The sequence below is a fragment of the Papaver somniferum genome, unplaced genomic scaffold (genome assembly GCF_003573695.1).
Source record: "Papaver somniferum cultivar HN1 unplaced genomic scaffold, ASM357369v1 unplaced-scaffold_19, whole genome shotgun sequence".
Lineage (NCBI taxonomy): Eukaryota > Viridiplantae > Streptophyta > Magnoliopsida > Ranunculales > Papaveraceae > Papaver > Papaver somniferum.
Genome location: NW_020628818.1, coordinates 608,065 through 673,924, shown reverse-complemented (window position 1 = coordinate 673,924; position 65,860 = coordinate 608,065). Strand labels below are relative to the sequence as shown.

The 65,860-nt window shown below is 37.6% G+C and overlaps 3 protein-coding genes across 3 annotated transcripts; 2 read left to right on the top strand and 1 right to left on the bottom strand.

Annotated features, from left to right (window-relative positions):
- The first annotated feature begins 7,559 nt into the window (after positions 1-7,559).
- LOC113338904 (protein MAINTENANCE OF MERISTEMS-like) lies at positions 7,560-8,780 on the top strand. The gene is made up of 2 exons (XM_026584299.1): positions 7,560-7,576; positions 8,193-8,780. The coding sequence occupies exon 2, from the start codon at positions 8,193-8,195 to the stop codon at positions 8,778-8,780; it is 588 nt and encodes a 195-aa protein (XP_026440084.1). The 5' UTR covers positions 7,560-7,576.
- Positions 8,781-12,256: 3,476 nt separating this feature from the next.
- LOC113338379 lies at positions 12,257-12,777 on the bottom strand. Its single transcript, XM_026583813.1, has 2 exons — positions 12,468-12,777; positions 12,257-12,434 (listed from the first exon to the last, which is right to left on the bottom strand). The coding sequence occupies exons 1-2, from the start codon at positions 12,765-12,767 to the stop codon at positions 12,270-12,272; spliced, it is 465 nt and encodes a 154-aa protein (XP_026439598.1). The 5' UTR covers positions 12,768-12,777; the 3' UTR covers positions 12,257-12,269.
- A 20,841-nt stretch (positions 12,778-33,618) lies between these two features.
- On the top strand, positions 33,619-34,869 carry LOC113338978 (abscisic acid receptor PYL4-like). The gene has a single exon (XM_026584376.1). The coding sequence runs from the start codon at positions 33,788-33,790 to the stop codon at positions 34,439-34,441; it is 654 nt and encodes a 217-aa protein (XP_026440161.1). The 5' UTR covers positions 33,619-33,787; the 3' UTR covers positions 34,442-34,869.
- The last annotated feature ends 30,991 nt before the right edge of the window (positions 34,870-65,860 follow it).

The following is a 65,860-nucleotide window of genomic DNA, read 5'->3' as shown; positions in this document are numbered from 1 at the left end:
TTGAGTTTGATAATGATGGGAATCGTTGTTATTGAACATGGTCTACTATTCATTTTTAATCAGTTAGTTCGGCCTTGGTATGAATTGATTAAATATGATTTAGCCGAGATTAAATTTGTAACTACTTGGGTAAATATTCACAAGGTTCCTTTACATATGTGGAATGTTGCTTGTCTTTCTAAGATTGCAAGTTTGATTGGTAAGTCTATTATGATGGATCATCTTACTATGAACAAGACTAGGATGGGTTTTGTTAGAATTCTGGTTAAGGTTGATATAAATCGTGATTATCCTTCTACTCTTCATATTTTCTACAAGGGGAAGCATGTTGTTGATGTTGAATATTCCTAGAAGCCACAGGTTTGTGCAGAATGTTTATGTTTTGGGCATCCTACTTATAAATGTCCTAAGGAAAAATTGGGTTATCAAGGGATCTAAAAATATTGGGCATAATCTTGTGATTGAGGTGGCTAAGAACCCATAGTCATGGGTTCAAAATGATGAAATAAAGGTTGAATCCTGTTCACCTAATGGCAATATGGAGAATGAGATTCTGAAAGTGGATAATATAAGTGAAATTTCTACAGGGAATATGTTTGGGGTTTTGGTTGAGAATGAAGTTGGGGTAATGTTAAGGATATTATAGGCCCTGCGAAGATGCTAGTTCATAACTTTGATTCTTGGAAATGAGACTCAGGATAATGATATTCTTCTAGTAAGCAATTTAACAGTTATGGTTCTATTGAAGTTAGAGGTAAATTCCTATCTAAATTAAAGCTTGTCTCATATTCTATTGTTTTATCCTAAGGGAATTGATTTTAAGTAGTCATCTAGGACTTCGAAGAAGCCTTTATCTCTTTTAAATAATGTTTAGAGTAGGTTGTTGGAACATTAGAGGGATTAATGACCCTCCAAACAAACGAGGAATTAATAAATTTATTTTTCCTATTATGGTTGTTGTCGAAACTCATGTTCAAGAGTTGAATAAGGATATTATTATATTTTCCGTCAATAAGAATTGGAAGTTCATTGATAACTATGTTAATAATTGTTCGGGTAGAACTTGGGTGGGATGGAACCCTCTTGAAGTTAATGTTTTTTTGGTTCATTTGACATCTCAAGCTATTTTTTTAGAGATTGTTACTAGTATAAATTTGTGGTTTGTTGTTACTATGGTGTATGTTGATAATGATAGTACGGAGAGAAATTCTTTATGAAATGGCTTAATTACTTATGCTTCTATATACGAGGGTCTGTGATGGTATTGGGAGATTTTAATGAGATTTTAGCTTCTAATGAGAAGATAGGCACGTAAAACACTCATGAATCTTCTACGAATGACTTTATTCATTGTACTCAAGAGTCTCATTTTTGTGATCTCAGAAGAAAGATGGAGATGACGAGATTTTAGATCTATCATCTGATCTAGAAAATTTTAAAGAAATTGATGATCAGGGTTTTCAAATCCCTAAGATTATTTTTTCTGAAAATTGATCTCAAACTAAAAATTTAACATTTGCAATTGAAATAGATCTTATTAAGATATATTAAACTTATCCTTTTAGATCGTTTCTGATGATTTTCTCTTAAGATTCAATTGTTGATGAGGATTTTCAACACGATTTAATCGTCGATTGGGAGCAGCTCTTCCAGGACATTTTGATTTTACATTGGTTGTATTTTTAACCAAATCGCTAGAGACTTTTATGCAACAGATGATGATAACCAGTTTTAGATCTAGATTTTGAAATTTATTTAAGAAGCCAAAAATCATCAGGTAACTTCAAGAGCTATTTGGTATAGATAACGATCTTTCTTTCGAATGTTTTCTGGAAAGAAAATAGTTTTTTATTTTTGTGGATAAGGTCTTATAGTCAGCGCCAATGATGACGCGTCATTCTGCACCTCCATAGAGTTAGCATTGATTTTTTAGGAGTTAGATTGCATAAAGTTAAAGAAGACTACATTTACATGGTTCTTCCATGAATGACCTATGTACATGGACTCGTGGTGGTGAATTCATTGGGACTTTTAATTTGATTTCAAGCAATCTTTACAACATGGCTTGATCTTTGTCTTTTAGATGGATATCAATTCCCGACCGAGCTTATAGGTGCAGGTCGAGCTTGCAAGTGGAGATCGATCTCATGGGTAGAGATCGAGCTCATATGTATAGTAGATACACATTTTTCTCATCTACATGTTCCTAAGATTGATAATCGAACTGTTATAGCTGAGTATGGACCTTGTGACGTAATTTATTAGTGTATAACAAAAAAAAATGGCTATTAGAGTGATAACTGTGTTGAAAGGATTAGTTAGCACAAACCAATCTCCTTTCATCTCAGGTAGATCTATAAAAGAATATATTATGCTTGCATATGAGAATGTTTGGAATTATCATAGGAATAATGGTACCCCTAGGTGTTCTCTAAAGATCGATCTTAAGGAAGCTTGCAACACAGTTAGTTGGGAGGTTATTTTGCTTTGCTTGAAGAGAATAAGTTTTCCTTATATATTTATTATTGGGTGGATGTATGTTTGTATTTCTTCGGTTAAATTCTCTGTGTTTGTCAATGGTTCACCATAGGAGTATTTCTCGGCTAATAGAGGTCTTCGTCAAGGTTACCCCCTTTCCCCTACCTATTTGTTATGATGATGGAAATTTTGAGTGTTTCTTTGAATCTCCAAGTGGATGCTGGAAGTTATTGCCTTCATCCTAGATATAGATTAACAAAGATTACACATCTTTGCTTCACTAATGATGTTGTTATTTTCTTTAAGGGTTCTCTTGCATCTGCTGAATCCCTCAAGATGGCTATTTTTTATTTTAGTATTATTTCTGGGGTTGAAATGAACATACAGAAAACAACCCATTTTTCTTCTTTTATAAATAGTGATATTTCATCTCAGATTATGGAGTTTTTAGATTGTAGTAATGATGATTTACTGGTGAGCTATCTTGGTGTCCCTCCCTTGTTTACTAGGTTATCTTATCAAGATTTTTTTCCTCGGTTTCCAAGATCACTAGAAGAGCTAAGCCTTGGAAGGCTAAGTCTCTTTATTATACCGGTAGACTGTTATTGATCAAAGTGGTACTTAGTGGGGAACTTTTTTGAAGTTTTTCGAGGTATTAAGAGTCTCTCATGTTATATAGACTAATAGAGTTGCAGATGTTTTGGCAGGATGCCATCCACCTATTAAATGAACGGATACGAGCGTTGAGGAGTTTCTGATAAGCTCTGCGAGATTACTGAGGACAAAGAGGGAAGTTTTTTTTTTTGTGAAGTTATATGTTGTAGTGTAGTTTCTATTTGTCTTTTTTTTCACAAAATTGGTTAAAAAGACCAAAATCAACAATTCCTGGGTGAAAAAGACATGTAAAATTTGATACTGTTTAAATGGACGAGAATGTAAAAATAGCCAGGATGTAAACAGTTTCATCCTACCCATTTTCAAATAATTTTTCTTATTTTTAATTTACATCAGGATGCATCCATTTTCATCCTCGCTCTTTTTTAAGTTTAAGCCAGGATGAATCCAGTTTCATTCTTGCTATTTTTTGGGTGTCCATTTCACCCGTACTAATTTTTACTCGTCCTTTAGAACCATGTTTTAAAAATATTTGTACAAATGACCCATTTTCCGTTTTTTTCTTTTCTTTTCTTTTGTTACTTCTTTTATCGAGGAGTCCATTAACTCCAGCTGTCTGATAAAAATACCTTGCAGTCATACCAAAAATTAGTGCATTCTGAAATACCAAAATTCATCATTTGCCACTACCAACTTTATAAAAAGAATAAGAAAATATATGTTGTATGTGAAGACTATGTTTTGGACTCATCGGAATGACTTCCAGTTGCTAAACAAAAACTTCTAAAAACTCAAATTTTGCATACTACCGCCTTTATTGTCAATTATTATTATAGACGGGATTTAAAACCAACTTGGCAATGCTACTAACCTAATTAATCATACTTGTATTTGTCTTACTCCGAGAAAAACCATCCTTCTTCCGATTTAATCGGATCTTATTCATACTTTTATTTTTCTTATTCCGGTAATCCTTCTCTTTCTCTTGTCGGATTTCTCGGTATTGTACTTTGACGGTATGTTCTTGTTACTTTGTATTCTCTTATTTTCGATCTTAAACTCATTGTAACCTCGAATTTTCATTAATGAAAAGATTCCTTGTTTGTGGCTTTCGGTTTCATGTCCATCAGTTTTGGGGGAATTCGTAGCTAGTGCCCCTCTAACCCCACTCATCAAGCCTGGCGGTGGTTTGCGCCCGATTGCAGCTGGCACAATTTGGAGACGGCTTGTCCCTAAGTGTGTTGGATCCTTTGTTGGAAAGGAAATGAACTCTTACCTGGGGGATTTTCAGTTTGGAGTGTGAGATAAATGTGGTGGAAAGGCAATTTTACGTGCGGTGAATCGTGTATTGGAAGAGAAAGGGGGCCAAAATAATCTATCCATGAGGTTGGTGGACTTCACTGATGTGTTCAATCTCATAGATAGAACAACCATGATTGCAAAGGTACGTAGGTTATGTCCTTCGATACCTCATTGGGTTGAGTTTTGTTACGCTTCTCCGGCACATTTGTATTACAAAGATCATGTTCTTTCTTTAGCTCAGGGGGTGCAACTAGGTGACTCTTTGGGGCCACTTTTGTTTGCTTATATTCTTCACCCTCTAATATTGAGCATTACAGAACGATGTGATTTAGAACTGCAGGCATGGTATCTTGACGATGGTACGGTTATTGGTGACACTATGATAGTTGCACGGGCTTTGAAGATCATACAAGAGGAGGGCATGGATAGGGAGCTGTTTTTGAACATCAAGAAGACCGAATTATTTTGGCCCTCCCATGACCCTAGAGCTGCCATCACGGGTGGTATTTTTCCGTCGGATATTAGTAGATTGGAAAAGGGAGTCAAACTATTAGGTGCTCTTGTTAGCATGGATGCCCAATTTTGCATGGACATGGTCGTAAAAAGGGTGCATAAAACAGTGGAGATCATCGATGCAGTTGAGAAACTCGAAGATCCACAGTGTAAACTTCTTTTGTTTAGGAACTGTGCCTGAGTTTCCCGTTTTGTTTTTTTTCCTTGCGCACCACCTTACTTGATTATTTATATAAGGATCAAGAGATATTTGACACTCGGCTTTACAAGTTCCTATGGCATGTGATCACAAGCGACGGTCCTGGGTTTGGTCCATTACAACAGAGTTTCGCCACGTTGCCTCTCAGGCTGGATGAGTTGGGTATTTATTCGGTGCAAGATACTATGCAATATTTCTATTTAGCGTCGTGCTTGAAGACCCTAGACCTTCAGTCGATTATCTTGAGACACACATGCATATGTGGTTTTAGCCCCAACCTTGAGCCAGCTGCAGCTTCCTTCAACTCTCTGTGTAGTCGTGCTTCTCCTATATGTGTCGATAGCACTGCCACCCATTTAATGAAAACCTTGGCGGTTGTTTATTTTGATACAGTAAAGAAGGACCTGACTTCCAATTTCAAGTTGTCTGAACGCGAATTACTGATATGGAGGAGTAACCAAATGAAGCATGCCCTAGATTTCCTGTTGGCTATTCCAATTATTGGTTTAAATCAACAAATTGGTGCAAGGCAGTTCAGTGCGGTATTATGCTATAGGCTTGGCATTTCCTTGTTTGAGTTGGATAGTAAGTGCCCCTTCTGCAAGAGAGAGATGTATGTGTTTGGTGACCATGCTTTGCACTGTAAAAACGAGGTAGGGATGAAGTTTCGGCATGACTTGGTGCGTGATACGATTGCGGATATGTGTTATAAGGCTGGTGTGCTGGCACGAAAAGAGGTGGATTTGGGGATTCTTGCGAACAATGGTACTTCTTTGAGGCCAGGTGACATTCTTGTGCACAATTGGGATAATTAGAGGGATGTTTGTTTGGATGTGACGGTTGTATCACCCTTTGTTGGGAATGCTAGTCGTACTTTCGAGCTGAGTCAAGCTATTAAGGAGGCTGTGATTCGTAAGAATACCAAGTATTTGGAAAAGTGTACCTTGCAAGGCTATGGGTTTGGTGCTTTGACTTTTACTACTCTTGGTGAGTTTGGGGATGACACGACTGAATTCATTAAACGGCTTCGTAACCACATGGCCAGCCATGATGCTAATGTGCGAGTTGGAGATTTTCTTTTTCATGGACTAAGTGTGGTAGTACAAAAAGGGTTGGAGCTTGCTCGGCTGCCGATTAGTTTCTTGTCGGATGAGAATCCCTTGTATTAATTTTTAAGCTAAAAATAAAATATATATATATATATGTATATATTAATCAAAATAACGGTGCGCTAGAAATCCATTTGTCTGTGATGTCAAGTGTACTATTTTTTTCTTTTAGCGTGAATCGAATAATCTACTGTTTACGCATCTTTCTGATATGAATCGTAGTACCGTACCTTAGAGTTTAATTATCCAGTATTGGAAAAAGAAAGAAAAGCAAAAGGATACTACTGTACTAAAGTCAAGAGATTTGCAGAAACTATCACATGATATCTATAGAGAGTCAGAGAGAATTTTCATCAGTTGAACCTTTCAAGTTTCCGACGGACCAATAGCCTCTCATGCAAGTTGCTATTAAATTAATCAGATTTTATGTACCAATTCAATAACTCATAAAGTGAGACAGATTCTTTTTTCAAGTAATCGACTACTAGATTAATTATTTTATAATCGCATATATAGATTATTTTAATGCAGCCAACTATTTAGTACAGCACAAGCTTTAGAGCAACCACAGTCATGAAACGGACCAAATACCAAAAGCCAGACTAAAAACCAAAAATTTTTGGTATTTTGGGTGACCCAAGCGCAGTGGGATAACCCCAAATTTGGTGAAGCGTAACTTACACTAACGCCCGATGCCAGACGTAACTTATACTCACGTCTGTTGATGAAGCGGATTTTTATTATGCGTTTGAATGAAACGGAGGTATAATGCCCGCTTGATTGAGGCGCAAGTATAACTAACGCCGGATATGGGACGGCGATGGAAAGTGCGTCTACTGGGACGGAGATGAAAAGTGCGTATCACTCGTACGGAGATATAAAGTGCGTATGTTTCGGGCGTTAATGGATTATGCGTATGTTTCGGGCGTTAATGGATTATGCGTCTGGGTGAGACGTTTATAGAAGAAGCGTCTGAGTGGAACGTTTGTAATACCTGCGTCTATGTGGGACGTTTGTAATACGTTCGTGTGAGAGGGACGGTTGTAATACGAGCGTCTGAGTGGGACGTCTGTAATACATGCGTCTGAATCAAGCGTTTGTAATACGTGCGTCTGAGTGAGGCGTGCACGGAAAATCCGTCTGGATATAGACGTGATTATCTCTTCTTCTCCTCCTCCTTTTACATAAACAGTTTTTACAGAAGAAAAAAAAAGACGAAAACAGACGAAAAAAATCTAGGGCAAAACCTAAATCGAATGTGACGGAAATTTGATTGGGTGCGGGGAAACGAGTTCTTGCGAAAGAAACGAGTAATCTTATTCGTTAATTGGGTGCGGGGAAATTTGATTGAAGATTAAAGGTATGATTTGTTTTTGGGTAATTTGTTTTTGGTTGGATTGAAGATTAAAGGTATGATTAATTAGGCTGTTTTTGGGTGGAATGAGTGGATTGCATGTTGATTTCATTAAGCATAACCGTGTTTGTTTGATTTCATTAACCATATAACATGAGGTTACTGTTACTGTTCTTTGTTTGATTATGTTTGATTATGTATAGAATGATTTGAGTGATAGAATATGAATAATTTGTTTGTTTGATTATGTATGAATAATTTTACTGATAGAATACAAAGGGGAGATACAAAATGTTGTTGTTGATCTTCACTGATAGAATAATTTTACTGATAGACTAAGTTCACTGAAATCCATTAAACATGAATTGTTGTTGCTCACAAAGGGGAGATACAAAATGTTAAACAGTTGTATTATAAAGACGGTGTCTAGATTTTTTCTGTAAATTTTTTTGATCTTCTATACTGTAAGTAAATAAAATATAATCTTGGGGTTTATTTACTGTAAATTTTTTGGATTTTCTATACTGTAAATTTTGATCTTCTATAATATAGAATAGAACTTTTTATGGATGCTGTAAACTCAGAAAAAACAATTACTAACTTGTATTTATATCGTGCTCAGATGTTGAGCAGAATAACGTCGAGATTTGCACAAGGAAAAAAGATGAATAATAAGAAACGCAAAGGTAAAGGTCCAATGGAGCCTGAAATAGACCCTAATGTTGGAGATTTGGAAGTTCCAGATACCGGGTTCGATGAAGATAGCGAAGATGAAACAACACCGTCCGTGGTATCCCTAGATAACTACAATTGCCTGGAAGATAGTGACAAACACGCTTCTACAGATATTACATATTCAAGCGATCCAAAATTCAGGTACCAACATCGTGGTTCACTCTTTTCGGTCATTGTTTATTATAAGGAGATAACAAAACATAGTCCAAAAATTAAATACATTATCGACAAGGCAGGATGGGGACGTTTATTAGCCATGGAAATAGGAGAAGCATCACACCCAGTGATTGATTATCTTGTTGAACGTTGGTGGGATACAACGCATACTTTTCACTTCCCTTTTGGTGAAATGGGATTCACGCCGCTTGATTGGGTAGTGTTGACAGGATTGAGTATTGGAATTGGGGATGATGTTCCGTATAACCCAGTCAAGTACAAATTTGATTATGTCCGTGAGCATGTTTTTCAGAAATAGAAGAACCCTTAGATTATGAAGATCCCCCAATCTCTGGAAAAAAACGCCCCCGGCACAGTGGATTTCAGATGCAATCCAATTAATTTTTGACTACGTATTTCAAGAAGATATCTTGGTTGCAGCTAATTGGATGACAAACTAGCAGAAAAAGTGGCGAGGGCCTTTTTTATGTATGTTTTGGGAAATTTTTTATTTTCCAATGCAAAGAACTACATTGATGCGGCTTGGTTAGCTGCTTTGAGGGAATAAATGCAGTGATATGTATGACTGGGGTGGTCCTGCTTTTGCAAAATTGTATGTGGCACTCAACACATCTGGTAGGGGACAGAAGTCATTATCTGGGCCGTTCCAAATATTAGAGGTAAATTAATTTATTTTTATTTCATTTAAATGTATATTTTTGGCAGTTGATTTATTTGGTTGGTTATGATGGAGTAGTTTGGGGATATGAATATCTGGGCATATGTAGACCGTGCGACCCAACTAGTGAAGAAAAATGGCCAAGAACTTCCCGGGGAAAGCGAAGAAAAAGACTATCGATATTGTTCACTGTAGGAATGCGCTTAATCAGTTGACTGCAGACATCGTGACATGGAGACCGTGGGAATCCGCCATTGGTGTTCTTGACTCTGATGTTGGTCGCAGGGCTGTGGAGCTTTCAAACAAAAGGGTTATATTTACTTGGATTGGCAAGGTCAGTTAGTACTTTGTTTTTATGAACATTATTACTTCAAAGTTATCATTTTATCCTCAGTTGAAGAACTTATTTTCTCTGATTACTGGTAATTTGACAGAATATGTGGTACCTAGGAGAACGATCTTGGAGGCAAAATCATCCTACTTTTGGAATTCCTAGAAATCCACCATTTAAAATTGGCGAGGTCAGTCATGAGAAAGCAAAACTTGTGAAAGAAGCTGGAGGGTAGATGCAAATATGTGAAAGCTGTTTCATATAAATGTATCTGCGATATTGGCGACATGTAACTAACTTCCATCAATTCGTGACCAAAGTCGATTGGGTAGTTGAATTACACGGGGTTGATGGTGACCATGTTAAAACACCTATTCAACGACTGCTCAGCAGTACCTATTCCACCACCACAACAATTATCATACGTAAGTACATCCCGTCATAATTAAAATATATGGTAATCTCATTTCTTAATTATTTTTTTTTAAACGACAGCCTGAAGCTTATAATCTAGTTCAAGAACATGCCGATTTTAATCGTGCGTTTCGCGAGTTTGTATTATATGAAACGGAAGACAGGATGATACGTTTAAAGGCAAAAGATGAAGTAATACGAGGCCTTGCAGCTCGTAACAATTACCTGGAGGATCAGATGCAATTCCGTATGCAACAAACGCCGCGTCCCCCTATTGGATTCGGCAGTTTTTCTGAAACTATCCACCAGCGGTGGGGCTCAGTGAGTCAAGCATCAACAATGTCGTCTGTTAACCCCCATCCGAGAATGACGTTTATCCCACCACGGCAAACACCATCGCATACTCCTACTGATGAATAAGTAACTTTTTAGCCTCCACTTTGGATATGTACTTTTTAGCCTCCACTTTGGATATGTACTTTTTAGCCTCCACTTTGGATATGTACTTTTTAGCCTCCACTTTGGATACTCCTACAAAGTGCGTATGTTATCTCTATATAGGGTTACTTTTTAGCCTCCATTTTCAGACTCCATTTTCATTCTGACATGTTGATTTCTTTTCAGCCTCTGTTTCGGTACTTGTAGTTTAATTAGTGTTATTTCTTTTTAAGCCTTCATTTTCAATCGGTCAGTGTCGCTTCTTTTTAGCTATAGTCTTAGTCTTTGCAGTGTCAATTCTTTTCACTCGCATTTTCAATCTGCAATGCCATAAGTGTCTATCATGTGTCTATAAAACCAATACTACATATCTCGGTGAATACAAACCAACACTGCAAATATTCTTCTTCTTCGAACTCTCCCAATCACTTCTCAAACTATACATTCCAATGGAATACTGTGACAATAACGCTGAATCTTCTTCTTCTTCGGACTCCGAATTTTCTTCTACTTCTTCTTCTGCGATCTCTGATAACAGCTTTTACTCATCAGATGAAGATGCGGTTGCATTGAGCCGAAATAATCTAGCAGTTAGTTTGGAAACTGCCATTACAAGTATGACATGGTCTCATACTCGTATAAAAATACAAGAAATCGTGAAGCCGGAGATATACTTCTCTGGAATGACTACTTTTCTGACAACCCCACCTACCCAGCTAACATATTTCGTAGGAGATTCAGAATGCGGCGAGAATTGTTCAACCGAATATTGGCAGATGTGGTGTCTAGAAATCCTTATTTTGCTCAAAAAAGAGATGCTTGTGGCATTCTTGGATTATCCCCTCATCAGAAAGTAACTGCAGCAATCCGAATGTTAGCTTATGGATGTGCAGCAGATGCAATAGATGAGTATTTACGCATTGGAGAAACCACGTTTTAGAAGCAACCCGTCGGTTTTGCAAGACGATTGTGGTATTATATGGGAAAGAATATTTACGCTCACCAACTGCGGGTGATGTTGAACTGTTGCTGAAAGAAAACAAAGACAGGGGATTTCCTGGGATGCTGGGGAGCGTGGATTGTATGCATTGGAAATGGGATAGATGTCCGTCAGCAGAATCAGGAGTATACACCGCGTATAAAGGGAGTGAAAGTATTGTGCTAGAGGCAGTGGTGTCACATGATCTCTGGTTTTGGCATGCGTTTTTTGGTATGCCCGGCTCCTGCAATGATATTAATGTAATGAATCTTTCTTATATTTTTCGAAAACTTATCAACGGGAAAACACCACCGGTGAACTTTGAAGTAAACGGGCATGCATATGATATGGGATATTATCTCGGTGATGGCATTATCCACAGATTGCTACTATTGTGATGGCCATTAAACAACCAGATTCACCGAAAAAATATAAATTTTCATCGATGCAAGAGGGAGCACGGAAAGATGTAGAGCGTGGATTTGGTGTACTGCAACAACAATTTGCCATTGTCAAACAACCTGCACGAATGTGGAACCCGGATGTGCTTGCCTATATAATGAAAACGGTTATTATTTTACATAATATGATAGTGGAGGATGAGCGTCTTCCGGTGATTGGCCACATGAATATGACTCACGTAGCAGGTCGGCACCGGTGAATATATCGAGGGTAGGTACTGAGGAACTTTCCAGAATGAGAGCTGCACATCGGCGTCATGCTATACACAATAAGAAACACTTTTCGCTTGCGTCAAGATTTAATCGAACACATATGGTCAAATTTTGGAGATAATTATTAAGTTGGGATGGAAATGTTGTATCGTATTTCTTCATCGGAAAATATGTTGTAACGTTGCTTACTAATGTACTATTTATCATATAAAATTAAAATTCACTAAAATTGACTAAACTCACTAATTTTTTTATTATGATAAATATTAAGGTTCAACTAATTCGGTCATGCTTTAAGATTGGTTTCTTTTGCGTTGTAGTATTTCCATCTTTCGAAGTTCGAAGTACTCTCTTGTTACAGTGTCCAATGTAGAGACATCCTTCAACATTATGGCCAAGTCATCGTCCGCTTCTTTCTTTAAATCGAGTTTTTCTTGCCTAGCTTGTTTCGCCGCAAACTTTGCCGCAGACTTAGCTTGTATCGCCGCAAACTTTGCCGCAGACTTAGCTTGTATTGCTTCAAACTCAGCTTGTCTCTGTCCCATCTTCATTAGTGATTGTGCTTTGTAATGTTCATTGAAACTTTGCTGCTCCTTAATTATATCCTCTAGCATTTCCTCCTGGGCATTGGATTTTGCTCTCCCTGTTTTCTTTAGTTGTTTCGATGCTTTCTTCCCCAACTGACGCTTACGTGTGTTCTCTATATCTCCAATATCTAGATCATCACTGGACTCGCCTGGAATTGTTTCCTCAATATCAGCGTTTTCCTCACCACTCTGAGAATCTTCCATTTCTTGGCCTGAATCAACACAAACGTCGACCGTCCTGAATATTTGATACTATCTTTAGAATTTCGTAGCACTCTTCGTGCTTAAATTTTTTGTTACCATTACTTTCTTTGAATCGCTTTCTTATCTCTTCAACCTGTTATTATTTTCAATACTCATCAGTTCCAATTACATGTATAATTATTAAGGGTGCAAAAATTGACGATTACTTACCCTCGAGACTTCATTCCATCCGCTATGATATTCACCATCAACTTCCAACACTTTTGCAGAATAAAGTGAAACCTGTCTACTGATTCCCTGAAATCGACTTTGGATAGAAGTCCAAGTACGTTTTGGTTTACAAGGCAGGGCTTCTTCCAACTTATCTTTGATCCGACTCCATAATACTCTTTCTGGTTGATCGGTTCCGGTAGCAGAATCTTGAGATATGGCTAAATGGATTCTACATATCATTGTATCTTCTTCTGTTGTAAAATTGGGACCTCGTGGTGCCATATTTCTATATTTCTTGAAATAGAAATTATAAATGATAAGATTATGCAGAAATAAGTTTGTCAAATGCTATATATAGATATACGAAAGAGCCGTTGCAATCTATCAAACGGTCGGAAAATCAGAAAACCAAAATCAGAATTCCAAAATATAACCGTTGGCGCACGTAATACATGCGCCTGGTAACGGACGCTCGTAATACATGCGCTCCGAACAAACGCTCATAATACGAGCGTCCGTCCCAGACGCTCGTATAACATGCGCCCACTCCAGACGGTCCTAATATATGCGCCCATCCCAGACGCTTCTAAAACATGCGCCCACTCCATACGGTCGTAATATATGCGCCTCACTCATACGCCCATAAAACATGCGTCTCACTCATACGCCCATAAAACATGCGTCTCACACAGACGTTAATAATACGTCCGTCTCCCGCATACGGTCATAATACATGCGCCCGGAGCAGGCGCTTTTAGTAACTGCGTCCAAACCAGGCGTTTTTAATAACTGCGTCTGCTATGGGGCGTAGGTTTTATCTACGTATGGCCCGGCGGTGTTTATAATAACGCCTAACTCAAACGCTCTATATACATCCGCCCCATTATCATACGTTATTTATAAGTACGCCCGATGTGGAGCGTCCACTATACTTCCGTCTGAAATCATACGCCCACTATACTTCCGTCCCACTATAATCATTTTAGTCTCGGTTGGCGACCACATTTGGTCGCAAACCCTAATTAACTGGACTAAATATGGTTTTAGTCAGTACCACTGCGGCTGAATTTGGGACCAAATTTGGGTATAGTCCCCAAATTTGGTCATGACTGTGGTTGCTCTTAGAACCTATAGCCTAATAATAGTCGTGTGTCCCTCGTATTTAATAAAGAGGCTTTGAAGCAAAAGATTGCACATCTTGTGTGCGGCAGTCGACATGCAAGGTTAAAACTATAAATGTAACGATTTGTGTTTGATTTGAACTATGGTTTTGTGGTATTTTTAAAGAAGTAGAATTCTGTCACATATCGCGTAATTTATAAGTACTCGTTTTTTACTTTAAATACTTAGAGTAAATGACAATCAAACCGCAACATTTGTTTATGCAAAATTGGACCGATTTTGTTTTACTTACCTGAATCTAAACTCTGAACCCTGAATCTATTTTGCGAAATTATTTGTTCATTAATGGGTCATGTGAACACAAAGATCTGGTGTCATCTGAGTATTCACAAATAATGCGCGCAGACTCATGACAATACAGTAAATAAGTTGCGCCTGAGGGGAATGGATAGGTTATGTCGAATCCTTGACTCAGAGTTCTAATACTCTTCCTCGTCTCATCAACTATAATCATTGTTCTTGGCTCATACAATAAGATAAATAGTGGATGAAATATAAAATGTACGAACATGATATACCATAAGTATCGAATTGAATATATAAAGTATAAATGCATGAATATAAATGAAACGATTAACTTATATGATTCATCACTCAGATCTCTGTCTACGGGTTTGGGTTTTTCATTATATGTATGAAGGTTACAGAAATAGTCGAATGACTTTGAGACCAATATAAGTCTGCGTAGCAGGAGGAACTTCACTTACACTTTCTCTATCTCTCTCCTATTCTCCTCTCAATATTTTTCGGCCTCCCTCTTCACTTGGGAGAGAGGGGTATTTATAGGGAGGTTACGTGGGGTCCACTTCTGAAGCCCGTTATAACCTTATACTCTTGTGTTTTGTGCCACTCACGCAGAAGTCTTCGTGTTCTCGGCTGCATCTGCGTGTTCTGTCTGGATACGCAGTATTATCTGCGCTTCTAATACAGGCTGACTGACACGTATGTTGTTTGAAGGTATTTAATGCGGGTAGTTGAGATGTCTGTCCGCGGTAGACAGCTGTCCTCTGCCCATGTCTTGTCTGCGTCAGTCTGACTATCCCCAGCTGTAGATCTTAGATATTTCTAGGGATAGGATAAAGTGACTCTTGGTTGTCCACGCGTGATATCATATCTTGATGCCCTTAGCCGTATGTCCTCCACGTGTGTCTTTGTGGGCACGTGGCGGAAGATGAAATGTGTACCTACAATTTGCCCCTTTTCCTCCTACTGGGCGGTTAGTCGAAGTGGGAAGAAAAAACGTGTTACTCTCTTCATATTCTCTTTACTATTTTCCTAGATTTTAGGGCACGTTCCCCACTATTTGTAATAACTTCTTCTTGGGTAGTGGAAGAACGTATTACTCTTTGCATATATATATGAGAAGGAATGTGAAAATTCTCTAATTATAAATTTCATTCCTTCTCTTTCCTCGGAATTTTCATTCTTTGTTCTCTGCTTTTGTATCCTTGTTATTAACTGCTGTTGCTGCTACTGTTGCTCCTCAAAGTTTTCTGCTGCTGTTACTACTGTTGTTCGTCGAGGTTTTCTGCTGCTGCTACTTTTGTTCGTCGAGGTTTCCTGCTGCTGCTACTGTTCGTCGAGGCTTTCTGCTTAATTTTTTGTTTATATGTAGGTGGTTTTACTGTGTCTTGATTATCTTTTGATGAACTATTGCTATATGTGTTTGTGATGAAGAACATATATATAAGTGTGTGTATGATTTCCCATGTTCGTTATTACAAACATTAATGATTTCTTCCTTCGTATATGCTTTCCCCTGTTTGTTATTTCCCCTTTTATTTAGGGTTTGTTCTTATTTTCCATCTGGTTCATGATTATGAAGAACTGGATGAAATTGGATTTTTTGATTTCTGTTTTGTCTTCGCGAAAATCTGAAACTTGTTTGTGTACTACGCAGACATGGCTGACCGTCCGCGGGTTTCTTATCAAACTCCACCGCCTAGTTCGCGTAGATCTCCTCTGCGTAGGGATCCTGATGCTTCTCTGCCTGGTGGAGGTTCGTCTAAATCTTCCCAAGGTGATGCCCGCGTTCATAGGGTTTCGTCTTCTTCTGGTCAGAGGCACTTATCTTCTAAGAGGGGTGAGTCGCATAGAGGGAATACGCAGAAGGGGGACCGGCCAAAAGAGGCTCCTGGCTCCCGGTATGCTGTTTCTCGTCCCTTAGTTAATCCGCGTGATGATCCTAAGAGAACGCGGGATGTCCTACCTCTTCGGTCAGTGGCACCTCCTTCCGCGTCTCATCAACATCCTCTACATCCCCCTCCAGTGTCTCAACCCAAGGGGAGGTCTTCGAAAGAAGTGGTTTCGAAGACTGATGTATCTAAGGTTCATCCTAAGAGGAAAGCTTCCGAGAGAAACCTTCGAAGGGTTCTGCGCCTGATCCCGTGGAGGAGGAAGATATTTCTCAGGAAATACGTAGCGTCGTTGTTGGGGAGAAGAAAATGACCTTCAAACATATTGATCTGGAGGTTTTCAAGGAAAAGCATGGTCTTCAGCTATTCGATGTTCGTTTTTACGCTGTTGATGATGATATTACTTATGAGATGATATCGACATATAAGTTTGATGAATTTCATCTGCTGACCACGGTGGGGGCCTTTGAAGCGGGTCTTATGTTGCCTTTGTACAAGTCTGGGGATTCTTTTTATTATGATGTGTTGGCTGGTCGAGAGGGTTATTTGAAGAACACACACTGTCGCTCTATTTCCCAACTTCATGGGAATTATCTTCGTGCACTGAGGGAGTGTTATCTTCGGAGAAAAGGAGAGACAATGATGATTCTTTATGTTCCCAATCCTAAGGAAAGGGAGTGGTATACGCCTGAGAATTTTGACAAGTATTTCGGTGACTATGTTAACATTAGGAATCGTAAACCGTGGAGTGTGAGTCTTCGGAATATTGCCGCTCCTCGTGGTGAGATCCGCCTTCTGAGTGAAGTAAGTGGTGCTAAGGTGAAGTACGTCCCGGGTACAGAGAATTCTACTAACAAACTGGTGTTTCCTACTCGTGAGCGGATCAAGCGTGATCATGACTATGAATGGCACACAACTGTTATTGAGGTTGTTGGTCCCTGGGCTTGGGGGTGGGTTCCAGGTCCGCAAGGATGGCGTCCTACTGCTGATAGCCAGATACGTGCGGCTTCTCCTGCTCGTTATGGGAATTTCCTTCCTTAGCATTTGAATTTTGACGGCATGAATTTCCAATATGCCCTCTATGTTGTTGATGGAGATGACGAAGAGAGTTCCGATGCTGATCTTCAGGCGAAGAATGTTGCGGTTGTCAAGGTAAGATTTCCATATGCCTTGTCCTTTAGTTGAGGCAGTTTTAATTCTTTTCAAAGTCAGGGATTTTTATTCTTGTGCCTTGTCTTTTTAGGCGACAAAGAAGAGGAGGATAAATCCCAAGCAGTCCACCGCAACAATCGAGGAGGCGGAGGTTTATGAAGAAGTTAACAGTCCTGTGACTGAGCTTAGAGAGGATGAAGAAATGTATGATATGGAAGAGCGTACTGATACATCCCCTCCAGGTCATGATGATGAAGAATTTGTTGAGGGGAATACTACCGCTGGTGGCGGCGGTATTGGTGGTGAAATTAATCCCGCAGGCTGTCATGATGCTGGTGCCGAAGCTAATCCTGCGGGTTGCAGTGATGCTGGTGATGACAACACTGGCCTTGGTGATGAGGGTGTTGGTGGTGAAATTCCTGCTATGTCTCAGGAGTTTTCCTTTGGTCGGATTTATTCTGCGGAGGATAGTTTTGACATAAACGCTGCCCTGGGCCTGGCTTCTGAGTTCAACCTGCTTTCCGCAAAAGATGATTGGGATGTGCTTGGTAACTCTAGCAAGGCGGATGGAAAGGGCAAGGGAGTCGTGGATTCTAGTGATGTTCCAGAGGGGAGCGGTGCTAGAGACCTTCCAGATTTGGATGCGGGAGTAGCCTCGAACTCTTCGGGTGCTAAATTCACGGACATGGGTAAGGCCTCGGTTGGGTCTTCTAGAGATGATTTTCCTCAGTCACTGATCCTTGAGGGTGATGATGCCATCTTATCTTGGTTTAAAATGAAGAACTTGATGTTCGTACCCAATCCATCTCATGTGGTGGAGGGTGAGAAGAAATCTGATGCCTATACCCGTAAGATGATGCAATTGTCCCCCGAGGACCAGGTTGCAGAAGCGTGGGATAAGAATCTTCGGGCCTTGGAGGATGCTCTAGTAGTCGACGTTCCCTCGACTGTTGCTGATATGATGGCGTTGGATGATGGGTATCAGTATGGATTTCCCCAACATCGGATGTTAGAGGTGAGTTCTCTTATCATTTTGCCTTGTATCAATTTTTAGCAATTTTTAGAGTCAGTGTGTTCTAATCTTCTGATTCGTAGATGATGAGGAGTGAGCATTGCAATCACATGTTGTACCAGTTTTTTAAGGCCAAATCCCTTAAGTTGGAGGCTAAGCTTCGTCTTCGGGAAGAGGAGCTTACTGCGGCTGAGACTGTCATTGCTGATAGGGATATGGAGATATGTGAGTTGAAGAGTCTCCTCAAGGCTAAGGAGCAACAAGGAAAGGAGGAGGAGAAGCTTCGCGTGGATCTTGCTATGGCTCGTAGTGAGTTGGAGGAGGCCAAGAAGAATTCTTCGGCTGTTACAGGTTTGATTATATGTTCTCTTCCTTGATGTTGTCCTTTACTGTAATTAGTGTTCTGTCTGAGTCTCCCTCCCCCACCCTATCTTCAGTGGGTGGATTTCCTGAGTTAGTATGGCTTCGGAAAGAGCGGCAGCGTCAGAAATCTCGCATCGCATAGTTGGTAGAGAAGATAAAGAGCGAGGCTGATAAGTGGAATGCTCGTGCCAATGAACATAATGCTCTGGCAGAGGAGTGGCGGGTCAGACGAGTCCAGATGATTGATATGCAGAAAAAATATAACAATGATCGTCGTTTGTTTAATGGAACGTTGTTGTGGACGCGTGATAATCTTCGTGAATCCCGAGAACAAGTCTCATCATTGGAAGCTAAAATCAATCTCTTGGAAGAAGAATTGCGTCAAGCTCGTTCTTCTCAGTCTTCTGATGTTAAAGATTACATTCAGCGTCTTGCTAGGGAGAGAGATGACGCTAGGGCTGAGGCTGGTGCTCTTAGCAAAACTTTAGCTGCGTCTAGGGCTGATGTGGTACGCCAAGCTGAGTCTGAGAGAAATCTTGAAGTAAATATGTATCGGCTCAACAAGGGTCTGGAGGGTTTAAACAATGAGGTCAACCATCTTCGTCACTTGGATTCAATGAAACAGGTAGAATTAGATGCGAATCAGTACGCCCTTTCAACCCTTCAAGCGGATTATAAGAAGTTGTCAGATGAGTATGGTTTTCTTGATGAAGCATGTGATGTTGTTGTTAACGAATATGAAATAGCTTCGGCGAGAGTCGAAGGTATATGCTTATATTATCGAGTGTGATTCTGTAATTTCCTGGACCTAACCATCTGCATTTTTCTTTTCCTTGCAGAGCTCCAGGGACAGCTTCGCACTACAAATGAAGAGCTTGCGGAGGCTCAATCTCAATTAGTGCATCAGGAAAGCCAGATTAATTATCACAAAGGTTTAGCTACAGCAAGGGACGAGGCTGACCAAGCCGCTTCGAAGGAAGTGAGTCGCCTTTCCTCGTTGTTGTCAAAGGCTGAGATGATGAATATTTTTATTGCGTACAAGGCTCGGTGTCAACTAGTGGAAGAGACTAACAAAATTCTGGATAGCATCGAGTATGATCTTAAGACCGAGCATGGCCTTATCAAAAGCTATCCGCGCCGTGAGAAACCCCCGCCCCTTACATCTGGTTCTTCAGGGCCTTCCTCGGGTGGGAGCGTACCTTCAACGCAGAAGGGGAAGATTGCTAAACCTGCTGGTGGGGTTGAACCATCCAAGTAGATTTTTTTAGAGAGTTGATCTTTGTTGATTATGAGGCTTCGTGATATTCCTTTTGTATTTTCTTGTTTCCGCGTATCATTGCCAAGCCTATAATCAACTTTTAATGAATTGATCATTGTTTTAACTTTTATCTGTGTTGTTCGCGTATCTGAGTTGATCTTTGTTGATTATGAGGCTTCGTGAGATTCCTTTTGTATTTTCTTGTTTCCGCGTATCATTGCCATCCAAGTAGATTTGGAATATAACTGAATGTAATCAGGGATAGCGAAGTGTTTGAGTGCGAACCCGAAGATATGTGTATCTTCGTGAACGTCTTGAGACCTGTCACCCCGCTGGCTAATCCTGGGCCAGAGGATTCCCAGACGGTGGGGGTCGGGGCAGCGTTCTAGGATATGAGTTGTTTGGAATGTACATTCATTCCGTCAACCCGCTGCCATAAGATTGGTTGGGTATCTCTTTCTGCTGGATGCCTTCCCCATGGTCCTACACTTATAGACGCTGATAGGGAAGTCCCGAGAGATTGTAGGTGACTACTTTCCCCAAGTAAAATAGAACAACAATTAACACCAGTGTTTACGTGGTTCGACAGCAGAGTGTCTACGTCCACGGGTGAAAGAGGGTTAAAGTGCCTATTCAGTTTGTTAAGTTACATTTAGAAGAATTCCATTGATGGAACCTCTGAGGTAGTAAATAGTAAAAAACAGGAGGATGAAGTATTGACGCGGAGGCTGTATTTACAGGTGTAGGGTTCTCGTGAGGTGTTATATTTACACGCAGTCGTCTTGTTACTATGTTGCTCCATGTATTGTGACTATTTTTTGCCAAAAGTTTGCTTGATTGATAGGTTGAGGTTTGCTATTCCTCTCTCAGAGATAGAAACATGTCGATCGCAAGCGTCGTTTTCTTCTTCTGGCGCTTTTCACGCAGATGCAGGTCTGCGTTGCCCTCTACGGGTAGTATGGCTTGAGATATTTTGCATTTCATGGGTGTTTGAGGATCTCCCCTTTTAGGTTGCGCAGATAATAAGACCCATTTCCTGCAACATCATGTATGACGAAGGGTCCCCCCCATGTTGGTGCTAATTTGCCCCACTTCTTTTCTCGTTGGTATTGGGGAATGGTCCTCAGCACATACTGCCCTTCTAAGAAATTTCTAAGATTAACCCTCTTATTATACTCCCTTGCTAGTTTCCTTTGATAGTTTTCCATTTTTTGTAGTGCCGCCTCCCTCCTCTCTTCTAGATCATCCAACCTTTTCAACATCATGTCCGCTGTGAGGTTCTTCTCCCATGCTTCAGTCTTCGTAGTTGGCATGATTATTTCTGTTGGGATAATAGCTTCGGCTCCATAGGTGAGTAAGAATGGGGATTCTCCCGTGGCTGATCTTCGAGTTGTCCTATAATCCCAAAAAACATTGTATAGTTGCTCACACCAACGCTTCTTGTATTCGTCCAACTTATTTTTGAGGATGAGTGCGAGGGTTTTGTTTGTGGCTTCTTCCTGACCATTGCTTTGAGGGTAAATTGGTGTTGACTTGTTCTTTCGAATTTTGAAAGTATCGAAGAGTAAGTCGATGTTTTTTCCCTGGAATTGCTTGCCATTGTCAGATACAATCTCAGCTGGTATGCCAAACCTGCAAATGATGTTTTGGAAAATGAATGTGAAGACATCTGCGTCTCGGATCCTTGCCAAGGCTTTAGCCTCTACCCATTTGCTGAAATAGTCCGTGGCCACTATCAAAAATCTTCTTTTCCCTGATCCTTCGATTAGGGGACCCACGATGTCTATGCCTCATTTTGAGAATGGTCAAGGGATGTCTACTGGGTTCAACATTGTTGCGGGTGCGTGGATTTTTTTGGCGAAACGCTGGCATTCTTCGCATCTTCGTGACATTCTTGCAGCGTCTCGTATCATTGTTGGCCAGTAATATCCTTGAGTTTTCGCCTTATCTGCTAGGGATCTCATTCCGCTGTGATTGCCTGCGTCGCCGCGGTGTATGTCTTTCAAAATCAAATGTCCTTCGGATCTGGATAGGCAACGTAATAATGGTCCGAGAAAAGATTTTTTGTACAAAATTTCTTTTCTCAGATCATATCTTCCTGCCTTTGACTGTATTTTTCTGGCTTGCTTTAGATCCGAGGGTAGTATTCTTTCTTTTAGGAAAAGATGAATCTCAGATCTCCAATCTTCTTTGCTGAAGTCTTCATCTTGATCTGCCTTAGCCATGATGTCGTCTTCTTGGAAATCATCCGCGATGAATTCTCCCACGTCATCATCTGCAATATCTTCTTCTGCGTGGTTCCTCTGCTGTGCAGCGCAGAGTTCTTGAATATCAATTGAAGGCTCGTAAATCCTGGTTACTTTGATTGCTTTGACGTCCTCGTTTCTGAGCATGATATGTAGGCCAGGGCATCCGCGTGCCTGAGTTCCTTCCTTGCCAGGTGTCGGAATTTGATGTTTGGGATTTGTGATGCCAGTGTTTGCACCAATTCCATGTATGCTGACAATGTTCTGTCATAAACATTATATTGCAACCCTATTTGTCGGATGACCAGCTGTGAATCGCTTGTCAGACGCACGTCAGTTATGCCCATTTCTATTATCAACTGAAGGGCATGCACCACTGCTTCATATTCAACTATGTTGTTGGTATGCCCCTTGAATTCTAACCTGAAAGCATGTATGATCTGTCTCCTGTTGGGGTGGTGATTACGATGCCTATCCCCGCCCCTTCTTTATTTTTCGACCCATCTACGAAGACTTCCCATTGCCTAGGATTTTTTGGTTCCAAGATGTCTATAGGGTCTTTACCTTCGTCCATTTCTGGTAGTCCTGCTGCTTTCGTCCTTCGATGATGACTTCTTCGCAGTTATCCAATGGTAAGTCTGCTAGGAAATCTGCTAATACTTGTGACTTCTGAGAGTGTTGTAGCTCATGGATGATATTGAATTGATCTAGGTGAGTATTCCATTTTGCAATTCTGCCTACTTTTCCTGCGTTTTTAAGGACTGCTTCTAGCGGAGCTTTGCATGGGACGCGGACGTAGTGAGTCAAAAAGTAAGTTCTGAGTTTCAGGGTTGCCCATACTAATGCCAAGATGAGCTGCTCGATCTTCGTGTAGTTCCTTTCTGCTGCGTTCAGAGTCTTGCTGATGTAATAGATGGGCTGCTCTATCTTCGTGTTGGTTTTAACCAATACTGCGCTGACTGCATCTTCTGTTGCTGCTATGTATAGTGCCAACACTTCATCAGGGTCTGGTTTTTGTAATATAGGGATCTCAGCCAGGTATTCTTTGATATTTCGAAAAGCTTCCTCGCACTCTGCCGTCCATTCGAATTTGCTTCCTTTTTTGAGAATGTTAAAAAAGTGCTTACATCTATCCGAGGACCTGGATATGAACCTCCCCAGCGCAGCCAGCGAACCATTGAGTTTCTGAACCTCTTTTAAATTCTTTGGGGATGGCATTCTTACGATGGCTTCAATTTTAGCGGGATCGACTTCAATGCCCCTCTTCGTCACCAAATATCCGAGGAACTTTCCGGAAGTGACACCAAAAGTGCACTTCTCTGGGTTTACCTTCATGTTGTGCACTCTCATTGCTTGGAAAATATCTTTTAGGTCTTGGTGATGATCTTTGCGCAGCTTGCTTTTAACGAGCATATCATCCACATATACTTCCAGCGTACTTCCAATCCATGGTTTGAAAATTGCATCCACCATTCTTTGGTAGGTTGCCCCTGCGTTTCGCAGTCCAAAGGGCATTCTTACATAGCAATAGAGGTCGTGTGGTGTATAGAATGTTGTATGTTGCTGATCTTCTTCTGCTAGGAATAATTGATTGTATCCAGAGTATCCATCCATGAATGACATTTCTTCGTATCCTTCAACTGCCTCGACAAGTTGGTCAATGCTTGGAAGTGGATAGCTATCTTTAGGGCAAGCCTTATTGAGGTTGGTGAAGTCGATGCATATCCTTACTCCGCCATTTTTCTTCGGTACGATGACCATGTTAGAGATCCATGTTGGGTACTTAACTTCTTTGATGAATCCTGCGTCCAGTAGTTTGCGGAGTTCCACTTCAACTGCTCGATGGTATTCTGGAGCTACTTTGCGCACCTTCTGCCTAAAAGGGGGGTACCTGGTTTTATTCGAAGTTCGTGATGAACTAACTTTGGGTCAATTCCCGGCATGTCCCCCAATTTCCAAGCAAAGATGTCCGCGTATTCCTTTAGAAGTTTGATTAGCGCGGCTTCTCTTTCTTCATCCATCAAGGTGCCTATTCTGATAATCTTCGGGTTTCCCTCAGTACCTATGTTGACTTCTTTAGCTGCTTCGACAGGTGTAAACGTGGGTTTTGGTTCCCCCAAGAGAGGAACATTCTTTGATTGCTATTTGGTGGGCTCTCCGTCTTCTTTTGTCGCGGAGGTGCTTGCTTCTGCGCTGCCAGTGGTGCTTACGTTCAGAAGGCTTTTTCCGGAGATTTCTTCCAGATATGTATCTATGGTTATCTCCTTATTTTTGGCTCTTCGGGACTGGTGCTTTTCTTCCCGCTCATTATTGATCTGATTCTGTAAGGTCTGACATTCCCGCGCAGTTACTTGGTCTCCTTTAATTTCCATGACTCCCTGGGGTGTTGGGAATCTGAGATATTGATGGTAGGTTGCCGCTACTCCCTTGAGCTTGTGAACCCATCTTCTTCCGATGATGGCGTTGTAAGGTGAAGGTGCATCTACGACGCTGAATCGAGTGTCCACTTTCATGGGCCCTGCGTCTACTTGTAAGACAATGTCCCCTAGGGGCTTTGTAGCTGCGCCGTTGAATCCGTAGATGGTGTAGTAAGATGACAGCAGTTGCTCGTCGTTGAGTTCCATACGTTTGAACGTGTCATAGAACAGGACGTTGACTGAGCTTCCTCCATCGATGAGAATTTTCTTGACATTGCACCCTGCTATTGGGAGTGTGAGGACTAGAGGATCATTATGGTCTTCCATGTCTTCTTCCACATCGTCTGCATCGAAAGTCATGGGCGCGTCCATCCATTGTTCGTGCTCGTTTACCTCTTTCCCATCGATCTTATAAAGCTCACAATAATCTTCGAATTGTTTTCTCAATCTCTTCCCAATCTGGGCGGTTAGGGATGGTCCTTGAATCTCTGAACATGAAATCGTGTTGAGGGTGCGGTTGCCTTCTGGTAATTGAACCTGCTTGCCTCTCTTGGTTCTATCTTCGTTATCAATCTTCTGTATATATTGCTTCAGGTCTCCTGCGTCGATTAGTTTTTGAATCATTATCTTGAGATTTTTGCACTTTTCTGTTTGATGACCGTTGAAACAGTGGTATTCACAGTATTCCTTGGATTTTTCTGATCTAGGAGGCTGCTTTCCCTTGGACCATGGCCAATCGAAGTTCTCCCTCCCTTTGATCTCTCTCAGGATGCGCGAATAACTGGTATTCAGCTTGGTATAGATTTGATCTTCAAATTTTCGATCACCTCTTCGTCTATCATCCCTTCGTTCTTTCCTTTCTTCGTTGGGACGTCTTCTGTGATTCCTCTTTTGGACCCGCTGGCTTGATCCACGGAATTTGTGCGTGTGGGACGTTGAGTATGAGCTCTGGGATTTTCACGCTGAATTTCTTCTAACCTTGCATGCTTTTCTATGATTATCCGGAGATCTCCTTCGGTGGTAGGGATGGTTCCGTGGATCTCGACAAATAAAGGACTCATCCTGTCCATCCCCCATTTGTAGCAGTTGATACTAACCACGGGATCTACGTTGCCAATAGCTTGGAAAATCTTGTGCCATCTATTAGTATATTCTCTGATGGTCTCTTTGTATTTCATCTCCAGCGAGAATAGTTTGTCCATGCCGGTATTGACAACCTTGTTGTACATGTATGTTGCTAGAAATTTTTCTGTGAGTTGGTCGTAGGAGTCGATGGAGTTTGATGGCAAGTTATCAAACCATGACAACGCGGACCCTTTTAAACTTGATGGGAAGTATCTCACAGTATGGAGTCTTCGTTATCCCAACGGGCCATCATTCGATTATAATATCGAAGATGAGCCGCAGGATCAGTTGATCCGTCATAGCAATCGAAAGCAGGAACCGAACACTTCTGCGGTATGGAAGCCCTGGCCAAGTGTGGTGTCAGCGGGGTAGTGTTTGCTTCCTTCATCACTTGCTCTAGCCTTCCGCCTCCCTGCCTAGTCTTTAGCTCCTTGATTTCTGCCAGCATCTCAGCACGCAGACTTTCCATTGCGATCTGGTGTTCCTCATGAATGGTAGATTTGCTCGTGGGAAGGTGGTACCGTCGTAGTAGTCCGAGTTCTCGGGATTGTAATCAGGGTCTGATCTTTGGCTGCTCCTTGCTCCTCTTCGATTCAATGGAAGTGGGTTGTTTGCGATCACCATTCTTCTATCTTGATTAGGTGCTACAGCCTTGGAGTTGGCTTCGTCGCGTTGGTTTTCTACCTCTGCGCTATGAATGATTCTTTCCTTTAGTGTTTGGTTCTCTTGTGCTAATATCGCCACAACATCTGCGTATGCCTTCTGGTTCTTCCTTAATTCTGTCAGCTCGGCCATCATCTGAGCGGAATGATTTGACCCTTGATTTGGTGTTCCTGCCCGCAATTGCTCATCAGCGGCTATGGTTTGTTCCTCATCCACGATCTGTATTACTGGTTCTGGTGGGTCTAACTGTGCACCTTGGGACCTCGACGGTTGTTGTGAGGGTTGGCCTGCTATTAGAAGCGGTTGCTTGGCTGGAAAGGGTATGTTATGTTCGTTGGTTAAGGGCATCCCATAGAGGGGTTGTTGTATTCCTGACTCTGCCACGACTTCCTGATGTTCCTGTAGTTGAGCATTGGTTACTCTGGGAGCTCCAACTTTGGATCCGCCAGCTCTTGAAGCTTCTGCTTTGGCTGCCGCGGCATTTACTGCGTTTGCTGCGATGATGTTGGCATTGATGGGGGCCATGCTTTCTGCATTATTCTGCGCCCTATCCGCTGCCTTTAGCTTTTCACCTCTCTGCTTACTCCTAGTTACCACTGGGGTTGTCCTTGGCATCTCTTTTGAAGGAGCTTTAGCCTTCCTGACATCTTTGCTTCTCTCCATCTTTTAATATTTTCCTGAAAGAGAGAGAAAAAATCACGAAGACAATGGGCCCCACGTGATATCTATTAGCGTTTTGAGTCCTCAAAGGTGTAAAATCTTGAAAATACTTAAGGCGTCCATCTGTGTAGATGACCGCAGATCTGTTCGAAGTTTTGATTTTCAAAGACCTAAAAACTTAGAAAATGCATGAAGAATCAGATCTACTTAGATAAACGCGGATCTGTTCATAATTTTGATTTTCAAAGACGTGAAAACTTAGAAAATGCATGAAGAATCAGATCTACTTAGATAAACGCGGATCTGTTAAAAATTTTGGTTTTTGAAATCATGAACGTAAAAAACCGTAGTGTTCCATACATCGTTATTTTCAGAAAACGAAGCCTGAAACAAGTCACATGAGAAGATAAATCTTTTACCGGGATGAAGATCCCTGTTTCTAGCGTCAGATTGTGAACACAAAGATCTGGTGTCATCTGAGTATTCACAAATAATGCGCGCAGACTCATGACAATACAGTAAATAAGTTGCGCCTGAGGGGAATGGATAGGTTATGTCGAATCCTTGACTCAGAGTTCTAATACTCTTCCTCGTCTCATCAACTATAATCATTGTTCTTGGCCCATACAATAAGATAAATAGTGGATGAAATATAAAATGTACGAACATGATATACCATAAGTATCGAATTGAATATATAAAGTATAAATGCTTGAATATAGATGAAACGATTAACTTATATGATTCATCACTCAGATCTCTGTCTACGGGTTTGGGTTTTTCATTATATGTATGAAGGTTACAGAAATAGTGGAATGACTTTGAGACCAATATAAGCCTGCGTAGCAGGAGGAACTTCACTTACACTTTCTCTATCTCTCTGTCTCTCTCTTATTTTCCTCTCAATGTTTTTCGGCCTCCCTCTTCACTTGGGAGAGATGAGTATTTATAGGGAGGTTACGTGGGGTCCACTTCTGAAGCCCGTTATAACCTTATCCTCTTGTGTTTTGTGCCACTCACGCAGAAGTCTTCGTGTTCTCGGATGCATCTGCGTGTTCTGTCTGGATACGCAGTATTATCTGCGCTTCCAATACAGGCTGACTGACACGTATGTTGTTTGAGGGTATTTAATGCGGGTAGTTGAGATGTCTGTCCGCGGTAGACAGCTGTCCTCTGCCCCTGTCTTGTCTTCGTCAGTCTGACTATCCCCAGGCGTAGATCTTAGATCTTTCTAGGGATAGGATAAAGTAATTCTTGGTTGTCCACGCGTGACATCATATTTTGATGCCCTTAGCCGTATGTCTTCCACGCGTGTCTTTGTGAACACGTGACGGAAGATGAAATGTGTACCTACAAGTGATGATGTGGCCGAGTTTCAAACTTAGACGATAGATATTAATGCAATTTCTGGTAACATACTACATATATATAATATTGATTTACATACGTGCATTTGACATTCATGGTGGCCTCCAGAGAACATGGTGCATCCTAAACTAAGTCCCCAAAATAGGATTTTTGTGCAGAGAGAGTAGATACTCGAGAACCAAAATCCAAACCAATAAAATAAGCAAAATTATACCGAATATCCAATCTATTCAATCCCATTTGGCTTCTCATTAAATAATCCAAATTGACAAATTGCAAATAATAAAATCCACATGAAAGTAGAAAGTAGCTATCCATTGGCTCCATTCAACCTTTTTTTTTTGCAATACATATCTTCGCGGTTCAACCAGCCTAACCTCTTCTTTTCCAATGCAAGTTGCATATTGGGGTCGGTCATTTTCTTTACTTTCTTCTAGACACCTCCAACCAAATACTCCTTACATTTGTAAATATTACCATTAACACCACTTTGTCTCTCTCAATAACTGATTTTTAGTCTTGTGCCAGTCGATCCGTTTTTCTTAAAATTACCTCAATACCCTCTCCAACAATTTTTTTACGGACACCCACCCTACCGACACTCCTCCCACGAAGAACATACGATGACCCCACCGTCCAAGTACCTAGTAGTAGTTGCAGCCATGTTCTATACCGCAGGTACTAATGATATACAAACGCGGTTATAACAATTAACCATTTATGTACTGTACCATCTCGAGAAAATGAATTTGACTCGAATTTACAACTTTAATTTGAAAGTTGCAGGACCGCTCGTGTTTGTATTAATTGGGTACCCGAAGCCGCAAAATATGTGGGGCGGTTGCTCCGGTCGCATCACTATTGTCTAACCTTTAGTGAGCTACAGTCCTTGGAAGCGAGGTCGGTAGCCAAAATTGAAAGATTTTGCAGGTACAATCATTATTTGCCCCATCACATTTCATGGACCCCTTACCTTATCACAGGGTGACAAATTCATTCTCGGTTAAAATATGACTTCCCGCCCAAAGAGTTAACTCAAAAGCACATGATTTTCTAGCAGCAAACTTTTAATATTAGAAGCAATTTTCTGCAGTTTTAATTAATTATTTGAGATTCTTTTTGATTTACAGAGTCATATATATGACTTATGACTATTATTGAACTAGGATCACTCTCCACCAAGGATTTTTAACAAGTTTCCCATAATTGTTTGTCTGCAAATATCTTTCGTCTTATTTATTACGTCATGTTACTACTGGTTTTCCATTTTCAAATTAATATTAGTAATTCAACCAAAATTGATAACTATAACGGGTTTTTTGTTTATAAAAAAAGAGCCAACTGCTCTCAAGGGCAGTTACTCAGCAGTTACAATTTGGTCCGGATAGCTACCTCTAGTACTTGTGCAAGCATCATTGTGAATTATACAAAATATTATCATCGCCATTAATTCCTATTAAACGAAGGTTTCTCATTAAATAAGTTTGGACCTTTCCAATTAAAATTGTTTAAGCAAGTTGAAGTTGTAGCAAGAGTAACTAAATTAACTATCGTTGTGTTATGATCTCTGGTGACTTTGATTAGATCGTCTAGGACAAAAGAGACTCCATTAAAATTCGCATCCTTATTTGGTGGGATTCAGATTGAATCTTCCTTGAACTTGTTTAATGTATTCGCTCTTATTTCCTTCAAAGTTGCATCATATTCAGCTCTAAAGTCGATATTGGTTCTTTACAACTCTTTAACCCATCCTATTGCTAGTTCTGCTCCTTCCCTAGCCCTGTTGACTCCAGGAACATTGTCTTTGATGCTTCTTGTTCCCATGCAGATACCTGAATAAGACATAGTAATTAGAGCATAGTTAGTATAAGAGTAAGTACTAGCATATCCTTTCATGCTAATAAATATTCTGAATTTCTGCCTATGAGGTCTGACAAGTATATCCGAGTAATCCTGATCATTTCTCTGGTAATAGAGATTGTTCATGATATGACTTTGGTTATGCATGACTCTATTGAAGGAGCATAAATGTTGTCTAATCTTGTTAGCAGTAGGAACTGCAAAAGGATGAATTTTCTGGAAGACAAGATCACATTTAGTTTTCCAGTTAAACCAACAAGTTGTCGCAAAGGTGGAAATTCAGTCTTTATTATGATTCTGCGGATGAAACGAAGTTGATCCATTTAGATATTTTAGTAGCTTCTCCAAAGATCTGATGTTGTTGACCAAACATATTAGTCCAGAAAACAAAAGCATAGAGACAAGAGATTATAGTATGAGTTATATCCTCTTTAGCACTGTTGCATAAACTGCATGTGGGATCAATGTAAGTGAGAATACTGGCAGTTTTAGCATTGGTAAGCAGGATTCCACTTCCATATGATCATTTGGATAGATGGGGATGTGTCTAATCTCCATATTTATCCCCAAGCAGGGTTCTTGATATCCTTTTTGTACTTGTCATGAACTTTCTTGTCATATAAGGATTTAAATGTGAAGTTGCCTTTGTTATTGAAACTCCAGACAATGGTATCTTCGTCATAATAGTTGATGATGGTGTTCTAGATGACAACTTGATCTTTTTGAGAGAACCATGGAGTAAGGGTATCTTGATCCCATTTCCCTCTGATGTTGATGAGTTCATTGACAGTTGTTAGGTCATTGGGGAAGAGTCGTGGCTTAGCAGCAATATTATCTTTATTGTGGGTCCATTTTTCTTCATAGATTCTGATTTTTTGGCCATTTCCCAATTTCCATTTGTAGTACTTCTGTATATTCTCGATACCTTCCAGGATTCCTTTTAATATTTAAGAGTTTGTTCTTTTTGGTTTAGAATTCATTTTAAGAGCAAGTCTTATGGTGGAATCCAATCCATTCCAAGTGTGAAAAAATTGTGGAATGCAAGTCTAGTGACTTCCAAGTTGGGGTCTTCCACAGAAAATCCAAACAGTGTTCCATGATTTCGTGAGATGGTCTGTAGAATCCATGGTAGCGCTATCAGATTAGCGTAAAACGTTATTCAGAATAGCGCACTAGAAGAAGGAAAACGCCAATCAGAATAGCGCTCAACACTAACCAGAATACCGCAAAACGCTATTCATAATAACGTTTTTTTTATCCATAGATTTAAAACGAGCCATTGTAAATCTAATGTCTGAGAAAAAAAACGCTAATCTTAATAGCGTTTTTTAGCGTTATTCTGATTAGCGCTCAACGCTATTAAGATTAGCATTTTTGTTGTTCCACCATTACACTTGCGCTTCCCTCCATAATTACAAATGCTGAGGTAGCATGCAAGATGGAAGATGAAACTCTTCCACCATAAGACTTACTCTGATAACCTCTTCTTCTTTAAAGTGGTTGACTTTCACTGTGGAAGACCATAAGGAGTCTGGTTTAGTGATTAGCCTCTGTGATTACAACATTGTTGAAAAACTCCATATTTCTAAAACCAAGACCGACAATGTAGCATATGTAGAATACAAACTTTACACTCGTTTTCTTGTGTCCAACCAAAGTATGAACCACATAATATATATTTAATTTTTCTATAAATAATTGATTTTTGGCGATCAAAGTCAAAAGTGAGACATGGACAAACTTAAACATAGGAGCATCCTAGACTTTAGGAGTAGCACTGTGAATGGTAATTTTTCTATGGTTGTTCAAATTCTTTGGATAAGACACTATGTTATAAGAGAAACCTAACAGCAGAAAAAGATATAAGAGAAACCCTAACAACGACCTATCCCTTTCTGAGCAGATCAAACTCCTAACAATATCTCTTTCTGAATATTTTTTTCAAACGAGCAAATCTGAGCAGATCAAACCCCTTACAATCTCTCTTGCTATTTGTTTTCCCTTCCAATCTCGTTTTAATTGTGATCTAGTTTTCTTTTCAGTAGAGATTATCACTTTCAGTTGTGATCTTTTTTGTTTTTGAAGACTATTATATTTTTTTTTTTCTTTTACTTTGATTTGGTTTTTGTTTTTAGAGCATCTTCTGTTTTTTTTATTGGTTATCTGATCTATCTCATGGTAATGGTGATGACCTTGAAGATAAGGAATATGGTCTGATATAATGTTAGCACCAAGCACAACCACAACAGACCTAACACCAGCAAAAATTCCTACGGCAACTACACCAGCTACTGCTACTCAAAAGACATCGTTTCAGCCACCATTTCAGACCGCTTCCGACCGAGACAGTTAGCCTCCGTTAGTTTAGTTTAGTTTAGTTAGTTACTTCAGTTAGTCTCTGCTAATTTAATTTAACTAGTTACTTGATTATTGAAAACTTTGAGAAATGGGTGGATTATTTATTGATCCTAACACTACTGCCTTGTGAAGTTTTATAGAATGTTTGGTTTTCTCTTCAACAATCTAACATGGTCATTGAACCTAGTTCTACATACTTGTAACTGACATCAAAATATGATTACATTGATTTTATTGGTCGCTTGTAATAGTGGAGTCTTTTGGTTTTATGGATGGAAAAATGTTGCTGGTGATGATGGATGTAGAAACTCTGATGTGATTCATTATGCTCTTGTAACAGTTCCGTTTTTGAATCGTTCGGCTCTGCTATATACAGATAGTTTCTTTCCCGTGATAAAAAAAAGAAAAAGAAAAAGAAAAGGTATAAATATCAGCTTCACGAAAAATGTGTTTATTTTTTGCTTTTAAAGCTAAACGAATTACCTTTTGAATTTTGGACTTGGATAAATCTAAAATAGTAACCAAATTCGATCAAAAAAGAAAAAAAAAAAAGTATCCAAATTACCTCATAGAGAATTACGTGCTCATGTCGACCCATCGGTGATACGGAAAACAGAGTCTACAGTGGATGATTTCATCTTTTCGAACAGTGCACCCTGGTTGAGTGTACGAGGAAAAACGATACCGTTTTTGTCATTTCGAATCTTATCACATAACATTTTCGTAATTTCACCCAATACACAAATCAAGGGCATTATAGTAAACTTCCATCAATCAACTAGCTAGTCGTACTTTATTTCTCCCCCTTCCCACACCCACATGAATCATTCATTGATCCCCACTACTCTCTCCTTCAAAACTCAACCAACCATACCTTCTTTCTCTCTCAAGTCACAAACAACTCGCTCCAAAAATAACTTCTAGATCTACCTCCCAACTCCAATATATACTCATCGCACTAATCTCATAAACCCTCAAAACTTCTTCTTCATCTTCTTATCGATCAAAATGATCTCAACTCCGAAGTCATCAATCCAAATAACAAACCCGAGCACAATCTTCTACCATCAACAACAACAATCCGCAACAACCAACTGCAGCTTACTTCAACAACGTATTCCAACAATATCATCTCCAACACCAGTGCCAGAAGCAGTATCTAAACACCACACACATACAATAAACCCAAACCAATGTTGTTCAGCAGTAATTCAACAAATTAGCGCACCAGTATCAACAGTATGGTCAGTTGTACGAAGGTTTGATAATCCCCAAGCGTATAAACATTTTGTTAAAAGTTGTGATTTGCTTTTCGGCGACGGTAATGTTGGAACGTTGCGACAAGTTCATGTGGTGTCGGGTTTACCGGCTGCTACCAGTACCGAAAGACTTGAGATTCTTGATGATGAAAGCCATGTGATTAGTTTTAGTGTAATTGGTGGCGATCATAGACTTGATAATTATAGATCTATTACTACTCTTCATCCTTCATCTAACGGTTGTGGAACTGTTGTTGTTGAATCTTACGTTGTTGATATACCACCTGGTAACAGCAAAGATGATACTTGTGTCTTTGTTGATACTATTGTCAGATGCAATCTTCAATCATTGGCTCAAATTGCTGAGAATTTGAATGCAAACGATAAACAGGCATCAAAATGAACAGAAAACCGGTGTTATTTCCTGCTCTAATGGAAAGAAATAACTGTTTGACGTTCGGATACGTTCGATTATATTGGAATGAATCATGATCGTTTGATTTGTTTTGTATAATCAGGCTGGTCTCAAAGTTATGATATTCTTCCATGATCGATGAGAAGTTGGATTGGATTGCAAAATTATGTCGATGGAGAAGGTAACAGTAACATTTTCATTTCCTGATATGTTACGTTACATGGTGATCGTCGCGTTACAAAACTGATCTTGTTTTTTTTCTTTTTTTTACGGTTTTTTTTCTTTTTTGGGGGGTTTACATTGGGGGTATTTTTAGGTGATAATAATGACATTCAGCATTGTGAATTCCACCATTTTGTGTAATGTAGTTCGTTTTCTGAAATGCAGAAAAATAAAACTTCGTTGAATATTTCTAATTGAGTAGTATGACGAAAATAGCCTAGAGCAAGTTGTAAGCATTTTATAATGAAAAACAATTTGAATATTTCAATTTGGAAACAAAATTTAAAAAAATCCGTAAAGAACAAATTTAATCTAATAATAAGCAAATGAAAACAACCAAATTTCATTAATTAAAATTAACCGTTAAATCGTCAACATAGACCCATTAATAAAGCAGTGCGAGACTATCAAATTCCATAAAATTACCTAATCCATTAGCAATGCGGGATTACAGAATTCCATGAAAATTACCTTATCCACGGATCAAAACAATACTCAAATTACCTAACCCATATAAAAAATATAACACTTGTCACTGGATTTGTAGCACCTCATGGAATTAGGTAACTTTTTATATCTGTCACCTTTTATTGTCTCGTTAAATCAAATTAATAAAATAAAATTATTTATGAAATATTAAATAAATATTTACTCAGATGGACAAAAAGAAATCAAGGATTACTTAATTGAGTTTATCTTTGTTCTAATCGTATGTAGTGGTTAGAATGTATATCTTAACTTCAACTTGTAGATGCCTACAAGAATAAAAACTACAATATTATAAAAGATGTACATAAAGTCCACTGTTCATTTGCATAACATATACTCCATCATTTATCTTCATTGATACTTTTTTCTTGCTAAACTTATTTATTTTCTTAAGTTTTGATGCATGACCATAATCCACAATGGGAGGGGTATTTAGGTAAGAGAAAAATAACGAAACCAAATTTTAAAAAGAAATTGTTGATGATAAACAAGTAAAATAAAGAAAGAATCATTCAACAACTACTAGACCTCTTTTTTCTAGTGCAAGTTGTAGAGAGACTTGTTTTGATAAGTACTCAACTTGTTCTGAAAAAGACATGGTGCAAGTTGAAGAAAGAGAAGAAGAAGCTTTGTTTTATGCAATATTTTTATATTGGAGTGTGATAGGGTGTTAGCGCAAGTTGGGGTTGCAAGTGGGATGGCTTTTAATGATAGATGATACGAGAGAGAAAGAAAGGGTGTGTGGATGACCACGACCTTTACTCTTGTTCATATTTGAATTCTCCCCACGCCACAAGTTTTGTTTGAATTTGCCTTCGGTCATACGTCCCAATTTTTAAATTTTTTAACGGAAAATGGGTCATTTGGCTAAATATTTTTAAATCACGGTTCAAATGGACGAGTAAAAAATAGTTTGGGTGAAATGGCTAAAAAAAAAATAGTAAGGATGAAAATGGTTTCAACCTAGCTTAAATTTAAAAAATATTAAGGATGAAACTGGATACATCCTGTATAAATTAAAAATAAGAAAAAAATATTTGAAAATGGACACGATGAAACTGGTTACATCCTGCCTGTTTTTACATTTTTGTCCATTTAAACAATATCAAAATCTAACTTTCCGTTTCACCCATGAATTGTTGATTTTTATCTTTTTAACCAATTTTGTGATCTTTTAAGACTATTCATATAAATTCATTGCACAATTAAGTTTTCCTATTTGGTCATGGATATTTTTGAAGGCGGCCGCAGCATGGCCGCATAGGTTACAACCTTGTAGACCTCCTAAAGATTGCATGGCTATATAGAGGGTTACTATCACCATCCTCCAAAATTAGCAAAACTGGTAAGATATTATCAGATTCTAAAAAGGTTATCGAAACTATATAAAATAAAACAATCCTTATTGTCAGAACTATTAAATCGGTAATCCGTGTAAGTTGTAAGTTGTAACCCGTTAATTCCGCCGAATCCTTAAAATTAGGCCAACTCTTAAATTCAAACCAACTTATCCAATGGAATTAGTTTCAAGCTAACTCGGTCATAGAATGATTTCTGGCATATACTTAGAGCATCTCCAATAGAGAGTGAATCTTCTTTTTTTGACTGACACGTAAGATTTTAGATCCCGTTTGGTATAAATCCATCTCCAATAGTAGGATCCTATAAACTAGGAACGACCAATTACTAATTACGAAGATGTTCAAGAAAATGTTATCTACACCTCCTGCTCCACCTCCACGTCATATTTTTCACTAAATTTTTATTAAAATTCTTTACTATTAGAGATGGTTTTCTAGATACGAGGTCATATATTTATTCTATGCGTAGATCCCGTAAATAAAAAAAATAAATAGAAAAACTGGGTAGGATTTTTTTTGCACCTTGTCCTTGTCCCGTTCATCTTGTCCTTTTCTAGCTAGTCGATCAATCAACTGTTCTCTTAATTCTTGTTGTTTTCTGTGCTCCTGCTTGCAAACAAAATAACTGTCGTATTAATACTCTAATTATTAAGGATTGAGGCTAATTTAACTTGTACTCAAGGAGAGTCTCTAAAATTGTCAACGCGTTAAGTTGTCTGTATCAAAAATCCGGTAGATCATCTTTTGAACGAACAACGGGTCGTGCACATGTGCATTTTGGTGCATGGCCGCGCCAACATTTATGTAAACAAGCTAATCACTTTTGAGCGGAAAACTTATCTAGTTGAATGTATATCACTAGGAAAACGGAAGTTCAAAACAGGATTAAACAAGTGATGAATTAGTATCGTGTAATTTTTGATGAACAAACTCTGGTGCAAAACAAAGTATCTAGTGAAAACGAGTTGTTGGTCAATTATGTTCGTGACTTCAAATTGCAAGAATTTCTACCTTTCCACTGTCGAACATATCACATGTTTCATGGAAGCAGATATTGTCTTTTCTGAACAACTTGCGGCTGTCAGTTATGTGATCGACTTGTATGTAGCGATTTTTCTCTTTTATAGTTGGGAACTTTTAAGTTACCAATATGGAGATCTTGCATCACATCATCCAAATAAGATGAGATTTTATCATGTGCTCTATCTAAAATCGGTCTGTCTATATACCGATTTTTATCATGTGCTATTCAACCTGTTGATATTTCCACTTGTAACTTCCGCCATTAGTTATATGAGATGTTAGTTGATTCGGTAAAATGCTAAACAAACGGCGATTTCAAACATCACGATAAAACCGCCCACACATTAAAATGAGTCTCATGATGTAGGACTCGCTATATCCGGAGAGGATTATCAACATTTTAATTAGGGCTTAGTTTGAGGGATAAATTTTTTTTGGGAACATCTTTTATGGGGACACATTTTATTAAATGATTCCACCAAATTTTTGAGTTTAGAATAACAAGTCATACCTTTTTCCCATCCCTTCTTTCCCTAAATTCCATCCAAACTATACATACCATATTTTATCTAACTCTTTTTGAAATGAGTAGATAAAACTCACTCTGTTATTCTTCATAGTTAACCTAAACTTCCATCACTGCCACCAAATTCATAGGAAATTAATTCTCAAACCATCTTAATTAGGTTTGAAGATGAATTTCAAAACTTACTTTAATATCATACATGATATGATAGTCAAGATCATGCAAACAACGAGTAAATCAATACATTAATATGCAATCGTTAAATCTGGGGATGATAATGTAAACATAATTGAAACAGCAAAATTTCATGTTACCCTATTAGATCAATCATATCAATACATAAATTAAAAATTCAACAAAGAAAGAAATAATTAATTATTTCAAGATTTGTAAAATTGATTAGAAAAGTGGATAAGAAAGAAGACGTTGCTTGATGGTTAGTAGTGAATCTAGTGATAGGTTAACAGATTTAGAATTAGATTATACTTTCTTTTCGGTATTCTTTTTTCCTTTTTTTGATGAGAAATGATTTACGAATTGGATTCGAGAGAGGGGAAGAAGGAAGGTAACATTTGATCCGTATAATATGGGAGTATCGTTTACCCAACCAAAAAAGAGTTAAATAAAAATTGATCTATATAATCTGGATGAGATTTAGGTAAAGCGGGGATGGGAAATAGGTAAAACCTAAACCAACTATCAAAGATTGAATTAATCACCATTAAAGTGAAAAAAAATTGCTCCTAAAACTAAGAAATAATCACTCTAAAATCGAATTCAAAGTCACCCAAATAATAAAGAAATGTGTCAAAAGACACCAAAAACAATAAATCAAGATATTATCCTATATTCAACAATAAACTATTAAAAATCAAGAAAAATAGAAAAAATTTCTCACATATACTCCAAACGAACCAGATTTGAGTAAGATGATGATGACAACTATTAGGATTTTAAGGTTTCTGAAAAGATAGAAAGAGCGATCTAGTAAGAGCAAGGGCTATGAAATGATTGTTTTTAACACTCATTTACTACCAAATTGAGTGAGGGACTGAGTGAAAGAGTGTTCTTTGCACCGTGTGAGAGACTGAGTGAATGAGTTTTTTTCTCCAAGAGGCTGATCATGTGCTTCCTAGGATGAAAAGTTTACCCCAGCGGTTGATCGTGTGCCTCCCCAATCCATTTTAGTTATTTTAATATATTTTTTAATCTTTATTATCAGGAGACTTATCATGTGCCGCCCAGCACAAGGTTTTTTCGAAGCGGCTGATCATGTGTCTCTTAGTCTCGACAGATGAACACTCTTTTAATTGAATGAGTATGTGAAATAGTTTGGGTCAAAGTGGACCTCTCCACTGTCTATAGTAGCACCTAATTTGATCAAACTCGTTTATTTTGAATGAGAGCTCTCATCTCATAGCCCGTGCTCTAAAGATGATGTTCCTAGGTCTATTCAGCGCTCTAAGTATATAAATTAGTTATATCTTACGTAAATTAACACAGTATTAATTATTGTATGATAAAAAAATATCTATTACTTTATATCTTTAAATAATCTTTTTCCCTTCTAAGTGTAATTATTCTCGAATTATAAATTGATTATTTTATGGAAATAATTACTTGAGATATAGTATATAAATGTGATTGTCTATCTAGATATTAGCATTAGACAACGCCACAAATTATGAGCCATGATTCAGATTTCAAGATACCATTTTATGTCGCAGGGCATATTATGGAACGCTAAGATATTTTCGATTATTGTCTGGAATATAGATCACATGAAAGTTTCGGGTCAGTAAGAATAAGAAATTTTAAACAACAATGCAGAATCTGCAAATCAAAAAGAGTTTTGGGTTTTCAAACCATTGGTGTGACTTAATTCTTCAATGTGTTAGCAATACCAGTATTTACGCTCTTCTCAATGGGTCCTCTTACCGTTCTTTTAAACCAACTAGGGGTCTTAGACAAAGAGATCCACTCTCTCCTTATCTTTTTATTTATTTTCTCGATACTTATTTCATGCTGAACAATGCCATCTCATCATGACTTTAAGGCGCGACACATGGAACTCTAGCATTTCCCATTTGCTATTTGTTGATGATTGTCTCATCTTTACAAAAGAAACTCATAATGAGGATGATAATCTTATTCTCTCATTGAAGATTTCAATCTCATTTCCGATCAAGTGATCAATTTCCAAAATTCTGGTTGCATCTTTAGTAAATATGTCCACCCGGACCATTGTGTTTCCTCATCAAGCAATTAAAAGCTAAGGAGGTGGAAATGACATATCATATCTAGGCATACCACTCTTCTTAAATCAGCCTAGGAATGACACTTTTGATCATTTAGTTGATTATTTTGATAGAAGAGTCGCAAAGTGGAAATAAAAACATCTTACGCAAGCTGGTAGGTATGTGATGGTTAAGCATGTACTTAACTCATCTACTAACTATCACATGAATTTCTTTCCACTGTTAGATAAAGTTCTCAAGAGAATGGATCGATCTCAACTGGTGGGATAAAAAATCTCTGGTAGTGTTTATTTGAAACAATTGGATAATATTTGTTCCCATAAAATGAATGATGGTGTAGGTTTTTGAAACTTAAAAAATTTAATATTTTATTGCTCACTAAATTTGGAACTTGATCCACAACCCTAATGCGCTATGGGTTAAGATTATTAAATGTTTTAAGAATTGTACTCCAATGCACTACAGTAAACCTAAATCATGTTCATGGATTGGAAAAGTATTTTTATTAGTTTTGATTTTGTTATCCAGAATTCAGTGTAGGAAGTTAGGAATGGTAATGACAATACTTTTTATGATAATTGGACAAAATATGCATCTCATCCTCACTGTATTGCATACCCCAACCCAAGCATTCATGTTGTTGCACTTATAGATCGGGATACTAGAAGCTGGAAACCCATTTAGTTCAATCTTTTTCACTTGTGATAACTGTTCGAAAATTCTCAACACTAGGATTCCCATTTATGGAAAAGACAAGCTTATCCGGATTCATACCAAGTCTGGGGTTTTCATCGTTAAGTCTTCCTACAAGTTTTTGTGTGGAGGTTCTTCCGAAGCTACAACCTCCGAAAACTCTTTCTCATCTTACAAAAAACTTCGGTCAACTCCTGTTCTTCCTATGATACACTTGTTTCTTTATAAATGTGTTCAGAACATTCTTCTGTTAGAGCACTGCTCGGTTGAACCCGCCAAACGTTGGTAAGGTTGGTTGTCATATTTTAGTATCAAAACTCGAAAATCGTTTGATTAGATCACTCTAGTCAACTTCATTAGGTTAGACTAGGAAGTCTAGATATGTTGAGACATACAAGTATTCTTCTTAATAACTGAAGATTCTGAAGACGTATCGACATCTGCGAAGATATCATCCTTCTACTTGAGGTTAGTAATACAAGACTTGAAAGGTACATTACCTTTAAGTCGTTTAGATTGAAAACATAACTTGCGAAGTTATATACATGTGTTAGAGCACTGCTTGGTCGAACTCGCATGAGTTGCTATCTCAAGCATGTATGTCAATGTTAGTGATCAAAACTATAAGTCTTGGTTTCTAGTCTACTATTATCTAAGTCTCGGACTAGGATAGAAAGTGTTGATCTCAAGACTCCATGGCGATCATCATACAAATACGAAGAACTACTCAAGGAACTGGTGGAACTTCATCGACTACAAGGTATGGAGACTTGAACTTATCTATCACTCAAAAGTCTATCTACTCTATCTCCTATCTTGAGACAAAATTCGTTTTGCTAGATAGACTTTGATTATACACATTTGCTATTTCGAGCCGAGTTTATATCGCTTATCTATTTCTCGAAATATGTGTTGGTAAGCTTTCACTTTGTCCAAGTTCATCTTTACTAGTGACGAAAGTCATGTTAAGTTTCAATCACTTGAAAATGGATTTGACGAAAAACGGTTTGTGAACAACAACTATATAACGTCCTCTAAGAATGTTTCAGTGATTGAAATGAGAGTTTAGATTATATAACCATTGTTGGATATAAGCATTGTGTGGTAACTCATACATGTATAAGTCCTTATTCATTGAACCAAAGTATGCGTACTTTGCTTCTCAGGAAAACCGGAACAGAGTCCACGAACCCATTCCGGGAACCCAGTCCGCGTACTGTCAGAGGTTCTCTTCCCGAGAAAATCTGCTGGAGTTTGTGAACTATTTACAAACTTATTTCGGGTACTTAATTCCGCGTACCATTCCGCGTACTTAAGTTGGTTATTTTCTAAAAACGATTATTCGTGAACGAATGCAAGTTTGCAAACCGTGGCTATAAAGTTCATGAATCGATTCGAGTGAATCAAATCGTTTTTGTTTCAATTGTGTCTATTATAAAGATCTAAGCAATTGAACAACTCTCCAACTAGTTCATTTGAGTCATTTGAACTAGTTGTGGTAAAGAAGAATATGGTTGATATGAAAGTGCTCATATGGCTAACCATTTGGTTAACTACTGTTGAACCAACTAAATGTACATGTTTGGGTACGGTTACACAAACCTAGATAAACGTGCATTTCATTTATGTGTAACAAGCTAAGTTTCGATCTAACGGTTGAAAGATATTAACTTGAATCTAATCAGGTTTTCATCTAACAGTGAATATTGAATGCTTTGTTACTAAGCTAACATTGATTGCAAAACCTGATTTGAAAGACTATATAAGGGAGAAATCTAGCAACTGGGAAACATAATCCCCACACCTTCTGTATGATACTAGTTGTATTAGCTAGAGTCGATTCTCCTTTAACCTTAGGTTTCTACCGCGACCCTGTAGGTTAACGACTTGAATACTTCATTGGGATTGTGAAGCCAGGCCGATACTACTTTCTCGTAGTTGTGTGATCTGATATTGTTGTTTCTATAGTACTAAGTACAATCGTAAGGATTGGATTGAGATTGATTTCTCCGATATGAAAGATATAAAACTAGTCACAAATATCTTCGTGTCATTGTTTGTGATTCCACAATATCTAGTTTCGCCATCATACGATTTAGATTATTGTGAGGTGATTAATAATACTGAGCTGTTCTTCGGGAATATAAGTCTGGCTTATCAATTGGTTCCTGTTCACCTTGATTTATCAAAAGACGGGACAAAAACTCGTAGGTATTTCTGTGGGAGACGGATTTATCTATTGCCGTAGAATTTTCTGTGTGATACAGATTTGTTTATTAAAGTCTTCGATTTTGGGTCGTAGCAAATCTTAGTTGTGGGTGAGATCAGCTAAGGGATCAAGTGCGTAGTATCCTGCTGGGATCAGAGACGTAGGAGCGCAACTGTACCTTGAGTCAGTGTGAGATTTATTGGGGTTCAACTACAGTCCAGACCGAAGTTAGTTTGTAGTAGGCTAGTGTCTATAGCGTCTTAATACAGTGTGTGTTCAATCTGGACTAGGTCCCGGGGTTTTTCTGCATTTGCGGTTTCCTCGTTAACAAAACTTCTGGTGTCTGTGTTATTTCTTTTCCGCATTATATTTTGTTATATAATTGAAATATCATAGGTTGTGCGTTTGAATCAATCAATTGGGAAATCCAACCTTTGGTTGTTGATTGATACTTGAACATTGGTCTTTGGTACCGTTCAAGTGATTTCTCTTGTATTCAATGAGACTCGCAGATTTCTATTTGCTTGAGTAAGTATTGAATCGAGAAAGAGAGATATAACTCCTTGATATACTTTTATTAAGATTGAGTCTGACTGTCTAGTTGATTCTCTTAAAAGTATATTGGAGTTAGTCCATACAGATTGCTAATCGAAATATTGGGTGTGGTTGTTAGACCCTCGCTTTTTCAATATGAAACTCTAGTATTGGTGCAACTTTGGTATATTGGATTACGAAGTATAACGTTTATCTTTTGAACTTCGTAAATGACATAATACTATTTGGTAATTTGTTACTAGTTTAGTCTTTTGAACTTTGTGTTGATTCAATTCCTAGAAAACTATGTTTAACTACATGAGTTCAAGGAATTAGACTTGCGAACACGTTTCGTAGTCGAAAGGAATCAAATGATCTATTATAGGACCGATCCATTAAAGAAGGATCTGTGCTAGGACCTGTCTCAGGGATCTACTGCAGGACCGATGTCTTACTTATGAATCTATATATGGAACAATCCATATTAGGTTAATCTTTATATAAAATGTACTTCTGATTTGTCTATTACTTTAGGGTTTTCATAGATATCAGAAAATGTTTTGGTTAACATAAAAATTTCACAATGTCAACACGAATATTTGAACATGTGCTAAACTCTTATTTCTTAATGTTCAAGTATTTTCCTTGATACTCAAGGTGAGATCCCAAACCGAAATATTCCAAAATATCTTTTGATTTTCGAAGTTTACATGTATTTAATTTTCCAGTAATTAAAGAATATCTCTAGAGAATATATTAGTAATTTATACTTGTATGCTAGCTAATATCGAGTTGTCATCCATGAAAGATTTCGATATATTAGTTGGATTCAATTGGAATTCGACAAAACCGAAAATTGATATTTATTGCATATCTTTTTATGTTTTTGGTTATGGAGTTTCCTTGGTGTACAAACTACTTAGGTATATAAATAGTAAAGTTTGTTCTTCTTACAAACTTATACTAGAACACACACATTTTATAGTCAGTGTGGGAAGCCGACTAGCAATGTTACTTGTAACACTCACTAGGAAAGGAGGATATCATAATTAAGTGAAATCTCTTACGTGGGTTACATTTAAAGACTTTTGTGGGATCAAGAAGTGTCTAGAAGTACCACTGGTGTGAAGCTAGAATCGTATTGTTATTTTAGTTTTCGATTATTGATTTGATTGACTAACGGTAGTTGAACCTTGATAATCACTAGTTTTTTTTATTATGTGATCCTTGTCTTCTGATATAAGGTCACTCGAACTAGATCAAGGATCGACAAAGTTCATATATGTTTTTAGACTTGAAGATAGGCTTGTGATCATCCATTGTTAACAAACTCTGTTTGTGCTTGCTTGATCTATCACAAAGGAATCAAGTTATTTGTGCAGGGATATTGAAGACAAAAATATTTTCTAATTGGTATTATGATATTTATGATTATACTTCGTGCATACTTGATTGAATGGGATCTGACAAGTTTGTTTATCTTTGATAGCTTTCGTAACTTGTTGTGTATTCTCTTCATGATCAAATATGATAGATTGTGAAGTAAGATTTGATTATCTTGATAATCTAGATATTAGTTGATCTAAACCGATCCAAAGGAGTTTAATTTTTTAAAAGGGAGAACATTTGTATATATCTCTGGTTTAGTTCTTGAGATTGATAAAGCGGTTATTGGAAAAGATTAGTCCTTTATCTTTCAGAATACAATCCAAAGTATTTGAGTACTATAAGTCTTCACAGCGGGTGAAGAAACTTAAGATAGTGACCTATATCTTAGGATTCACGTGCGTTGACCAGATTGGTAGTAGGCGCAAGGATACTGAAGGAATTAAGTAACTTGGAATTAGTTTACTTGGTCTCAACTATACAAAGTTGGTAGTAGTCTTTGTATAACATCTTAATTCTAAGAATACTCAAAACTGGACTAGGTCCCGAGATTTTTCTGTATTTGCAGTTTACTCATTAACAAAACTGCTGTGTTTGTGTGCTTTTATTATTTCCGCATTAAAGTTGTTTAATTGTAAAAGAATTCTCCTTACTCGTACGCTTGAAGGCCACTGGATTCGAAAAATTGGTGGTATACTTGGTACCCTCTTCTTTTCACCTACATAATCTTTTCCAAGAAAACGATTTACTTCATTGGGAGGTTGATAAATACATACATCCTCAATCTCCTTTGCAACACTAGAATTTACAAGGTAGTCCGCCATAGAATTACATATTTTATATCTATGCTTCATAGCAATGTCTTCAAAGTTTAGCATCAGATCCTCAATATCCATTATCGGACCTCGGATGGCCTAAGCAATAACAATATCTTTATTGCATAATTGAAATGTATAAGTAGAATCAGCCTCCACTTCAAGTCGCTTTATATCCAAGTCCTTCGCTAGTAATAATCCTTTTCCCGTAAGCCAAAATTCAACGACATTATTGATAGTCTCGCATATATACTTTTCAAAACATGCTTGGGAATGACCATTATTTCCTTATATGATTCCACCAATTCCAGCATCTTAGAGGCTCCCTTACAGTTGAACTTGGTGTATCCATGCATGTCTAAGATGAATCCATAGAACATCATTTTCAATGACCCTATTCTCCACTTTATCCAACCTCCACATACACTAAGGTAATCTCTGGCCCTTTAGTAATCTCTAGAAAGAATTCTTGTTGGTTGAAACGCCACTTTGTTAGATACCCAATCATTCATTTCAGTCCATATGGACCAAAGAAAAAATGAGAGGATACGCTGCCATTTAATCCCTCCAATTTCCCCTGCGTACCTGCAAAACCTTTTTAGAGTAGTGGGAATTAAGTAATCTGTTAGAGCATAGCTCGGTTGAACCCACCAAGCGTTGGTATGTCAAGTTTGGTTGTCATATTTTAGTGAATCAAAACTCATCTAAAGAGTTGCTTGATTATTTACTAGAGTCAACTTCGTATAGGTTAGCTAGAAAGTTATTAGGATATGAGACATACAAGTATTACTCGAAGACTTGAAGAATGTAAAGAATTAAAGAGCTAGATCGACGACATCATCATTTCTCTTGAAGTTAGTAATATTTTGACTTGAACTGTTTCATTCCTAATGTATCTTTCAAGTCGTGCTATATTGAAAACATAATTGTGAAGCTGTGAATGATTATACTCTAGTTAGACGTAGTATTAAGGAATTATAATACGAAGTATAACGCCTATCTTTTGAACTTCGTATATAATACATCGACATAATCGTATGAATGCTATTGTGATTATGTGTATGGGTATGGGTGAAGATTTCGTCCTAGGAAACAATGTTTCACATTCGTTTAAAGGAAGTACATTCATAAACTTGTTTTGTGAATCGAAATGGAAATCGCTAGGCTTATTGGTATTGTTATTCATTGCGAATATTTGGATATCACAGTGTAGGAGGTAGGGGCTACCAAGTTGTGTGCCAGTAGTAGTTATCTAGGGGGTGCCATATAGTTATAGTGCCTGTCTTTAGTAGTATTTAATGGTTGGTTTAGATTATCCCACCTGGAGTGTTACTAGACGACAGATATTGAGAGAGTGACCTAGCTTTATATACTCAGTTATTTGTAATGAAACTCTTATCCAATTTTATGAATACATTTTATGATCGTTAATTCGATTTATGGTTGCGTTCTCTGAACCAGATAGATTGATTCGAGAGAATCAAGATATTTTTATCAATTCTTTTGCTCAATCTGTTGTGACATCACAACAATTGGCATCAGAGCCATTCTATCCATTAAAAAGTTGCTCAAAAACTTTTTTTTTTTCATGGGTTTAATAGATGAAAAATGGGTTGAAATGAATGGAAAACTAGTACCTATAATGAAGTTAGAAAGGATAGCAACAGAGAAATTAGATGTTTTCTCTAAGTGGAATTGGTATTATTTGACGAACAAGAACGCCGTAGATCGAGATCGCATACTACAGAGGTGGTCAAAATTGATAACTAAGGTACTGGAAAGGGTGACATCGCTCATGATTATTAGGCTTACTGCTTCATCATATCCATCTCATTGTAGAACGAGAATCGATTCTACAGCTGTTGATGAATTTTCAAAATCGGAGTTGATTCCTTCTTATTTCTTTGAAGAAGTTTCAACTGTCGTTAATTCCATTACTTCGGCTGTCGACGAAGAAGCAGGTTCTCTCAATTTACGGTTAATTCCCCCATATTTTTTTCATGAGAAGAATAATCTGTCGCTTAATGCGAATTCTCAGTATGAGAAAATGGTGAAAACTGATGTTATTGAAGTCCTCAATAAATTTCCAGGTATGGCTTGTTTCCATTTCAAACTTGATGATAGACGCTTATTATTCGATAGAGGTAAATGTATTGGTGAAGTGATCTTTCAATTGTTTCTTAGACTTGGGTATGATTCAGAATTGCGGTTTACAGATTTGATTGCTCTTTTATGTGTTACTTCCGTTGAAATTCATGGTGAGAAGAAGATGTTTGTTCAATTGACTGGGAGATGTGGAATTTTGTTATGCATGTTGGTTAGGGTCATAGGTATTGATATATCACAAGACATAATTGGTACACTGCCTGATAGTGTTTTGTGGAGTTTTGCTATTCGTGGTGTTCATGTTTATGGAATGATTAACAAAAATTATAAGCTAGCATATAAGTTTCCCACGAAAGTGCTTATAATCTTGAAATTAAAGAATCAATTCTTTAGTCTCCACCTCTTCGAGCAGTTGTTCGAAAATTCTAATAATTGGTTTCTTATTGCCACACCCATTGCCTATCTACAGTAGTCTTATTTTTCCGCATACACATTTTTCAGATTTTTATCTCGAGTTGTCCTTGTTATTTGGATTATGTTCAATACGAGTGGTGGAGTTTAAATGGTGAAGATGAAGCTATATTGTTATCTAATTCTGTGTAGTTTTTTTCATATTAAATTTGTGGCGCCCCTAGGCTAGCAGCTGACTAATCTAAGAGATTACCTAAAGAAGAGGCACTAAAAATCTAAATCATTCACTTAAGCATTCAATTCAGAAATCTGCTACAAAGCTTAACCCAAAACTAGCCCCGCTCAGAAATATGTATATACAAGAACTTCTCTCAAATGATACATATACAATATTCATTTGGTTTACATATACAATATGCAATATAATAAACATAGTAAAAGTTAACCAACTACGAAATCAACCCTTGAAGCTTTCGATGCACAACTCTGATCTATCTCTGAAACTGAAAGTGGGAATGGGTGAGAACATCTTCCCTAAAATGGGTGCCCAACAGGAATAACATTTAACTTTAAAGAAATCATGAGCAAGATTTGGAAAACAATTAATGTTTTCCCAAACATCAGTGACTGAGTCATTGGAATGCACAAACATGTATATGGACAAACTCCTTCGTCAAACAATGTATAATATGGTTATGCAATTCCGAACTTGCAAATCCACACCTAATCGTACATATGGATGCCGACAATTCCGAACTCTCAAACTGTCGACCGATATAAGCATAAAAACTGAATTCATGTGGATATAAATGTGAAGGAGTGTATCCATGGAAAGATTCAAAGAATCGACTGAATTATCATAATGCAGTTTATATAAAGCATGGAATGCATGACAGACAATGTATGAGTTGATAAACATAAACTTTTGTAAAAGAAAACAACAATGGTTTCAAAAGAGTTAAAGTATTCCCACCTCTTTTGATGAGAAGTCACGCCTACCTCGAGATCCACGATCCACTGGTTCATCCTTTGAATCGATCGTTGTTAAATAGACTAACTGTTAATCACACAAGCACCCTAAGAATTTAGCCAAAAGGCTCACACAAGGCTCATAACATAATTTCATACAAGTTCCAGTTATAAGCTAAGTGAACTATTTAATGGTTCTAAACCCATTTATGGTTCTATATATCTTTATTATCCATATCTTGCATATCTAAAGGTTTACTAATTCAATTAGATTGATTCTATAATCCACCAGATATGTATTACGAATATCTACAACTTTGTAAAAGAAGCCAAAGGTTAACTCGGACCATAAAAGGTCCAATTCAATCACAATACGAAAACTATGCCTAAGCCCAAGTTTACTAATCCGCCAATTAATCTAAGGCCCGGCCCATTTGGTTCAACTAACAGTCCACTGGGTCAACTGATGGTCAACGTCTAAAATCAGGTCAATGGTCAATGGTCAAACGAGTCAAGTGGTCAATGACTCAGGTCAAGTGACTCAGCGAGTCAAACTGATTCGACTCAGTCATATGGACTAAGTCAACTAGAGTCAAAACTCTTGCATAGGCCAAAGCCAAATGCTCAGGCCAAAGAACAACAAGGCACAATCAATGTGCAACAACCAAGACTCTTTAACTATAATTCAAATTACAATCTATATAAACAGAAATCTATAATTCAATACATTTGTAATTTAAGCCTACCTGCAATAGCACTTCCAATCTTTTACAGCAAACTCAAACAGCAAGTAGCACCAATTCATCCTCTCTGCAAAAGCTTACACTCACCTAACTCTTAACTACCACTCAGACATCAAAACTCAACAACTTCAAGCCTGCAATTACCTTTACAATCTGAACTTCATAACCACTAATCACAAGGCCTGCACAACTCAATCTCAAACACTACCACTCCCTGCAATATTACTAACATTGCTTACCTCCATACTCAGCAGAACCCACCAACAGTTCAAGCAACCCACACACACCATTCTCAACTGATATTCAAACTCAGTAATCAACCAACCATAGTTACAACTTGAATCTGTAACATTAACTTCAACAGCTGCACAACAAAACAATATCACATGCAGTTCCAATTACACGAACCTGCACCCCAAACATATAATCCCCACCCTCCAGTACACAGACCACACCATCCATCACCAATTTCAGTTATATGGTAGTACTAAGACTCCATCAATTCAGCTCCATCACCATCCCCAATTCTGAACTTAACCAAACCTTTAAACCCCACCAACATCAGACTACCAAATACATCACCACCTGTCTGCAGATCAATACTCAATCCATTATACAACAACAGTTTCATTCTAAACTTCAATTCAGATAAAACTCATCCAAGATTCACATACTCAATTCAAAACACATACAACACCATTAGTTTCTTCACGTTTATCATCTGTGAATCCATTTCGAGACAACTCAAACACACACAGCAGACATTTAACATCTTTGTTACAAATCTGGAATTCATCTTCTCAAACACAAATTAACGAATAGTTCTATTAAAATCCACGAACCCTAATTTACTGATTTTGGAAAGAACACATGAATAACCTCAATTCCTAAGGAACCAAAATTAAACTTCAAACACTGAAATTAAACAATATAGAGACTTACGCAATTAACGGCCTCTTCCAATTTCTCTTGGCTCATCATCAAACATACCTTCAACAAATACCAGAAACCCTAATTCCTTCGATTCACCTTCAAATTAGCTTCACTTCATAAATCGATAAGAACCCATCAATTATTACTTAATTTCATCCTCAATTTCTTCTAAATCTTCAACCAACTCCAAAACGCAGAAACCCTAACTTCTGATTCTCATCAATCCATCGTTTCTTCTTCATTCAAAGCTAAACCAACTTCAACATCAACACCATCAATCATTCCCTAATGCTTCCCTTAAGTTTCCGATCTCAAAATCACAATATCTTCTCGCAGAATCACGAGCTGAGAAGAAGAGGAGAAAGAGAGAAGGAACGAAGAAGAAAGCAGAAGAAAATAGAAGAATGAAGAAAGAGAAAGAATAAAGGGATTTATCTTCTCAATTAAGATAAGGAAGACCAAAACGCTAAAGGAACACGAGAAATGGATAAGGGGAAATCCAGGCGGTTAAGATTAAAATGACGATTCTTCCATTTATAATAATCTGGTGATATCTTCTTTGTCGGGTGTCCGAATGACACGTTCGAGTAGTCCATTCAGCGTAACTTTTCAAGATTTATTCAACGGTACTAGTTTCGTATCTATATCGATGTTAGATTAATTTCTATTAATTAATGTTCGTGTTAAACTAATCGAGTTATTATCGGCTAAATCGACACTTGGCCGGTTTAATAGCGCTGACGAGCTTGAGGGTCCTTACATTCTCCCCACCTTGTATCTTTTTAGTCCTCGAAAATAAGACCATCCTTCTGGTCTTCAAAAAAAAAAACTCCCCACCTTATAGAATAATCTTATCTCATGTCTAAGCGCAAATAACATAAAACAAACACAAACCTAAATGGCTTTCTACAACTAAAATTTGTGGCTCTAGGTTCAACTACGTTGATTTGGATTCCATCAAATAGGGAAGTCTAAATTTCTTACATTAATCTTTATAATGTAAAACTATAAATTTTAGTCTTTAAGATGTCTACACAAATTTCTATTTTATAAAATATCTGTCTCTAAGTGAATTTATACTTGTCGGTATCTAAAAGATCCAAATCATACTAAACGTCTATGATCGGTCATCTCTGAATGCAGTTGCCATGTTAAGGTTGGCAAAGCCCAACAATGCCTTCCTACGAATAGAGAAAACCCAACCTTCACTATTCCCCAGTGCTGGATTAAGTAAGTATTAATTTATTAAGATTAATTATTCTCTAAACTTTATTAGCTAAAGTTATTGGTGTACCCTACAATTTTTACTTCATAACAAACAAACAACCAAACAAAACAATTCAATCAATCAAATAATTCTTTTAATTATTGATAGCTTTTAGTGATTAAGAATTATCTCACAAACCCAACCCAGTTTTAAACTAATCTATTTCACTAATTGGCACTAGCTAATTCTATTGTTTCCCATATAAGATCTAACAGTGAGCTCTGATACCAACATTGTAGCGCCCCCTAAGCTAGCAGTTGACTAATCTAAGAGATTAACTAAAGAAGAGGCACTAAAAATCTAAATCATTCACTTAAACATTCATTTCATAAATCTTCCACAAAACTTAACCCAAAATTAGCCCCGCTCAGAAATATGTATATACAAGAACTTCTTTCAAATAATGCATATACAATATTCATTTGGTTTACAAATACAATATGCAATATAATAAACATAGTAAAAGTTAACCAACTACGAAATCAACCCTTGAAACTTTCGCTGCGCAACTCTGATCTGTCTCTGAAACTGAAAGTGGGAATGAGTGAGCACATCATCCCTAAAAGGGGTGCCCAGCAGGAATAACATTTAACTTTAAAGAAATCATGAGAAAGATTTGGAAAACAATTAATGTTTTCCCAAACATCAGTGACTAAGTCATTGGAATGCACAAACATGTATATGGACAAACTCCTTCGTCAAACAATGTATAATATGGTTGTGCAATTCCAAACTCGCAAATCCACACCTAATCGTACATATGGATGCCGACAATTACGAACTCGCAAACTGTCGACCGATATAAGCATAAAAGCTGAATTCATGTAGATATAAATGTGAAGGAGCGTATCCTATATACCACATGTGGAAATTCTCATTTCCCATAAAAATTCATGATGACATACCTTACAAGTCATTTCCATTTCATGGAAAGATTCAAAGAATCGACAGAATTATCATAATGCAATTTATATAAAGCATGGAATGCATGACAGACAATGTATGAGTTGATAAATATAAACTTTTGTAAAAGAAAATAACAATGGTTTCAAAAGAGTTAAAGTATTCCCAAATCTTTTGATGATAAGCCACGCCTACCTCGAGATCTACGATCCACTGGTTCATCCTTTGAATCGATCGTTGTTAAATAGACTAACTATTAATCACACAAGCACCCTAAGAATTTAGCCAAAAGGCTCACACAAGCCTCATAACATAATTTCATACAAGTTCCAGTTATAAGCTAAGTGAACTATTTAATGGTTCTAAACCCATTTATGGTTCTATATATCTTTATTATCCATCTCTTGCATATCTAAAGGTTTACTAATTCAATTAGATTGATTCTATGATCCACCAGATAGGTATTACGAATATCTACAACTTTGTAGAAGAAGCCAAAGGTTAACTCGGACCATAAAGGGTCCAATTCAATCACTGTACGAAAACTATGCCTCAGCCCAAGTTTACTAATCCGGCCCGTTAATCTAAGGCACAGTCCATTTGGTTCAACTAACAGTCCACCGGGTCAACTGACGGTCAACGTCTAAAATCAGGTCAATGGTCAAGGTCAAACGAGTCAAGTGGTCAATGACTCAGGTCTAGTGACTCAGCGAGTCAAACTGATTCGACTCAGTCATATGGACTAAGTCAGCTAGAGACTCTTGCACAGGTGAGAGCCAAATGCTCAGGCCAAAGAACAGCAAGGCAAGGCACAATCAATGTGCAATAACCAAGACTCTTTAACTATCATTCAATACATTTGTAATTTAAGCCTACCTGCAGTAGCAGTTCCAATCTTTTACAGCAAACTCAAACAACAACTAGCACCAATTCATCCTCTCTGCAAAAGCTTACACTCACCTAACTCTTAACTACCACTCAGAGATCAAAACTCAACAACTTCAAGCCTGCAATTACCTTTACAATCTGAACTTCATAACCACTAATCACAAGGCCTGCACAACTCAATCTCAAACACTACCACTCCCTTCAATATTACTCACATTGCTTACCTCCATACTCAGCAGAACCCACCAACAGTTCAAGTAACCCACAAACACCATTCTGAACTGATATTCAAACTTAGTAATCAACCAACCATAGTTACAACTTCAATCTGCAACATTAACTTCAACAGCTGCACAACAAAACAATACCACCTGCAGTTCCAATTACACAAACCTGCACCCCAAACATATAATCCCCAACCTCCAGTACACAGACCACACCATCCATCACCAATTTCAGTTATATGGTAGTACTAAGACTCCATCAATTCAGCTCCATCACCATCCCCAATTCTGAACTTAACCAAACCTTTAAATCCCACCAACATCAGACTACCAAATACATCACCACCTGTCTGCAGATCAATACTCAATCCATTATACAACAATAGTTTCATTCTAAACTTCAATTCAGATAAGACTCATCCAAGATTCACATACTCAATTCAAAACACATACAACACCATTAGCTTTTTCACGTTTATCATCTGTGGCTCCATTTCGAGACAACTCCAACACACACAGCAGACATTTAACATCTTTGTTACAAATCTGGAATTCATCTTCTCAAACACAAATTAACGAATAGTTCTATTAAAATCCACGAACCCTAATTTACTGATTTTGGAAAGAACACATGAATAGCCTCAATTCCTAAGGAACCAAAATTAAACTTCAAACACTGAAATTAAACAACATAGAGACTTACCCAATTAACAGCCTCTTCCAATTTCTCTTGGCTCATCATCAAACATACCTTCAACAAATCCCAGAAACCCTAATTCCTTCGATTCACCTTCAAATTAGCGTCACTTCATAAATTCGATAAGAACCCATCAATTATTACTTAATTTCATCCTCAACTTCTTCTAAATCTTCAACCAACTCCAAAACGCAGAAACCCTAACTTCTGATTCTCATCAATCCATCGTTTCTTCTTCATTCAAAGCTAAACCAACTTCAACATCAACACCATCAATCATTCCCTAATGCTTCCCTTAAGTTTCCGATCTCAAAATCACAATATCTTCTCGCAGAATCACGAGCTGAGAAGAAGGGATTTATCTTCTCAATTAAGATATGGATGACCAAGACGCTAAAGGAACCCGAGAAATGGATAAGGGGAAAGCCAGGAGGTTAAGATTAAAATGACGATTCTGCCTTCATAATAATCTGATGACATCTTCTTCGTCTGGTGTCCGAATGACACGTTCGAGTAATCCATTCAGCGTAACTTTTCAAGATTTATTCAACGGTACTAGTTTCGTATCTATATCGCTGTTAGATTAATTTCTGTTAATTAACGTTCGTGTTAAACTAATCGAGTTATTATCGACTAAATTGACACTTGACCGGTCTAATAGCGCTGACGAGCTTGAGGGTCCTTACAAAATTATTCATGGTTATAGGAACGTGCTCCAGATTTTTCTGACGGAGTTTCGATCTCTTTTATTGTTTATATTATTCATTCGGATTAGTCGCAACTCAAATTTTTCTCTCAAGCATATGTTATTGGTTGGGTTTCGTACAACAAACAAAGGAAGATGATACATGTACCAGAAATTATTTAAGAAGGTTGAGAACTCAGGTCTTTCTCAACTGGTTGGCAGAGTAATATGTTTTGTAAAGCTGGGTAATCAGATTGCTGCAAATTGTGTTGATGGGCTCATTTGCGTGTTGTTCAGAAGGCTTGCGCAGTTTGGAATTCTCTTCCTTGGTATATTAGTTGGGGGTGTAGTGTCGAGATGGAATTGTGGTGAGATTCTCTCGCAACTTCAACTTGGTCTACGTAATACTTCACAAGATTCTTTTAAACTGTTCAAGCTCTTGTTAGACAACCAGGTACTACTGAAATTCCATATCCTCCCCGGACTATTTTTTCCACTTTTATATACCCTCTATCATGCTACCTTCGCTTGTTGAGGGTTTGTAGAGAGTCAACATAATTGAACATGATTACGAGTGTTGGTCAGGCTAATGATAGTTTGTTACTGTTTATTTCCAAGGAGTCTACATATTGTTTGGTGCTTAAATTTCAGTGCCCACAATTGTTAGAACTCAATGGTATTATTGGCAAATTAGTCCTTGTCAGCGTCCTAAGTTGCTTACATCTGAAGTCTTTTGGAAAATTCTGCTACAAGAGAGAGTTAAGTTGACATTTGAGCACTCGGGTTGGAGTTGTATGAACATATATTTTTGTGTTTGGAATTTTCCTTCCGGATGTAGCCAAGTGAAGACTCCTCTGTACTCAACCGGGAAGAATCAGGACTCGACATATTCTCCTATAAAGATGATGGAAATCTCATTTTTTTCTCATTGTGATTCCACATGGGTCGAATGTACAAAAAATGGTTGGAATTCAAGTCTTGCTCTTAGTAATTAAGATTCACACAAGTTGGTGAGAGTAGAGTACTTAAGGTGGAAATTCAGATTTTATCACCATTCTCTTAGGATGCTTCACTCTTTTAGTAACAAATGTTACATGTTCTTCCGAAGGGTTTCATTTTTGCACTTTACATTTCCTACACCTGTGATTTATGGAGCTCTTGGTGTTGCCGAGACGGTTGAAACGTTTGATGGTACTTACATTCAGGATCATAATGGTTCGTAATCCAAAGGTTCATTGGTTGATTTTGAGGAGAACACAGGCATTACATTCTGCAAGGAAGGAGACAGTTGGTTATTGGGCCTGGTTTTGGAAGAGTGTGCGAGCCTCACACGAGTATTCATTGAAATTATTGTCACTGTACTTCTCATGTGTATTCCAAGGTACTACAACGACCACAAGTGGAGGGGAATCTATCGACTACAGACACATTTGGTGCTTCTCCACATACCACAGGCGCAGACTCCCTAACTTTTGGTACTTCACTCAACTTCCATTCTTGACGACAAGGATGTTTTCAAGGAGAGTGGAATGTCACAATATAGGAGGTAGGGGCTACCAAGTTTTGTTCCAGTAGTAGTTAGTTAGGGGGTGCCATATAGTTATAGTGCATGTCTTTAGTAGTATTTAATGGTTGGTTTATATTATCCCACCTGGAGTGCTACTAGCCGTCAGATATTGAGAGAGTGACCTAGATTTATATACTCAGTTATCTGTAATGAAACTCTTATCCAATTTATAAAAATAAATTTTCTGATCGTTAATTCGATTTAGGGTTGCATTCTCTGAACCAGATGGCTTGATTCGAGAGAATCAAGATGTTTCTATCAATTCTTTTGCTCAAGATTGTTGTGATGTTCTAAACCAACCATTAAATACTATTAAAAACATGCACTACAACTATATGGCACCCCCTAACTAACTACTACTGGCACACAACTTGGTAGCCCCTACCTCCTACAATGTGACATTGTATTACCAATATGTGTGTTTAGTATAACCGCTCATAACTTATTTATGTATCTTGAGAAAACTATTCACAATGCCTGACTTTTGTATCGGTACGACTTTTATTAGTGAAACCAATCTTAAGTAATCACCAGAGATGGTATGATCGATATTTGTAATTGGTGTGACCATTCCTAGTCATTGGGTAATCGATCCTAGAACTTGGTGGGACTAATTACAAGATGTGTAATCTATCCTTGTAGAAGGTTAAACAAGTTTTAGTTATTGGTACAACCGATCCTATAACTTGTGCGACCGATCACAAGTAAGTACCATACATAAGTGGTAACCGATCCTGGTACTTAGTTATCCATTTTATAGAAACTAGTGTAACCGATCCTAGTAGCCACTTGGAGGTAGAACCGAACTTCTGTTTGGTAGAACTGTTAAACCCATGAATGGTGATTAAATTTTTTTGATCAATCACATAGTTCTTGGAAATCAGATGAACCAATTCAAAACTCGTTTGGACGTGTGGCAAATCGGTTCCAAGATCGTAAATATGAAAAAGGATTTACAAAGTAAAGATGTCGACATACTTTGAACATGTGCAGTAATTATTATTTATTATTGTTCAAAGATATTCCTTAATAACTAAAGGAGAATCCCGAATCGAAATAAAATTGAGAATCTTTTAATTAAGGTTTTTAGCTTTATATGCTTTTAATTTCCAGAAATTAAATCCATATCTTTAGAAAATAAAAATTGGTAATGTGCATTTACTAATTGGAGATTTTCTACTGAGGTTTCGGTCAATGTTTGGACAGAGCATTTCCAGGAATTATGAAAACCGATTTTGGCTTTATTGCATATCTTTGAGAATATTTGGTTTTGGAAATTCCTTGGTTTCTAAACTTCCTTGGTCTATAAATATTGAAGTTTGCATTTCGAGCAAACTAATCCTCAGAGCCAGCAAAACCACCTAGTTGTGTTTTTACTGGTGGAGCCGTCTATTCGGAGATGAAAGTAACCTAATTAGGCAAAATCTCTTACGACCGCTCGTTTTAAAGACTTCTCTGGCATTGAGAAGCTCTACGAGTACCGTTGGTGGGAAACTAGATAATTGCAGTTTATTATTAGTTTTCGATTGATTTGATTGACTAACGGTTGTTGAACTTTGATTGCACCTGGTTTGTTTATGCTTGAGAATCTTCTCTTCTGATATAAGATTAGATCAAACTATATCGAAGTATCGACGAGGATCTTTAGACTGTTTGTAGATCTAAAGACGTCTAGTGATAATCCATCGTTAACAGACTCCGATCTGTGTGTGATTGATCACAAGAGATTCAAGTTGTTTGTGTGCAGGTGTTTATTGAAGATCTATGAAGATTTGAAGACAAAGAAGATTTCCTATTTGAGTTCATAATCTTTGGTGTGCACAAAACTTGATCGGTTGGGGATCCAACTATAATGGGTTTATCTTTTGATAGATTGGAATGATTAGTTGCATAGATCGGCATCAATACATTTCTCTGTGATTAATAGTATTGATTGCATATTCTAAACAATTACTTTGGTAGTTGATGAATAGATTGATCTAAGAACCCGATAAAGGAGTTTATTGGTATAAACAGAAGAGCCTTTTGTCTAACTCATATCACGTTGTTTGAAAAGAGTTGTTACCGAACAAATTTGTTGTTCCTTACTGTTTGGAATATGAACCAAAGGAATTGTTCCAAGTGCGTGACTTATTGCAAGCTGGAGGCGCAGGGATACTGAGGGAACTAGGTGAACTATAAGTTTAGTTGCTTGGTCTCAACTATACGAAGTTGGTTTAGATTTTGTATAGAGGCTTAATTCTGAGAGTATTCAATTCTGGAAAAGGTCCCGGAGTTTTTCTGCATTTGCGGTTTCCTCGTTAACAAAATCTTGCTGTGTCTTTTTTCTTTTTCTATTTCCGCAATTATAATTGATTTATTATAATTAGAAGTAAAATACACAAACGTTAATTCCTAATTACTTGATAGCAATCCTATAGTGTTTGGTTAAGTATGAACCTATTATCAAGTAATCATATTTCGTTTTCGTATTGTCTCGATCTCGTATCCATAAACGATCATATGAAGCGTGAACCGATTTGTTGTATTATCTCGACTCAGTCCATAGACAATCACTTTCGGAGAAAGGACTTATAGGTGGAAAAGTTTTAGATTGAGGTATATTTGGGTACCCTCATCTTTTCAATTGGTATCAGAGCAGGCAAACACGAAAAGATCTAACTATCCGTGTTTGGTGCGATCCAACCTATAAGAATGAATCTAATGAGTGATTCAGTTAACGTACCGCCAATATTTAATGGAACAAACTATCTATGGTGGAAATCTTCTACGAGATCTTTTCTTCAATCACGATAATTTAATACATGGATATTAGTCGTCGATGGTTATAATCACCCGAAAATAGAAAATTCAGAAACTGAGTTTAAACGCTTAGCCGATTTTTCAAACGAAGAAAAGGCTTCTGCTAAGCAAAATTCAGATGGTTTGACTGCTATTATACATGCTGTAAGTCGTGATCTACAACATCATGTATCAACATGTCAAACTTCGAAAGAAGCTTGGGATAATTTTCAGATCGTATTCGAAGGAAACACATCAGAGAAATAATCTAGACTTCAAACTCTTACGTCTGATTGGGAATACCTTCGAATGGATGACAACGACACTTTTGAAGAGTTTCATATTAAACTCTCTGAGATAATTAATGCTTCTTTCTCACTTGGAAAGACTATTTCTGAAAAGGATATAGTATGCAAAATTCTCAGATCGTTGCCATCTAGATACGATTCTAAGAAGCATGCAATCATTGAAGCCTATGATCTTTCATATTTATCTAGAACTTCTCTTGTTGGAAAACTAAATATATTTGATCAGGAGTATCTGTCTAAGCAAAAAGATAATCTGGCCTACAAAGCCGTAAAAAAGGTTCTGATTCAATGTTCGGAAAACTCCCAAGATCAGGAAGATCAAAATGCTGAAGATGAAGCTGAACTAAATCATCATTTGTCTCTTATTACTCAACGATTCAAGAAAATATTGAGACACCGAAAAAGAGAATCCCCTGTGTCGAAAAGAAAACATATTTATTTACATAAACATGAAGACACCTAGGATGATGATAATATTATTCCTCAATGCTACAAGTGCAGAGGATTTGGTCATATTTTTCCAGATTTTCCAACTAAGGATACTCAGTGGAAGAGAACTGCATATACTTCCACACTTGACCATTGTCCTAATGAGAATAATCAAGCTGTTGTGATAGACCATGTTGCAACCACTGTAGAAGTATATGACTCTGAAACACTTTCAATAGTGGATACTCAAGAAGAGTTCACCTCTAAGATTTTTCAACAAGAGTTTCCATGTAAAGATAAAATAAACTTGTTTCTTAACTATGAAATCAATAAAATAAAATCATCGCTTGATCAAATCAAAACAAGTTATTTGGATGATAAAGTAAAATTAAAGAAGTGTCTTGTGAAAATCGAACTCTCTCGAAACTCTGAGAAAGAACTAGTATCTACACTCATTCATGACATCAATCGTTCCTCAAGATGAAATCATAAAGTTAAAAGCAGGGAATCTAAAATTGAGAGATAAACTTGTCTTCTCAACGAAATCTACACTTGATATGAATATATCAAGAAACAAGAAAACAAGGTTGAATAAACCTACAAAACCTAAGGGTTGAAATCGAAGTAATTCTGGGATTTGTTTCCGGTGCAGACAATGGAGGCATCATCAAAAAAAATGCTCTGATATCTCTTCGAGATCAAAAAGGTCAAGATCTGCTAGATCAAAAATCACCTCCAAAAATCAATGTAAAAAATTGAATAAAGTGATTTTTGGACATCAAAATATTACATCAAATTTGAGCAATGAACCAAACAGTTCAAACATAATATCTCCTCAAATATGTAAGAGTGTTGAAATCTTCGAGGGAAGAAAATTCAATAACCGAAAAATGACAATCTAATTGGTTATCATGGATCCTTACTTGTCACCCTCAAAAAGTATACATTAAGAATATAAATGTAAATATTTGGATAAAAATATTTCTAAAAATGTTTTTAGGTTAAGAATTTAATTGAAATAATATTCTCAAAGATTTTGGGAAAAAGTTCTTGAACTTATGAGAAGAAAGACCTCTTACTTCATCTTATAGAGATTTGACAGAATGTCTACCTCTAGCTGCAACTCTCGCAAAACAAAAAAAAATCTGGATTACATTGTTTCCTAACAAGAAACTTCGTCTCGAATCTTCTGATGGTGATTCGGATTCATCTCCATAACTTCAGCAAGATGTTCCTAATGAAGAAAACTCTTCAATCAATGATAATCTTCTCAAGAACCTTTCATTAAAATTAGATCTAATTTTGTGTGAAGTAAGGAACATGGAAAAGGATTTGCGAAAGGAAGTAAAGGAAGTCAATGACAATGTTATGAGTCTTGAATCAAGATTAGTGGTCATAGAAAATGATTGGAATCCTGTGAAGTCTTCTGATCCGGCTTCAACGTTGAAAGAAACTCTAAAAGGATAAAATTAGTGATTCAAAAAAGGGAAAAATAGACATCAATTTTTGATTTCTTTCATTAATTGTATAAGGTCTATTTTGAATAAAACTATCTATTATTTATGAATAAAATTATTATTTTATATTTTTTCTGGTGATAGTTTTTCGATTACATAGCTTGTGCTTGAATGCTTTATATTATTTCTATGTGTTTATGGGATGTTTGATTTCGGTTTTCATAACCTTAATATTCGATCTCATACTCAGTGAACCATTATGGTTTGGTGACTTTTTGATTTAGCGGGATTGAGTTATAGCCCATGTTGGTAGGATTTATCAAAGGATCATAAGGGGTTCCGATTGAAACTCATGTGTGAAAAAGTCACAATATACTGAATCGTTTTTGGTTTAGCATAAAAGCATGTGTTTCGGGGTTTTGAACTTGTGCATCGCATTAGTTAAAACCGATTTTCAACCTTTCTCTAGTAAAGGTTGGTTTTTGTTGTTGTTATTTTGTCCTGCAAGAGGATGACAAAACAGTGATATTCCTCCCCAGGAGGATTCGGATCTTGAGGTAACGAATTTGTTAGTTAATTGTTTTCCTGTTTAAGAAAAGCCTGATTTTATTTCATATATTTTTCTTTTGCTTAACCAAATTTTGGTACAATTGATGTTTATTCCATTATGTGTGTATGGATGTGTGTGTGTGTGTGATTCAATTGTTTCTGGTTGAGATAAACTATTATTATCTTGCTTTATTGTTTGGTATAAATTATTTAGGCTTAACGAAATTTTGGTGCAATTGCGGTGCTATAATGTCTGTGTTTGTTTCAATTGCTTCCAATTGAGATAAATAATTATAGATGCCAAAAACTTGCTGTACCACATGGCACAACATTAAAGGTGGAGTAACTTCTTATGTTACAACAACTCACACTACATCTTTCCTTAGGATGATAACTTATGAAGTTATCTTTATCAACGTGTGCCGCAATGTTAAAGGTTGGAGTATCAAAGAACGCTACAACAGAGTACACCGAATCACTACCAAGATTGCTTAGTTATTAAGCAATAGGTTGTAGTCTAGGAACATGGGTCTGTCTGTCTGTCAGAGGTAGCTGAGCAGTCCGCACAACTTTTAGTACGAAGGCGCAGTCGTCAACCACGTGGGCTCAGAGTACGTGGTATCCTCTGACTGGCAAAGGTACGTGGCCAACGAAGGTACAACTTGTACAGAGGTTTCACAATTCACGATGGCACATCGAGGATGCTAACGTGGCATCCTCCGACTGGCGAAGGTACGCAGCCAACGAAGGTACAACTTGTACGGAGGTTTCACAGTTCACGATGGCCGTGGGGGAAGCTAAGGTGGCATCGTCTGATTGGAGATGTTAGGCGACCAATGAAGGTACGATATTGACCAAGGACCATCAGATCTCCATGGAATATAAAACACCAAAGATATCCATGATGCATGTGGATCTATAAATACCCATCATCATCTCAAGAGAAGGGGGACTTTTGGGTGAGCCAGGATTAGAGAAAAGACTCATCTCTCTACTTTCTCTCTTATTTACTAGAGCTTCATACTTTCTTTAATCGAGTTCTTCCACCTAAATGTAACAAGATCAATAATAAATTTATCATCTTTACCCGTCGACGTAGGTTAAGATTAACCGAACCACGTAATCTCTTATGTGATTTATTAACTTAGTTGCACTTACGTTAACTTCTCATTTAACTATTTACTTACTGAGTTATCTCTGTTCTCTGATTTATCTCTGTTATCTGGGTTATCTGTGTTCATCTGAGATATCTCTTTATTTAGCTTATTTGCTTACTCGTCTCTATTTTACAGAGATACCATTGTTTTCTTAGCATCTACTCTATCGAAGTATCTTTACTTACTTAGTATATGATCTTCTGAGAAGATTATCATTATGAACATACCTTTTAGTACTCAACAGTATCCGTTCAACTGAGGTATCCATACTACTTAGTATTGGATTCTCTGAGTTGTTCATATTACGTAGACTATGGGAAAATTAGTAGTCACAGTTTGGCGCTAGAAACGAGCTGGACCGAAAAGCTCTCGATTTTCGTTATATTTGTTATTTCATCATCTTTTTTTCTTTAGATCTTCTTTAGAAGATCAGATCTAAGAATAAGAGGCATATATCTCCCTTTCTAGTGAAGATTTATCATTTTTGACAAGTTTTCGAGTATTAAACCTCGAAGAAATCTTGAAATCTTACGGATCTACAAAAAGTGGCTAAGAAACACCTTTAAGAACACTTTTCAAAGCTTAAAAATCTATTATTTTATTGTTATTTGCTTGCTCATGAGAAAACCTTTTCTGGATCTGAATACCTTTATCTCCGAAGGAACCTCAGTAAAAGTTTTGGAGTAAAATCCTTTAGATTATTTATGAGCTTAGGGTCGTTTTCTTTCGCATAGGCCTTATTTTACTCAGCTTGCGGTATTCTTTGTCATTTTTTAATATCTGAGCAAACCTTCTCTGGATCTGGATACCTCTGTTTGCGAAGGAACCTCAGTAAAAGTTTTGAAGTAAAATCCCTAAGGTTATTTATGAGCTGAGGGTCGTTTTCTTTTGCATACGCCTTCTTTTACTCGGCTTGCAGTACTCTCTGCCGTTTTTGAATATGAGGTTCATTTAGGAACTAAGTCCCAAACATTGGACGGTTCTATTAAATACAAACTCAGCAAACATATCTCTATTAAGCTCCACACTAAACTTTTTTTTTTTTAATTTCCGTAATGGGACTACTAGCAACGTAGCCTTCTATTTTTCCTTTTTACTCTCAAAAAACGGAAATACAAAGGTCAAAATTACGAAGCCTTGGAGCGAAAATAAAACTTATCTTTGGCTCAAGTGTATTCATATACACTTCCAACAGTCAAAGACAAAAAAGAAGATTGTCCTTGGATCGTACATATCTAAGTACGAACTGCTAGGGACAAAAACGAAGGCTGTCCTTGGCTCGTACGTATTCAAGTAAACGAAGTTAGGAGACGAAAATGAAGGTTATCTTTGGCTCAAACGTGTCCATACACGTTCTCAACATCCAAAGACAATTACGAAGGCTTCCCTTGGCTCGTACATATATGAGTACGAGTATACAGGGGCAAAGATGGAGCTTATCTTTGGCTCTTCTCAACATCCAAAGATTAAAACGAAGACTGCTCTTGACTCGTACGTATCTAACTACGAGCAGCCAGGGGAAAAACGGAGCTTATCTTTGGCTTGGATGTAGTTATGTACATTCTCAATAGCCAAAGAAAATTACGAAGATTATTCTTGGATCGTACGTATCTAAGTACGAGTATCCAGGGACAAAAAGGGAGCTTATCTTTGTCTCTTCTCAAGCCAAAGATTAGGTTGTCCTTGGATCGTAGATATCAAAGTACGAGCATCTAGGGTCAAATATGGAGCTTACCTTTGGCTCGAGTATATTCATCTACATTCTCAACAGCCAAAGACATAAACGAAGGTTGTCCTTGGCTCGTACGTACCTAATT

Excerpts from the sequence above, each read along its gene's own strand:
- LOC113338904 (XM_026584299.1), top strand. The coding sequence starts at position 8,193 with ATGTTGAGCAGAATAACGTCGAGATTTGCACAAGGAAAAAAGATGAAT.
- LOC113338379 (XM_026583813.1), bottom strand. The coding sequence starts at position 12,767 with ATGGAAGATTCTCAGAGTGGTGAGGAAAACGCTGATATTGAGGAAACA. Across the intron at positions 12,435-12,467 it reads AAGCTAAGTCTGCGGCAAAG|TTTGCGGCGAAACAAGCTAG; the intron begins TTTGCGGCGATA and ends TCTGCGGCAAAG.
- LOC113338978 (XM_026584376.1), top strand. The coding sequence starts at position 33,788 with ATGATCTCAACTCCGAAGTCATCAATCCAAATAACAAACCCGAGCACA.